We start from the raw sequence: 72,089 nt of genomic DNA, 5'->3' as shown, positions 1-72,089 counted from the left end.
AACCCTAGATCCAGAAGATCCCTCAGGAGTAGGAAATGGCAATCTGTTCCTGTACTCTTGCCTGGAAAATTCCACGACAGAGAAGCCTCGCAGGCCACAGTCCGTGAGGTCACAAAGAGCTGGACACCACTGAGCAACTAAGCACGCACAGAGACACAGTATCCTAATCAGCTTCACACTTAAAGAGACGCAGGCTAGGGGCTGTTGAATTTGAACACTTCAGTCACCTAAAAGTTCATTGATCTCCTGGAAGAATTAGGGAGGGCAAATAGGCGGTGTGACCCTGGGCAAGTCACCCAACCCCTCTAGACTTCAGATCGCCCTCTGAACCTAGAAAGAGTAGGCTCCAAGATCCCCATCAAGGCCAGCACTCTGTAGTCCATAATCCTGCAGGCTGCTGTCAAAGGCTCCCCTAGCTCTGTTCTGTCCCAGCTCTATTTTTGGCTCAGCGATTAGAGGGCTTGTCGGCCACACCCATATCTCTAACATTCTGACAGTTAGCTGCACATTTTCACTAGACATCCCACTGGGCTCTCAACCTTCAGATACCCCAGGCAGACACATCACCCCTCCCTTCCGCCTTTCTTCACAGCCCAACTCCTCTGACTTCTCTCTTCCTGGCCTGGGAGTTGGGGGCCTCAAACCGTCTTTGCAGGCTTGCTGTCCTTCAGCCGCCGTATTCCTTTGGTTGCTGAGACCTGAACAGGCTGGGCTTATGTGAAGTGCTCCGTTTCTGCATAGTCTCACGACTTCTGCCCACTTCGGGTCCTCGCCATCTGTCACAGGAGCTCTCACCCCTTCCCCTCACACCCTCAACAGCCCCTCCGCTGTCACTCTCCACTCGACCTCTAGGAAGTGTCACTACTGGGTCACTGCCCTAAGCCTCTGGCTCTGAACAGCCTCTCCCCACTACAGACACTTGAGTGGCTTCCTGTGGCCAGGTGAACACACCGCCACCTGGGGTTCCCTTCACGTAGGGTGAGTGTCAGTCTCTCAGTCGAGTCTGACTCTTTGCGACCCCATGGACTGTCGTCCACCAGGCTCCTCTGTCCATAGAATTCTCCAGGCGAGAATACTGGAGCGGGCCGCTGTTCCCTTCTCCAGGGAATCTTCCTGACCCAGGGATTGAAGATTCCTGACCCTGACCCTGGGTCTCCAACATTGCAGGCAGGTCTTTATCATCTGAGCTCCCAGGGAAGTCCATCCCTTCTTGTAGGCCCAACCTAACTCCCCCTGCACATGCCCCCGGTGCTTCAGCCGAACTCAGTGTCTCTTACCCAACCAGCTGTTCTCTGGCCTCACACTCTGATGTCTGGGACGTGAACGATTCCATGCTGTGCTCTGCTTATCTGCTCAGTCATGTCCGACTTTGTGACGTGACTTTGCGACCCCGTGGACTATAGCCCACCAGGCTCCTCTGTCCATGGACTTACCCAGGCAAGAATCCTGGAGCGGGCTGCCATTTCCTCCTCCAGGCGCTGAGTAAACCCGGGATTTCATCCCTGCCTCGCCACGGGATTGTTGAGCGATTTTGAGCAAGTTCCTTAGTCTCTCTGAGTCTTGGTTTCCTCAAAAGGGGATCATAAAACCTGCCTCACAGAATTGTAAAACCAAATAATGTGTCTTCTCACACGGAAGGTAGTGTGTGAGAAATTGCTTCCTAAGCTAAAATAAAGCTCTCCATATTGAAATCAATTCAGAATTATTCTAGGTCCTTGTACTGGCTTGGTTTGGGGAACACTAAGGCAGGCTATCTGCCCCCAAAAGAAGAAAGCTTCTGGATATAGGGATTTTTTAAATAATATTTCCAAGTCTGCTGTTCTTGATTCTTGAGAAAGAAAGGGTCCTGGGTTCACAGGACAACCTCGGGCTGCCTGGGGAGCAATTAGGGATCTTGTTGTTTAGTTGCTGAGTCATGTCGGACTCTTGTGACCCCCATGGACTGTAGTCTGCTACATGGTTCCTCTGTCCATGGAATTTTCCCCACAAGAATACTGGAGGGGGTTGTCATTTCCTTCTCCAGGGAATCTTCCCAACCCCAGGACTGAACTCACATCTCCTGTGTTTCCTGTATTGGCAGGTGAGTTCTTTACCACTGAGCCAGCAGGGAAGCCTACATTCTTTCTTACTTGTCCTTAAAATATGTCCTCCTAGGGTTGTGCCTCTTCCAACCATTAGGATTTGTGTTTTAAGCACAGGAGCCACAAAACTGGCTTCCCTAAAAACTATGTCCCCATGCCTCACGCTCCCAGAAATAAACAAAATGAAGTCATCCTTTGCCCTTTGTTATGATTTGCTCGTGCTGGTATGTGAAAGGTGGCTTGCCTATACTCCCTGCTCACTGAGCACAGGATATGGAGACCCTGCAAACTTCTCCTTTAGCCCACTGCTCCCTCCCAACATAGTCTCAGATTCAGTTTTACATCATCTGTGCATTGCAGAATTGTCTCATCCCTGCAACCCCGATGCCAGACTTATTCCCGTGAGGTTGGAATGGTAGGGAATAGGGAATGAGTCAGCCTCGGGATGCTGCAGCCAGAATCAAGCCTGAAGCACAATATCACTCCAGCAAAATATAATTCCAATAGGGCAACCGCTGGGAAATAAACTGGCCCCTTGTTTGTCCAAAGTTTGCTGAGGGGTTCTAGCATTTTAGCAAGAGTTCCTGCAGCACCTTGAACTGTGATTCCATTTTAAAATTAAGTCCTTTAAAAATGGCCAGTAAGATCTACTTCTCTGATGCAGAAGGAATATAAGCAATTGCTTGGTATCAACTATCTTTCTAGATATTTGATAAATTATTGTTGTTTGGGCTTCCCTAGATGCCTCAGCAGGTAAAGAATCTGCCTGCAATGCGAGAGACACAGGAGGCTCAGGTTTGATCCCTAGTCTGGGAAGATCCTCTGGAGGAGCCTACTCGCTAAGTTGTGTCTGACTCTTTGAGACCCCATGGACTGCAGCCTGTTAGACTCCTCTGTCCATGAAATTCTCCAGGCAAGAATACTGGAGTGGGCTGCCATTTCCTTCTCTAGGGGACCTTTCTGACCCAGAGATTGAATCCATGTCTCCTACTTGGCAGGAGGATTTTTTACCACTGAGCCACCTGGGAAGCCCTTATTTGATACATAATAATACACTAATTGAATTGAACAAGGGGATATATATACATATACATATATATATATATATATATATATATATATATATATATATATATAAAGTTGCTCACTAGCACATTTCTCACAGGTGTGTTCCCGGCACATCACCCACTCTTCTTGACCACCTCCATCAACAGGACACCCGTGGGTGTGCTTCCCCAGGTCCCGGTGTCTCCTCTGCCTTTAACTCACGTGCTTCTTGGAGGAGGGTGAGGGTGGAGAGTAGAGGGTCTCTCAGAGAAGTCTGACAAAGTTGCAGGGGATTACAAAAAATAGGATGGAATACTCTGGCAATCTTCATTCTCACTCCTCCACTCGCACCTCCCACTACTTCCTTGGGACATGGTAGAATACCTTTCCCTGACTGTAGAAAAGAAAATCATGAGATGCAAAGAAACCAGACGGAGAGCAGGCATTCAGAGTGGAAAGCTCCTCTCTTGTCAGTGAACTGAACTCTCAGTTGTGTGGAGTTGTGTGAAGCCAGGAGAATAACCAGAGCTTCCCTGCACTGTGAGCACCCGACTCCTTCTCCAGAGAAACCCCTGAAGCCACTGCCCTTGAGCGCAGCCATTGCTCCTGGATTCACTTGCTATCCAGAGGACAAGGAATTCACGCCATCCACATCCAGGGCTACAAGCACAGAGCCAGGACGTGCTAGTGGGAATCTGGGCTGATGGGACCCTCCACTGAGGGTCTGGACCTGTAGCTTGACTCTCCTCATGAATACACAGGAGGACATTTCACCTAAGACTTAGCTTCCCTGTCTCTAAAAATGAGATCAGTAATTCATGCCTCATATGATTGTAGTTCAGGGGATTTTGTGAAACATGTTTGAAAGCACTTTTTGTCAAAAGATAGTGGAAAAGAATATTAAAAAAAAGATTGGCTATATGTGTATAACTGAGCCACTTTGCTGTACAGAAGAGATTGGCACATTTATCAATTTTATCGATCTTTTCAAAGAACCATCAACATTGTTGATTTTCAACAATGTTCAATAAAAAAATTAAAGTATAATATAAATGCCAGTTATTATCATCACAAAGCACACACATGTCACACAAGTTTTTAAACTTTTTTGTAGAAATTAACATATGGTGAAATTGACTAGTTTGTAAGTGTGTGTATACATTTCTGTGACTTGTAATGCATGTATTGATTTGTGCATCCATCACCACAGTGAGAATATAGAAGACTATCATTGCCTCGTCCACTCACTGAAGGACATTTAGTCAAGCTCTTATTGTATTGTATCACTGAATTCAAGTTGCTAATATTCTGTTGAGAATTTTACATATGTGTTCATGAGGGATATGGATCTCAAGTTTTCTTTTCTTGTAATGTCCTTGTCTGGTTTCAGTATCAGGTTAATGGTGGCCTCATCAAATTTAAGCAGGGAAGTGTTTCTTCCTCTTCTTTTTGCCCTTAGAATTTGCCAGGAAGCCATCTGGGTCCATAAATTTCTTTTCTCTTTTGCTTTTTGGCCTTGCCATGCAGCATGTGGGATCTTCCTCCCCAACCAGGGATGGAACCAGTGCCCTCTGCAATGGCAGCACAGAGTCCTAACCACTGGACTGACAGGGAAGTCCCAAGGTTTCTTTTTTGAATGGTTTTAAAACTATAAATTCAATGTCTTTAATCCTTATATGACTGTTCAGATTATCTGTTTTATCATGACTGAATTGATAGTTGTGGTTTCTGAGAAATTGATCCATTTCATGTAAATCATCAGATTTGTGTGTGTAGAATTGTTCATAGTAATTCCTTTATTATCTCCTTAATGTCTGTAGGGTCTGTAGTGATATCTCTCTTACATTGCTGATGCTTGTAATTATGTGTCTTTTCTCCTTTTTAAGTTAGATATTTATCAATTTTATTGATCTTTTGAAAGAATGATCATTTGGTTTCACTGTTTTTCTCATTTTTTTTTCAACTTCGCTGATATCTACTCTTGTTATTTCCTTCCTTCTGCTTGCTTTAGGTTGACTTGCTCTTCTTGTTTTAATTTCCCAAGGTATAAGCTTAGATAATTGATTTCATACCTTTCTTCTTTTTTACTCTAAGTATTTAATCCCATAAGTTTCCCTCTAAGCACTGTTATAAGTTCCATAAATTCTGATATGTTAGATTTTCACTTTCATTTGGTTCAAAATATTTTCTAATTTTCCTAGAGACATCCTCTCTGAATAATGAATTATTTTTAAGTGTTTCATTTAATTTCCAAGGGTGTAGAGATTTTCTCACATATGCTTTTTATGACCATTACACCTAGAATACTGCAGAAATCTAAAAAAAGCCATTAGTTTTAAAACTCAGTAACTTACTGAGCACCTCCTGTGTGCAAGGCACTAGGCTGGGTGCTGTTTCGGGTCCAAGGCTGCATGAGATTTAATTCTAGCCTTCAGGGAATTGACTGTCTAGGAGGGAAACCAAATCACTCTGACAAATAAGTGGTGGTCAATGATACACCACTGGTGGTCGGTGATACATGCTTCTTCTATGTTTTACAGAGCAGCACTGCGATGGATGTTTCTTCCAGCTGAGATGGTCAAGGACAAGACTGTGAGGTAGGGACTTCCCTGATGGTCCAGTGGTTAAGAATCTGCCTGTCAATACAGAGGACACAGGTTCAATTCCTAGTCTGGGAAGATTCCACTTGTGTCAGGACAACTTAGCCTGTGCGCCACAACTACTGAGCCTGTGCACCCTAGAGGCCATGTTTCACAACAAGAGATGTCACCTCAATGAGAAGCTTGCTCCTCGCAATTAGAGGAAACCCGTGCACAGCAATGAAGATCAGAGAAGCCATGTCTATAAAGAGTGTGAGATGGACCTTGAAAATGGGTAGGATTTCTATAGTGATGGTCTTGGTGGGTGGTGGTTTAGTCATGTCCAACTCTTTCGACCCCATGGACTGTAGCCCACCAGGCTCCTCTGTCCATGGGATTTAGAGGCAAGAGTACTGGAGCAGGTTGCCATTTCCTTCTCCAATGATGGTCTTAATGAAGGCCGTTTCTAGCTGGGCAGAACTTTGCTTGGTAGTGGCAGTAGCTCCTTCCCTGTGGACACCTCTCCTCTCTGTGCCCAGACAAGCCTGCTGCTGGTTCTCACAGTTGACCTGCTCAATTCACATACATGTGGGGAGTGGACTCATCAGACTCACTACACAGAGGCTCTTCTGAAGGTTGGAGGCAGCTCCTAATACTTTTAGAGAAATGGGTATTGAAGCTTCTGGGCCAGCAGAGGTGAAGGTGGGATTATAGAAATAAAATGAAGATGAAAAGAGTATTCTACTTCCCTCACATCCTGCAACCTCATAGGCAGAGTTGGTCCTTGAGCTTTGTTAGAAATTGAGCTAAGAAAGTGGAGGTAAGGGAAGGAAGACAATAAAGTGATGCTGCCATGGTCTAACTGTGAGTCAAATTAGCTTGGCCCACAAAAGCCAGGAAATACTGGGGTCACAGAAGCCACAGAAGAGCAAAATGACAAGGAATGGGGAAGAAAACATTTGCTTCAGGCCTGAGGGCTTCATTTCATTGTCTGAAGGAGCAGAGGGAGAAATGTAAGCTCCTATTCCTTCAAGACATCTGAGAGGTCAACCAACAAGAAAGACTTCTGGCCAAAGTGAGAGCTGACAGCCTAAAGTCCTCATAAACCAGTCTTTTTCATTCTTCCTGAAGTTTCCGGGCTTATTTTCACTTCCTTTCCTGTTTTTCCTTCAAAAACTGATTTGAAGTTTCTGCTTTCAGCCCATAAAAACAAAACCAAAACAGAATGTAGTAAATTTTGGTCTTTGCATATTTTCCATCAATTTATTTTTCACTTGCATATGTTTTTTACTGAAGATGATTATACATGTGTTGATGATTTAACAAGGAAGGGATACTTGTTTCCTATCTTCTAGCACAGATTAAAATAACTAGATATGGACTTCCCTGGAAGTTCAGTGATTAAGACTCCATGCTTCCAGTGCAGAGGGGCACAGATTTGATCCCTGGCCAGCTATGGGGTCGCACAGAGTTGGACACGACTGAAGTGACTTAGCAGCAGCAGCAGCAGGGGAACTAAGATCCCACATGCTGCACAGCACAGCCCCTCCCACCCCAACAACTAGATTTAATTTTATTTAAAAAAGGTTTTTAAAGAAAATAGTTAATTTCTCGCTGAATTTCTGTAGGCAAGTTACTTAAACTCTGTTAGTCTCAATCTCCTTATCTGCAAAACAGAAATAATAAAACCTACCTCATGGGGTTGCCATGACACGGGGTCAATAAGACAGCAATCTAAAAAGCATCTTACACAGCTGAGCAAGTGTAGAAGCGAGGTATGGATATGAACTTCATTAATAAATCAGTGACGGAGCAAATCACCCCAACGCTTTATGAATTCCTATCTTGGAACTTCCGTATAATGCTATAAAATTGGAACTAATCTTGATACCTTAGTGTCTGGCCCCCAAATGAAAGGTCAGTAGGACCTGTTTTCTTGAGCAAACTAGTTTGTTCTAAAGAGAGATGATTCTAAGGCAAAAGGAATTTTTATAGAATATTAGTTTCTGATTTATGCAAAAACAAGATGCCCTTAGGGATTTTCTATTTTTTATGATGCTTTATAGTTCATAAAAGTCTTAACATGCCTCATCTCTTTTGCATTAGCAAAATCACCCCCGGAGAACAGGCTGGGAAGGGCTCAATCATTTTGGCTTTACAAATGGGGAAATGAAGACTCCAAGAGAGAGTGGAGAACTCACCCATGGCTGGACTTCCCTGGTGGTAGAGTGGATAAGAATCTGCTTGCCACTGTAGGGGACATGGGTTCATCCCTGGTCTGGAAAGATTCCACATGAATCTAAGCCTGTGAACCACAACTACTGAGCCTGCGGGCTGCACCTACTGAAGACTGCATGACTAGAACCCGTGCTTCACAACAAGAGAAGCCACTGCAATGAGAAGCCTATGCATTGCGTGGAAGAGTAGCCCTCACTCGCCACAACTAGAGAAAGCCCAGGCACGCCAAGGAAGACCCAGAGCAGCCACAAATAAATAAGTAAGGAGCAAAGAACTCACCCATAGCTAACAAGAGTAGCTATGGGTATAGTTTCCACACCTAGACCGTTACGCCCAATTATAAGTCTCTATGGTCTAGAGAACCACTGTTAAAGCTCTTCAAAAGAAGATTGGACCCTTTTGCACTTATTGGTACATTTTTCTAAAGTGCCTGCTAGCATCTAAGTACAGGTTTAGACTAATATTTGATTAGTTTTCAGGACGACAGCATGAGAGGTTTTACCTGTGTTCCTTAAATTGCAACATGTGCTCAAACTCTAGATGCATAATGTGATGAAAGTGAAAGTGTTAGTTGCTCAGTCATGTCCAACTCTTTTTGACCCCGTGGACTGTAGTCTGCCAGGCTCCTCTGTCCCTGGGATTGTCCAGGCAAGAATGCTGGAGTGGGTTGCCATTCCCTTCTCCAGATCTTCCTGACCCAGGAATCAAACTCAGGTTTCCTGCTCTGCAGGCTGATTCCTTAGCTTCTGAGCCACCAGGGAAGCCATGATGGGATGAAGTGGGGGATGAAGAGGGGTCAGGCGGCTGTTCTGCAGGCTGCTCTGGGCTTCCTGGGTCAACCACTAACCAAGCCTCTCTACTCCATGTTTCCTGTTGCTTGGTTGTCCACTTTCAATGAAGCCATCCACACACAGCTTTATGTCTCCCCCAATTCAACAAGGGACGGGTCTCGAGATGGATCTGGCCTGCTCAGGACAGATTATGACACAGTTTGATGAATCTCTGCTTCCATTCATACTCCCCAGGTGATCTTCTAGGGCCAACCCTGCTCTGGGGCAGACCTTAGAAGACCCAAGAAGCTACAGCAGGTCTTAAGGTTGTGCCAGGGATCCCAAGAAAAGCCCAAGATGGCCCTTCCTTGCCTCAAGGCATACAGTCTCATTTCTCCTATTCATACCACCTAAACAATTGGATCTGAGAAGGAACTGGTGGCTCTCAAATGCCTTTTATTTCAGTGAATTCCCAACGTGATTGCACGTTACTGAAAGCAGTGAGAAGGAAGCATCAAACCAGCCTGTGTGCCTCAGTGAGTCACTGACATGTTGTCCAGGACTGCCCTGAGCATTGCCAGATGTTTAGCATCCTGGGTGCCTGGGCACCAAGTGTGGCTAGCCCCTCTCCCCAGTCATCGTGACAACCAAAGACAGCCACCCAACCTCTGCCTGCCATTTTGATATACCCATACGGCCCTCAAGTGAAGAATCATTGAATTAGTTTGACAAGTAATTTTTGTTTGTTTGTTTAGAAATATCTTCCCCAATGACAGGGGAATTGGCCAGCTATGAACCATTGCTACAACTGACCCCATGGCCTGTTTTTGTGTGGCCCACAAGATAAGAATGGTTTTCATATTTTTCAAGAACTGGGAGGAGGAAGAGGAGAGGCAGCAACAGAGTCTGCACATAGTCTGCAAAGTCTAATTTACTCTCTGATCCTTTATAGGTAATGTTTATAACACAACAAGCAATGACCAAGTACCCAGCACATTGCCAGGCGGCGGTGATACAGTGATAGGTAGGATATCATTGTTGAACTGTGTGGGAGAAAATAAATGCGCCCTCAGAGCATGATGCTAGGGAAACAAAGCAAGAGTCACCCAGCTCAGCCTTGGGGACTGTGGGCTGACGGATAGGGGAGCCTTGCAAGAGGAGGTGGCAGGTAAAATGAATCTGGAAAGAGAGGAAGGTAATAGCCAGGAGAAATTGGGGGGAGCGGGTTGCAGTAGAAAAATAGTCCAGACAGAGAGGCAGAGAGGTGCAAAAGTTGTGTGTGGGGTGTAAGGTAGAGAGCATCAAGAGCTGAAGCTGGAGAGGGCGCTGAAGTCTGACCTCACGGCTGGGCGGTGCTTGGGCTCCTTCCAGATACAGATGCTGGCCCCTTCCCATAGGACCTGTGTGACTTTAAGCAAGGTACTTGACTTTTCTGTGCCCCAGTTCCTCATCTGTAACATGAAGCTGGGAAAAGTACCTGTCCCATAGGGCTACTAAAGGCATTAGATGAGACAGTACATACAAAGCGTGCAGAACTGGGCCAGCCCATTACGGGCCCTTGGCACACAGCAGTGATGGTTGTTGCTGTCAGTCACCACTCCTACTGTGCAATCAATAATAGGGAGGCATTTTAAAAGCTGTCGGCACCTACTATGTGTCTGCCTCTGCATGAAGCACCAGAAATACAGTGGTCTTCCTTGTCTTATGACATCTGTATGAGACCTGGACATCACAGAAATCTGGGCAAAAAGTGCTGTGGCTATGGGGTTCCCTGATACCAAGCGCCAGTGTGTTCAGGAAATGGTGATGGTCCATCCATCCTTTGATGAAGGTGCTTAGGATCAGCTGCAAGCATAAGCATGTATATCTGAGAGTGCAGGGAGGCAGGAGGGGCAATAAGGACCCCTCAAGTTCGGGAATGGATAAATAACATGTGGTACAATCTCACTACTGGACATATACCCTGAAAAGTGAAAGTGTTACTCACTCAGTTGTGTCCAAGTCTTTGTGACCCCATGGACTGTAGCACGCCAAGCTCTTCTGTTCATGGAACTCTCCAGGTAAGAATGCTGGAGTGGGTAGCCATTCCCTTCTCCAAGGTATCTTGGAGAATACCAAAATAGATACCTTGGAGAATCTTGGAGATTCTTGGAGAATGCCAAGGTACCTTGTCAAGATACACACACACACACACACATATATCTTCCACACTCAGAGATTGAACCTGGGTCTCCTGTATGGCAGGCATATCCTTTGCCATCTGAGCCACTAGGGAAGCCGGCATATACCCTGAGGAAACCATAATTGAAAAAGACTCATTCACCTCAATGTTCATTGCAGCTCTATATACATTACAGCGTGGACATGGAAGCAACCTAGATGTCCATCAACAGATGAATGGATGAAGAAGTTACAGTATATATGCACAATGGAATATTACTCAGCCATAAAAATGAACACATTTGACTCAGTTCTAAGAATGTGGATGAACCTAGAGCCTATAATAAAGAGTGAAGTAAGAGAGAGAGAAAGATAAATATTGTATATTAATGTGTATATATGGAATCTAGAAAAGTGGTTCAGTTCAGTTCAGTCACTCAATCATGTCTGATGTTTTGCAATGCCATGGACTGCAGCATGCCAGGCTTTCCTGTCCATGACCAACTCCCAGAGCTTGTTCAAACTCATGTCCACTGAGTTGGTGATGCCACCCAACCATATCATCCTCTGTTGTCCCCCTTCTCCTCCTGCCTTCAATCTTTCCCAGCATCAGGGTTTTTGCAATGAGTCAGTTCTTCGCCTCAAGTGGCCAGACTATTGGAGCTTCAGCTTCAGTATCAGTCTTTCCAATGAATATTCAGGACTGATTTCCTTTAGGATGGACTGGTTGGATTTCCTTGCAGTCCAAGAGACTCTCAAGAGTCTTCTCCAACACCACAATTCAAAAGCGTCAGTTCTTGGGCTTTCTTTATGGTCCAACTCTCACATCCACACGTGACTACTGGAAAAACCATAGCTCTGACTAGATGGACCTTTGTTGGCAAAGTAATGTCTCTGCTTTTTAATATGTTGTCTAGGTTGGTCATAGTTTTTCTTCCAAGGCACAAGCATCTTTTAATTTCATGGCTGCAGTCACCATCTGCAGTGAGTTTGGAACCCAAGAAAATAAAGTCCCTCACTGTTTCTACTGTTGCCCCATCTATTTGCCATGAAGTGATGGGACCAGATGCCATGCTCTTAGTTTTCTGAATGTTGAGTTTTAAGCCAACTTTTTCACTCTCCTCTTTCACTTTCATCAAGAGGCTCTTTAGTTCTTCTTCACTTTCTGCCATTAGGGTGGTGTCATCTGCATATCTGAGGTTATTGACATTTCTCCTGGCAATCTTGATTCCAGCTGGTGCTTCATCCAGCCTGACATTTCACATGATGTACTCTGCATAGCAGTTAAATAAGCCGGGTGACAATATACAGCCTTGATGTATTCCTTTCCCAATTTGAAACCAGTCCATTGTTCCATGTCCCATTCTAACTGTTGCTTCTTGACCTGCATACAGATTTCTCAGGAGGCAGATTTCACAGGGAACTCTCGGGTAAAGTGGTCTGGTATTCTCATCTTTTTAAGAGTTTTTCACTGTTTGTGATAATCCACCCAGCCAAAGGCTTTGCCATTGTCAATAAAGCAGAAGTTGATGTTTTTCTGGAACTCTCTTGCTTTTTCAGCGATCCTACAGATGTTGGCAATTTGATCTCCGGTTCCTCTGCCTTTTCTAAATCCGGCTTGAACATCTGGAAGTTCTTGGTTCATGTATTGTTGAAGCCTGACTTGGAGAATTTGGAGCATTACTTTGCCAGTGTGTGAGATGAGTGCAATTGTGTGGTAGTTTGAACATTCTTTGGCATTGCCTTTCTTTGGGATGGAATGAAAACTGACCTTTTCCAGTCCTGTGTTACTGATGAGCTTATCTGCAGGGCAGCAATGGAGACGTAGACATAGAGAACACACTTGTGGATACAGTCAGGGAAGGAGAGGGTGGGACAAATAGGGAGAGCAGTATTGAATCATATGAATTATCACATGAAAAATTAGATAGCCAATGAAAATTTACTGTATGACACAGGGAGCTGAAATCTGGTGCTCTGTGATAACCTAGAGGGGTGGGATGAGGTGGGAGGTGGGAGGTGGGAGGGGAGTTCAAGGTGGGGGGACATATGTGTACTTATGGCTGATTCATGTTGATATATGGCAGAAACCAATACAATATTGTAAAGCAATTATCCTCCAATTAAAAAATAAATTAATTAAAAAAATAAAATGTGGTACATAGGTACAATGGAATATTACTCAGGCATAAAGAGGAATGAAATTGGGTCATTTGTAGAGACATGGATAGAACTAGAAACTGTCAGAAAAAAAACAAATATTGTATATTAAGGCATATATGTGGAATCTGGAAAAATGGTAGAGATGATCTTATTTGCAAGGCAGAAATAGACACATGGACATACATGTGACGTACATATGAACAAACATACAGACACTAAGGCAGGGAAAGAGGAGAGTGGGAGGAATTGGGAGATGGCCATTGACATGCATGTACTAATGTTACTATATATAAAATAGATAAGTAATGCAAACCTACTGTATAGCACCGGGAACTCTACTCAGTGCTCTGTGGTGACCTAAATTGGAAGGAAATCCAAAAAAAATAGGATATATGTATGTGTGTGTGTGTATATATATATACATATATCTGATTCACTTTGCTGTATAGTAGAAACTAACATGACATTGTAAAGCAACTATACTCCAATAAAAATTAATTTTAAAAAACTCTCAAATCCGGAGCCACACACTTTCCTCTTTCTCCTAAAAGCAAAATGCCAACTATGCTTAATAGTGGAGGGAAGTGCTAAGTCTTCATGGTACCAGACTCACACTTGATCCCGGATAGCCTTCCTTTGCCTCAGCGGCCCTATCAAATCAGCAAACTCTGAAATTTCTTTGGCCTCATGGAATCCTTCCACGGGTCTCTGCTTCTTCGTACAAGGAGAAAACCTCTCTCCCCTCCATGTAGTCCAATCCGGAGCTTGGACAGAGAGGGGAGGTCCTCATGCATAAGTTGTGCCCTCCAGTGGAGTCTGCAATGCAGTGAGGGCTTGCGCTGGACAGAAGGGGAGTCACTGCCTACACTCCTTTGTGGAGCATCCCTCTGGCTGCCCTGCTCATGGGACCTTCTCAGACACAAACTCAGCCTACAAAAGAGGGGAGGAGGAAATGCCAGTTTGTGTTAGGCCGGTACCCCTCACCTCACTTCTCCTGTTGACAAACAGTGGGCTGAGAGGGCTCCCCTCCTTCTGCGGAGCCCTTCCAAGTCTTCTAAGTTGCTCTGTGGCTCCCAGGGTCAGTGGCCTAGCTGTGTGGGGTGGCCACGTGGCAGTTGACCTGTCGCGGGAGTTCTGAGGATGCAGTGTTGATGCTGAGTGTGGTGGTGCTGCTGCTGCTGGGGTGTGTGTGTGCACACACGCCTGTGTGTGAAGGGGTCCTCAGGATGCTGTGGTCAGCATTCTGCTGTTCCCACTGCAGGAGCAGCCCGAGCTGGCAGCCAGCAGCCTGGATCCTCCAGCACAGGGCCCATGCAGGTTGGGCTCCAACCACGCAGTCTCTAAGTGCTCTGGACTCCTTTGAGAAGGAGGCATTATCTTTGCTATGATTATGTAATAATGAGGAAATGTTCCTGTCTTCTGTGGCTTTCTAGTTGAGCACACTGTACTCTGTGAGGAGATATGCTGTTATTTATTCTCCCTCCAGAATATCAAAGTTGACAGCACAGAGACATAGATCTGTGGTCACGGTCAGACCACTGATTTCTTTCTGCCCCACCCTCCTCTCCTTATCAGCCACTCTGTCGCCCGCCCAGGGGCCCCCAGCCCCCTCACTTAGGCAGCCACCACTTCAAAGTGCTCCCAGTGCACACCACTAGGCAATTTGTTCAAATGTACCCACTGAACTCTTCCAGTAGCCCTAGAAGGTAAGTATTACTGTTCTCATTTCACAGTTGAAAAAACCTGAGGCCTAGAGAGGTTAAGAAGGTTAAGTAACATGCCCAGGGTCACACAGCTAGTCAGCGGCAGAGTACAGATTCAAATCCAGGCTGTGTGACTCCAGAATTTGTGCTTTTAGCCTCGAGCTATTCAGCCTCCAGGTCTGGTGCTTTTTCTGCACCAGTGGATTCTGGTTCGATCCCTGGGTTGGGAAGATCCCTTGGAGAAGGAAATGGCAACCCACTCCAATATTCTTGCCTGGAGAATCCCATGGACAGAGAGGAGTCTGGTGGGCTACAGTCCATGGATACAACTGGGCACGCACATTACATCACATTCAGCCTCCGGGTCTGGTGTTTTTCTGCATAGATCAGGGGGCACATCATAGGTGGCATTCAGGCCAGTGGCCACTGTGGCCACAAGGAACACGATTACCAGCACTGACCCCCACCCACATAAGAAGAGGAACCCTATGGAAGCTTCAGGCCATTCGAAGTGGACAAAGCTTCCCCGTCTCCCTCAGGCATTCCAAAAGCTTCTCAGGTAACCCCAGTTTGTGTGCCTCACACTCTTGGGGGAAGCCCAGCACCTCCGAGCCATTCCTGGGATTCTCAGAGCTTCCCAGACCAGGCTGCATTAGAGAAGCTGAGCTCTGGACAACTCAGTGCTGGACACCTGGGTTCTGGGACCAGCTGTCTGGAATGCCCAGTGGTCTTGAGTCTGTCACTGGGTGCCTTTGGGTCTAAGCCTGGTGGGTAAATGGACAAAAATGTCTCTCACAAGGGTGTGGTTCACTGGTTGTCCGTTTGTGTCTTTCTTTTGCCCACTTGTGTGTGTGTGTGTGTGTGTGTGTGTGTGTGTGTGTGTGGCTTATGTCAAATGTGGGTGTGTACTTTATGCTTGTGCTTAGTCACTCAGTTGTATACGACTCTTGCAACCCCATGGACTGTACCAGGCTCCTCTGTCCATGGGATTCTCCAGGCAAGAATACTGGAGTGGATTGCCATTTCCTCTTCCAGGAGATCCTTCCAACCCAGGGATCGAACCCATGTGTCTGGTATCTGCTGCATTGGCAGGTGGATTCTTTACCTCTGAGCCACCTGGGAAGCCCAAGTATGTAACCTAAGCATAAAGAAAGAAAGAAATCTGCTCTGTCATTCCCGACTCTTTGTGACCCCACGGACTGTAGCTCACCAGGCTCTTCTGTCCATGGGATTCTCCAGGCAAGAATACTGGAGTGGGTTGCCATTTTCTTTTCCAGGGGACCTACCTTCCTGACCCAGGGGTGGAACCCGCATCTCCTTAATCTCCTGCATTGGTAGGCAGGTTCTTTACCACTACCACCATCTTGGGAGCCCATAAAGTGTGTCAAAGTCTGTGTGTGTGGAAGAGGGATGCTGGAGGTATATAACTGTGCATCTGTGTGTGTGGGCATGGACTGACTCTCAACATGCTCTGAGAGGCTTACAGCCATTTTGGCATTGCTCCTTTGCTGCCCCAAGACCCCCCGGCAATGTTCCAAGGTGATCTGGGCCCTGCCTTGCAGAGGGAGGTGGCTTGGCTTGATTCTGTTCCTGTAGGAGCAGCCACTCCAGCTTTCCGCTACTCCCACTGGTATCTCCTCTTCTGCTCTGGCCTACTCTTGTAGACTGCTTCCCACTCCCGCCCCCCCCAGCCTCGTCAGAAGGGAGCTGGCAAAACATGTGGTACAGAGGCAGCTTTTGAGCCAAAGAAAGGACAGTGCCAAGAGTCCCCAGAGTCATGGCAGGACCATGTCCGTGAACCTCTGCATCCCACACTCCAACCCCTTCTGACCTGAATCTCTCCCCCACCTCTCCCTTCTCTAGTCATTGTGCCTCTGATTGGTTCCAGTGGGGAGCAGCAGCAGCCTTCAAGGTGCCTCCAGCCTCCTCTCTAGATTTCTAGGGAATGTATTCAGTGCCTCCACATTGCCCTCAAACCTGGGAGAACTGGGGACTGTGGGGGGCTGTTACAATCTATGACTGTGTAGACTCTGATGGAGAGGGAGAGACGAAGCTGCTGATGGGCCGTTAGGAGTGAAGTACCAGTTCAAGAGGCAGATGTGGGAGACAGTTCTGCAGCCTGGCAGGGACAGGCAGCTCTTGGCACCGGCTGCCGGAGCACTGATGCAGAGTCACTCCTGCGTTATTGCCTAGGCTCCCTCCTCCTCAGCACCTGTGCTCAGGGCTGCAGGATGTGAATGACCACCCTCACGGTGCTCTTTGGCTAGTGGGACTTAGGCAGGGTACCTGCAGGTATAGACACTTTTAGGATGAGGAAAGTGATCAGAAAGCTCTGTGATGTCAGACAAAATGCTTAAGCTCTCTATTTCAGTTTCAGTTCAGTCACTCAGTTGTGTCCGACTCTTTGCGACCCCATGAGCCACAGCATGCCAGGCCTCCCTGTCCATCACAACTCCCGGAGTTTACCCAAACTCATGTCCATTGAGTCAGTGATGCCATCCAACCATCTTATCCTCTGTCGTCCCCTTTTCCTCCTACCCTCAATCTTTCCCAGCATCAGGGTCTTTTCAAATGAGTCAGCTCTTCGCATCAGGTGGCCAAAGTATTTAGCTTCAACATCAGTTCTTCCAGTGAACACTCAGGACTGATCTCCTCTAGGATGGACTGGGTGGATCTCCCTGCAGGGCTGTTTTCTAACCTGTAACTAGAGGATGGAAATAGGGTGATGCTGAGAATTAAGTGAGTTACTGTATGGAAGGTACCCAGCATATAGAAAGCACTCAACAATTGTTTGCTACTAGAAGACAATCCCAGAGGTCAATCTGCCTTGATTGACCCTGCCTTGTGGGGTAGGTGTGGGTAGGGAGACCTGTCTTCTGTGGTGTCAAGGCTTGGAAGAAGAGAGGGGAAATGTCCTTGACCCCCGCAAAGGATTCCCACAGTCCTGGCATTACTGTGTACATTCAGGAGGCCTGTTGGACCCAGGCCAGGGCTACTGCCCTGTCAAGGCAGGTGAGGGCTTCACAAAAACATACCCTCCCAAGACAAGACCTACCTCTTCCCACTCTTCTCTCATCTTTGAAGTATTTTCTTAAAGGTCAGTAAAGCAGAGAGACCCCTCTAGAATTCCTCTCTGGTGATAAGTGTAGCAGACATGGGATCTAAAAATAAACCTTAATAAGATTTCAAGTACACACTTTCCATGACAATTCAGATCACGATTCTTTTTTCTTTCCTGGAGCAATGTGACCTATGGTGAAACCCATCCCCACCCAGGAGGAAATGTCAGAGGCTTTCAGAGTGTAGCACTGAATCCTGAATTTGGATAAGGCTCTGCTCTGGGGCCCAGCCTTGCCAGAAGGCCCTCCAGAGGCCCCTTTCCATCCCCACCCCAGGGGTGGACCTGACTCTCCTGCCTGCACCCCCGTCTCCTAACTGGGCTCCCTGAACAACCTGAGCCCTGCAGCAGCATTTCCGCAACCAGAAGCCAGCACGGGGAGGAGAAGGTAGACATCTTGTTACAAGTCACTGTTTCCTCGGCATGTGGCTCTCAGAGTGGGTCTCAGACGTGGTGTCTGGGGACCACAGAGGCTGACTGGTTTAACCGGTCTGGAGCTAGCCTAGTGCGCACACGGGACAGTGAGGAGGCGTTGTGGTGGATTGCCCAGGAGGAGGATCGACATTTGGGTGTCCAGTAGCTCAGTGGGCCCACCGGGACAAGCCAGCCAGGGCATGCTCGGAGATGGCTATCTCCTCCTCAGAGCAAAGCAAGGAAAGATCAGCGGGGTGCTGGGATCCGTCTCAGGGTACCAGCCTTCTTCTGGGGCGTTCCATCCCGGGGTGTGTGGAGAGGGAGGCTGCGCCAGGCGGGGAGGGGAGAAGCAAGAAGGCGGGGAGGAAAGAGCGAAGAGTAGAGCAGAGGAGAGTAAATGGAAAGGGAAAGGAGGGAAAGAGAAAGGAGGGGAAGGCGGAGCCAGCGGAGGGGCGAGGAGAGGGTGACGAAGCCGCGCTTCGAACTTCCCACGGTGCACCCGGTGGGATCCTTCGACCCCGCAGGGGCACCTGGAGAGGAGGTGTAGGAGCCGCGCGCGGGGCTGAGAGGGGAGAAGGAAGGAGCAGGGGAGACAAACAAAGGGGTGGGTGAGAGCTCGGTGCCAAGGCCCGGGAGGTTTTACCGACGCGCTGCGGGGTGGGGTGGAGGATATGGGGCGCGGACCAGCCCCCACCTGCGCCCCTAGCGCCTCGCGGCACCGAGGCGCGTCCCGCAGCCGCCCGGCCGGCTCTCTGGGCTGCCTCCCACCTACTGTTGGCTCTTGGCTATCAATTCAATGGTGGAATGTTTTCACCATTTCCTTCCTGAGGCTGAAGTTGAGGGCCACTGTCTCCGCTGGTATGAAATGTTGTTGTACTCTCGCCTTTGTCTCTGGTTTGTGATTTGAGGATGGAAATGGTGCATTCTCTCATAATTAATTTAGGTGGCTGTCAGTGTGGTCACAGCTGGCCGAGCAGAGCCTGAGAAATTGAGGTGATGGAAAGGAAATAGTAACCATGGCTCGATGGAGCCCCAAAGTGAGCCTAATTTAACCTACTGGAGCCCGCAGGCGCTGCCTATGCCTCTCTCCAGCACCCGCTGCACAGGAACACTAACTACTAACCATTTGCTATATCACCTCATTTAACCCCAGAGTCACCCGGTACGTTCGCTTTTACAGTCCTTTTTATAGGTCAATAAACTTAAGAGAGATTAACCTTGAATGAAGGACTGATGCTGAAGCCAAAGCTCCAGTATTATGGTTATCTGATGTGAACAGAGGACTCATTGGAAAAGTCAGTGATGCTGGGAAAGATTGAGGGCAGAAGGAGAAGATGGCACCAGAGGATGAGATGGCTGGAGGGCATTACCGATGCAATGGACATGAACTTGGGCAAACTCTGGGGGATGGTGAGGGACAGGGAGGCCTGGGGTACTGCAGTCCATGGGGTTGCAAAGAGTCAAACAGGATTGGGTGACTGACAAACAACAGGCTACAATTTGAAGAGGTTAAGTAATTTACTTGCTTCCAGCAACAGGAAAAGCTCAGATCTGAACTCTGATCTCTCCTAAACACCAGGCAACCCCTCCTGATACCTATCTTTGGAATCCCAAGATTCCCAATTTCCTCCATCCCCCTCTCTCCTTATCTCATCCACACTGAGGTTCCAGGCCTGAAGTGTCCCCTACTCCTCCCTCCCCCAAAATTTTCCTTTTAAATAGAATCTAAATCTCAGATTGGGGCTTCCCTGGTGGCTCAGTAGTAAAGAATCTGCGTGCCCAGTGATCGCACATTCAGTCTCTGGGTGAGGAAGATCCCCTGGAGGAGGGCATGGCAACCCATTCCAGCATTCTTGCCTGGAGAATCCCCATGGGCAGAGGAGCCTGGCAGACTACAGTCCATGGGATCAAAAAGAGTCAGACATGGCTTAGCAACTAAACAACAGTAAAGCCTCAGGTTAAAGGACCAGGTCTTAAGGAAACTGATATAAGTGACAGCCAGGAAGGCAGAGCAGTAGTTTGGGCACAGCAAGCCCCACAAGTGACCCCCCACCCCACCCCCAACCGGCGCTCAAGGCTTACAGAGCAGCCAGGCCCAGTCCATCCTGAGGCCCTGCCTTAGGAGGTGGGTCTGGAAAAGAGGAGTGGCTGAACCTTCGCTGAGAAGCTACTGAGTGCCTGACGCACCCTGACATGTTCTGCCGCACACTTCACAAATGTTACCCCTTTATCCCTCACAGCTACCCACGAGGGAGGGGCTTGCTACTATCCACATTTCACACAGAAGGAAACCAGGGTCTTCTCAGAGGTGGAAGAACTTGCCCAAGGAAATGCTGCTAGTGAGTGCCCGATTTGGAATTGAAACTCATTTGTTCAATCATTCGTTCTTTCATTAAGTGTATTTTTATTCTTTATTGTTTTTGCTGTGTGCAGCGATTATGGAAATAATCCTTCTTTCCCTCACTGCTTTTGTTCCTAAGCAGGTGAATGTGCTCAGGTGCCTCAGTCCTGTCCAACGCTTTGTGACCCCATGGACTGCATCCCCCAGGCTCCTCTGTTCATGGGATTCTCCAGGCAAGAATACTGGAGTGGGTTGCCATGCCCTTGTCCATGGATCTTCTTGACCCAGGGATCAAACTCAGGTGTCCTGCATTGCAGGTGGATTCTTCCCACTGAACCACCTGAGAGCCCAGGTGAATCACTTCAGTTCCATTCAGTCGCTCAGTCGTGTCCAACTCTGCTACCCCATGGACTGCAGCACGCTGGGCTTCCCTGTCCATCACCAACTCCCAGAGCTTGTTCAAACTCATACCCATCGAGTCAGTGATGCTGTCCAACCATCTCATCCTCTGTTGTCCCCTTCTCCTCCTGCTTTCAATCTTTCCCAGCGTCAGGGTCTTTTCCAATGAGTCAGTTCTTCACATCAAGTGGCCAAAGTAATGGAGCTTCAGCTTCAGCATCAGTCCTTCCAATGAATATTCAGGACTGATTTCCTTTAGGATGGACTGGTTGGATCTCCTTGCAGTCCAAGGGACTCTCAAGAGTCTTTTCCAACACCACAGTTCAAAAGCATCAATTCTTTGGTGCTCAGTTTTCTTTATAGTCCAACTCTCACATCCATACATGACTACTGGAAAAACCATAGCTTTGACTAGATGGACCTTTGTTGGCAAAGTGATGTCTCTGCTTTTCAATATGCTGTCTAGTTTGGTCATAGCTTTTCTTCCAAGGAGCAAGTGTCTTTTAATTTCATGGCTGCAGTCACCATCTGCAGTGATTTTGGAACCCAAGAAAAGACAGTCTGGCACTGTTTCCATTGTTTCCCCATCTATTTGCCATGAAGTGATGGGACCAGATGCCATGCTCTTAGTCTTCTGAATGTTGAGTTTTAAATCAACTTTTTCACTCTCCTCTTTCACTTTCATCAAGAGGCTTTTTAATTCTTCACTTTCTGCCATAAGGGTGGTGTCATCTGCATATCTGAGGTTATTGATATTTCTCCCAGCAATCTTGATTCCAGCTTGTGCTTCATCCATCCCGGCATTTCACATGATGTACTCTGCATAGAAGTTAAATAAGCAGGGTGACAGTGTACAGCCTTGACGTACTCCTTTCCTGATTTGGAACCAGTCTGTCGTTACATGTCCAGTTCGAACTGTTGCTTCCTGACCTGCATACAGGTTTCTCAAGAGGCAGGTCAGGTGGTCTGGTATTCCCATCTCTTTCAGAATTTTCCAGTTTGTTGTGATCCACATAGTCAAAGGCTTTGGTGTAATCAATAAAGCAGAAGTAGATGTTTTTCTGGAACTCTCTTGCTTTTTCAATGATCCAGCGGATGTTGGATTTTGATCTAAAGTTCCTCTGCCTTTTCTAAATCCAGCGTGAACATTTGGAAGTTCTTGGGTCATGTACTGTTGAAACCTGGCTTGGAGAATTATGAGCATTACTTTACTAGCATGTGAGATGAGTGCAATTGTGCAGTAGTTTGAACAATCTTTGGCATTGCCTTTCTTTGGGATTGGAATGAAAACTGACCTTTTCCAGTCCTGTGGCCACTGCTGCGTTTTCCAAATTTGCTGGCATGTTGAATGCAGCGCTTTCACAGCATCATCTTTTAGGATTTGAAATAACTCAACTGGAATTCCATCACCTCCACTAGCTTTGTTCATAGTGATTCTTCCTAAGGCCCACTTGACCTCGAATTCCAGGATGTCTGGCTCTAGGTGAGTGATCCTTCATGGTTATCTGCATCATGAAGGCAATGGCACCCCACTCCAGTACTCTTGCCTGGAAAATCCCATGGATGGAGGAGCCTGGTAGGCTGCAGTCCATGGGGTCGCTAAGTCGGACATGACTGAGTGACTTCACTTTCACCTTTCGCTTTGATGCATTGGAGAAGGAAATGGCAACCCACTCCAGTGTTCTTGCCTGGAGAATCCCAGGGACAGGGGAGCCTGGTGGGCTGCCATCTATGGGGTCGCACAGAGTCCGACACGACTGAAGTGACTTAGCAATAGCAATCTGTGTATTCTTGCCACCTCTTCTTAATATCTTCTGCTTCTGTTATGTCCATACCATTTCTTCCCTTTATTGTGCCCATCTTTGCATGAAATATTCCCTTGGTATCTCTAATTTTCTTGAAGATATCTCTAGTCTTTCCCATTCTATTATTTTCCTCTATTTCTTTGCGCTGATCACTGAGGAAGGCTTTCTTCTCTCTCCTTCCTATTCTTTGGAACTCTGCATTCAAATAGGCATATCTTTCCTTTTCTCCTTTGCCTTTAGCTTCTCTTTTCTCAGCTATTTGTAAGGCCTCCTCAGACAATCATTTTGCCTTTTTGCATTTCTTTTTGTTGGAGATGGTCTTGATTACCACCTCCTGTACAATGTCACAAACCTCCATCCATATTTCTTCAGGCACTCTGTCTATCAGATCTAATCTCTTGAATCTAAGTCTATTTGTCACTTTCACTTATTATCATAAGGGATTTGATTAGGTCCTACCTGAATGGTCTAGTGGTTTTCCCTACTTTCTTCAATTTAAGTCTGGATTTGGCAATAAGGAATTCATGATCTGAGCCACAGTCAGACTGGGAGCCCAGGTGAATAGACGTGAGCAAATTGGTACAGTTAGGTATTATAGAATAGCTGCCATGTAGGGTAACATGCGTGGACCACAAACACTACACCGTGGCCAGTTCTCCGTAGTGAGAGGCAGCGGGAAAGTGGAAGGGAGTCAGGAAAAAAAGAAAACCTTCTTGAAAGAGACCTATGCAGCCAGCACTTTTCTTCACTCCTCCCCCGTGTTGCCTCCAGAAACACTGATATGGGAGAGGGGGGCACCATGGCCTCAGAGGGGGCCTCTTTGAATGACTCTTGACTCCCTTGCTTAGGGCCACCTGACCTCACTGTGGCATTCTGAGGATTATTAGATCATTATAAAGTGCCTTGCATTTCTGGGTATATTTAGACCTAAATATACAGGAATTACCTTTTTTTCTGCTTCTCCAGTTCAACAGGACATGATTTTAAAATGTGCTTGACTTGAAGAATAAAGATTAAAAAAAAAAATGTGGGGAGCCTGAGGTAAAAATGGAAAAGAGATGAAACCCAAAGTATTTTCAAGGTGTCTTTCTCTGTGTTTCTATTTTGCAGGTTTTAAAAGCAGAAGTGTAAAGAAGAGGGAAATGGCTTTGATGCAGCATTTACATAAGAAACACATTCAGAAAAAAAGAGGCTGTGATTCTGAAAGCGTCCTTATTATACTGCACTAAAAATCTCCCCTGGGATCGGTGGAGGTTTAAATTAGCTGGGAAGAGGAGGAAATAAAATCTGTCTTTTCAAATTGCAAATCTCTCCCAAACTGAACATTTTGCCCGAGGAAATGGCCACACTGTGTTCAGGAGCAGACAAAGCCCTCTTTGAGTGAAGGCTCCACCTTCTCCAGCCTTCATTACAATTCCCTGCCTCCTCCTACATCCGCTGGACAAGTCCTGACACTGCACTCCTGGGCTACGTCTTAGTCATTGAGAGAGATCTCAAGGAGGCCCTTGTTTTTAGTGGGTGTGCAGTTTGCTCTAAAAATGTGTCCACCGCCCATGTAATTGACTTGAGAAATCAAAGTCAGTGGAAAGAGCAGAAAATGTCATCCACATCTACAGGTTTCTTTTATGAATGGGTGTATTCATTTATGTTTTCTCCAACAGCTATCAAATATTTGCATGTTAAACTGCAAAGAATTTCACAGAATGCCATCAACACAGTGTTCTGGTTGTCTGTGGCTGCATAATGAACTTCCCTGAATGTGGTGACTGAAACAGCAACCATTTTATTATGTATTGTGATTTTATATCTCAGGAAGGAGGGCAGGGCTCAGCTGCATGACTCTCCTGCTAGAGGTGGTGTCAACTGGGATCACTGGCTGGCCTTTAGCTAGTGGTGGGGCTGATCTGGAGGGCCCCAAACAGTTTTACTCACATGTCTGGCACCTCGGCAGGGATGACTGGAAGACTGGACTTCATAGACCCTCTCTCTGCCTGTAGACTCAAAGCCTCTCTGCATCATCTCTCCAGTAAGTTGACCAGACTTCACATAACAATTCTGTTCCTGAGTCCCAACTCATACTGCTTCCCACACAACAGGCAAGTAAATCAAGAGATGAATGGTTGGGGCAAGGAATTGCAGCTTTATTCCAAAAGCCAGCAGACTGAGAAGATGGTGGACTAGTATCCCCGAAAACCACCTTACTTGAGTTAGAGTTAAGGTTTCTTCTACTCTAAAAGGGGACGGAGTGTGGTTGATTGCTGTGAACTTCTTGGTGCCAGAATCCTTTCTTCTGTTCACCTAGGTCTGGTCACAATGTTCCTATAAACCTCCAACAAGACAGATGTTATTCTCTGTTCTGCAAATTGTATCTCTGTATGAGTGGAACATGTATCTCTGACGTTATACCTTGAAGCATCAGAGCCTTAAGAATGGACTGTCTTATATATTGCAGGCTATAGGCAGCATTCTTGTAGCAAGAGCAATATCATACAAAGGTTAAAGTAGAATAAACAGGTTTCAATATGGAGTCAGATCTGTTCTTCCCTATTATGGTTCAGATCCCTAACACCTAGTGTTCCGGGATGCATAAAGCCAAAACTGCCATACCCTATTAGAGGCTAGTCTTTGGAGTCCCAAAGTTCCAAGTTTCTTCCTCACACTCTCTCCCCCTACTTCATCCTGACCCTGCTCAGGACAGCCACTTACTGTGCCCAGGAGTGGCACAATATCATGTCCATTGCAGTCTATTATTGACCAAAGCCAGTTACAGTACAGCCCAGGAGGGGAAGTAAACCTCACCCCTCTATGAGAGGAATATCAAAGAATTTGTGTCCATCCCGAATCCAGTGGCCAACTATACCGAGTATCAATAGGGCTTATGTGTAGTCTATAGGCATAAGAATAGACTACGCAGAATGATAGAATCTGGGGTTTGGAAATGACCTTAAAGATTATCCTGTTCAACATCCTAATTTTAAAGATAAGGTAAGCGAGACTAAGAGAGAGTTGGCAAACTGAGTCAGGTGGCTGAAACTATTGTAGCCACGCGTTCCGGGAAACAAACTCACTCAGAAGGACAATGCAGATAGTGGCGTGCAGTTTATTACACCGGCGGGCCCAAGGCAGTCTCCTCTTAGCCAAGGACTCCGACCAGTCTTTGTGAAAACCTTATATACCCTAAGTGTACTTGCTCAAACCCACCTCCCCAAAATCCTTGAAACTAGTCTGGCAAGGTAAAAGAGAGATACGATCAAAGTTAACCTGTGATTCATGTGTCACAAGACTAAAACAGTGGACATTTATCAATAGGCCTGTGGTCATATCCCAATAAACATAATGGAATTTACGACTTTGTTCTGTTATAGAGATAATTAGCATATTCTTTTAGGCAATGGAGAGTCCAAGTACAAGTCCTGAGGCTCTTTTATTGGGGAGGTCTGGTTTTCCACTGGTATGCCACTTCTATAGACACCGGGCACAAAGTTCAGAGCCCATTGGGAGGGTGACCATGCCTGTAGTCTAATGTTCGCAGCCTGGCCTAAGATGGAGTGAGTCCAGCTCTGTCTGTTTCCTCCTTCAAAACCACAGAACTCAGACGGAATTCAAACCCAGCCAAAACTCTGATTGGGACTTATTGAAGCTCAAGTTCTTTATGTCTTATCACATGAAGAATTCAGTGAGACACAAAATGATAGGTAAGAAGTGGATTTATTTAGAGGGATACACATTCCATAGGCAGAATACAGTCCATCTCAAAAGGTGAGAGAGGCCCTTGGAGAAACACAGTCCATAGACGGAATGTGGGCCATCTCAGAATGTGAGAGGCCCCCAGATATGGGATGGTTAGTTTTCTTGTGCTGGGTAATTTCATAGGCAGTGAGTGGGAGGATCATTCCAGCCATTTTGGAAAAGGGATGGAGATTTCCAGGAATTGGACCGCTGCCCACTTTTTGGCCTTTTATGGTCAGCCTGGAAACTGCCATGGCATTAGTGGGTATGTCATTAGCATGGTGATACATTACAATGAACATATAATGAGGCCCAAGGTCCCCTGAAAGTCAAATATTCTGCCATTTGGGATCTAGTTGGTTCCAACTAGTTTATGTCGTATCCTCGACAGCTATGTCATTCTTTTAAAGGTTGTGTTCTGGCCTCTTCCCTCCTGTTTCACAGACACTAGCAGCAAAGACAAACCCCAACCCCAGCTGCTCTGACTCCAGATTCGAGAAGATATTTATTGAATGCCTACTAGGTTTGCAGTGTGGCATTTACACTGAAGGAAGAGATAACATAGTTGAATCATATGCGGTTCTTGGTCTCTCAAAGACTTTACAATTCAGTGGAGAGGAAAAGTCAACGCATGAAGGTAATACAAGAAAATACGAATTGCAAATAGCATGCTGGGAAACCCTATGGAAGAGTAAATCTAATCTAGCAAGAGTTTAGGGATTTCTGAAGACCTCGGTTTGATATGGGTCTTTAAGGGTGGGTGACTGTTGACTGGTGGTGGTATAGCAGGAGGCTGCTGCAGCCAGAGCACACTGTGAGCAAAGAAGAGTCATGGGTTAGCCAGGGCGGAGTGTCAGGGGGAGGAGTGAAGACTTAATTCTGCATCATCCACACTCTGACCCAGCTACACTGGAGACCCAGGGTGCACACTGTTTGGATAGATGTTCAGACCTGCAACAAGCCTGTGGTGGGTCACAGAGATGCTTTAAACTTAATCCTCCTGCATGAGAAGGATAGCCGAGCTATCCTCAGCACTGACTACTCAGTAGAATCTCTATGGATGCCTGGGTCCTACCCGAGAATGACCAAGTTCAATTCTCTTAAATGGACTCAGGTCTTGATTTTGTTTTTAACTTTTCAGGTGATTTTAATGCACTGGAGTGGTGGTTCTTAAACATTAGTGAGCATCAGAATCACGTGGAGGGCTTATCAAGACCCAGATTACTGCCACTGCACAGGAGGTTCTGGTTTAGAAACTCTGGGGAGGGGGCCCAAGAATTAGCATCTCAAACAGACTCCCAAGTGATGCCAGTGTTGCTTGTCTTAGACCACACTTTGAGAACCATTGCTCCAGACGTTTGACCTAACCTGTTACACCTGAATCTACCTCCTTGGACATCCTATCATTGAAAAGAGAACCCAAGTTGCAGATTCTGTAGCTCAAAGCCCTGCTATTCAAAGTGCAGTTGGTGGACCGGCAGTATTGGCATCACCTAGGAGCTTGCTGGATGTGCCAACTCTCAAGCCACACTCTAGACCCGGGGAATCAGAATCTGTATGTTAGCAAGATTGACCTGGTTTGAAGGCACAGCACAATCTGACAAGCGCTGCTTTTGAGGTGAGTTCTGAGTGTTAATTCCTGCTGAACATGTGACTCCTGATGGCCTTACAAGATGAGCAGAGGTCCCCAGACAGACTAGCTGGGATGACTCACTGGAGATGGGCACACACAGACATGGTAACGCAGAAACTCACCTGAGCTTTTTATTACATAAACTCTGAATCTGAATAATAGCAGCTAGATAACAAGCACAACAGGTCTGTGGTTTATTTTAACTAATCAATGAATTTGGCTGCTCAGAGTCTTCACCCCTGGACCACCAAGGAAGTCTCTTTTGGTTTATGTTTTGCCTTTTACAGTTTATGAAGCCCTTTCACCTATGACTAGTTCTCCATCTATTAAAAATGTTTAGGGACTTCCCTGGAGGTACAGTGGTTAAGACTCTATGATTCCAAGGCAGGGGGCATAGGTTCAATCCCTTGTTGGGGCACTAAGATACCACATGCCATGCAGCATGGTCGAAAAAAAAATGTTGAAATACTCAGCTCAAGCACAAGTGGGTGCATGCTCAGTCCCTTCAGTTGTGTCCGACTCTTTGTGACCCAGTGGACCATAGCCCTCCAGGATCCTCTGTCCATGGGATTCTCCAGGCAAGAATATTGGAGTGAGTAGCCTTACCTTCCTCCAGGGGATTTTCCCCACCCAGGGATCGAACCTGTATCTCCTGCATTGCAGGCAGATTCTTTATTGCTGAACCACTAGGGAAGCCACGAGTAAAGAGAAACAAACTCTAATCACTTAACTATCAGAAATACCTACAACTTTAAATTCTCTTCACACCTATCAATGGGTGACTCCAGGCCTTTTCCATAGTATTTGGCCCTGTTCCAGACTGGATGAAGTTTCTTTCTTTTTTTGTTTTTGTATTTTTTTCTTTTCTGAAGTTTCTATTTGGAAGTCATGTGATGATTACTCCCTTCATACTGCTCTCAAAACAAAATGCCCCCAGCAAGCTCTGAGTTTCTTGCCTAAGGAGATTTTTTTTTTCCCTTTTTTACAACAGGAGAGTTAATGATTCATTTGGCAAAGATTTCACCCAGTGGGTTCGGAATTTGCTTTATTTTCAGGTGGCTTGCTCTAAAATCAGTGACACCTATGCTTTATCACTGGCAGGATTCTGAAAGCCTCCAGTACCCTCTCAGAATCTGAGACCTCCTGCCTTAGCTTCTAATCCAATTAGTTCCATTTAATCCCTTTCAGTGGAGGGGTCAGGCTGCTGCCCTGTCTCATTCCCAATTGAATCCTTCTGTCTCTTTTTGCCAGTCTCATGATCTGTTGAATTGTTCCAAAATCTCTAGTGTGGTCTTCCATAGAAGAGAAAAAAATCACCTGGGGAGGTCATTTCAGGTCTCTTTGTAGTGCAGACAGGTTTTAAATGCCACGCTGGCAAGGCTCCAACCCAGACAATTCCTCATGGACGTTCTTGCCATTTTCACAGGATGCTGTATGTTTCTAACAAAAGAACACCATTGTCTGGGGATGAGAACAATTTTGGGTTACGTGAAAGAAATCAAATCAATGCCAATAAAAGAGTAAAGGCTCCTCATAGAATAATCAATTTATTTGTCAAGGTATAGGAGCTTCTTAGGTGGTGCAGTGGTAAAAAATTCATCTGCCAATGCAGGAGATGCAAGAGGCATTGGTTCAATCTCTGGGTTGGAAAAATCCCCTGGAGGAGGAAATGGCAACACACTCCATTGTTCTCGCCTGGAAAATTCCAGGGACAGAAGAGCCTAGTAGGCTATAGCCCATGGAGTCAAGAGTCAGATATGACCAAGCACACATTCACACAGGTGGTTACACTGTGCAGAATGGAATCACCAAAATGGTCAGGTGGTTTTTACTGAGTATTAACTTGTGGCAGGAAAAGAAAGGGTCAACTCTGGTGGGTAGGTTTCTTTATGGGAGCATACATGTGTGCTCAGCTTTGAGCAAAAACAATGTACAAGAATATGTAGGTTGTGGACCTGACCAATCACGGAAGGATTATCTACTTGTAAAATGAATTTGCCACCAGTTTCATTAACTACTAAAGGAACTGGGACTTGGAGAATTTGCTTTTTTTATTGAGATATAGTTGATTTTCGATATTGTGCATGTTTCCGGTATACAAAATAGTGATTCACAATTTTTAAAGGTTAGACTCCATTTGTAGTTATTATAAAATACTGGCTATATTCCCTGTGCTATACAAGATAGTCTTGTAACTTATTTACTTTATACATAATAGTTTGTACCCCACTAGTTTGTTCTCTGTGTCTGTGAGTATGTTTCTGTGTTATATTCAGTAGTTTATCTTATTTTTTAAATTCTACATACAAGTGATATCATGCAGTATTTGTCTTCCTCTGTCAGACTTATTTCACTTAGCATAATACCTTCTAAGTCCATCCATATAGTTGTAAATGGTAAAATTTCTTTCTTAAAATTACTCTGGCTAAGTAATATTCCATTGTATGTATATATGTATGTATGTATATATATATATATGCTGCTAAGTCACTTCAGTCGTGTCTGACTCTGTGTGACCCCATAGACGGCAGCCCAGCAGGCTCCCCTGTCCCTGGGATTCTCCAGGCAAGAACACTGGAGTGGGTTGCCATTTACTTCTCCAGTGCATGAAGGTGAAAAGTGAAAGTGAAGCCACTCAGTTGTGTCCAACTGTTAGTGACCCCATGGACTGCAGCCCACCAGGCTCCTCCATCCATGGGATTTTCCAGGCAAGAGTACTGGAGTGGGGTGCCATCGCCTTTTCCAATATATATATATATATACACACAAATATATATGTGTACACACATATGTACCATATCTTTATCCATTTACCTGTTTTTCAAAAATATTTATTTACTTTTGGCTGTGCTGTCTTCATTGCCGCATATGGGCTTTCTCTAGTTGTGGTGCCCAGGCTGCTCACTGTGGTGGCTTCTCTTGTTTCAGAGCATGGGCTTTAGGGCATGCAGGCTTCAGGAGGTGTGGTGCATGGGCTTAGTTGCCTCATGGCATGTGGAATCTTCCCAAACCAGGGATGGAACTCTTGTGCCCTGCATTGGTAGGGGGATTCTTAACCACTGGACCACCAGATGAGTCCCCATTTATCTGTTGATGGACACTTAGGTGCATCCATAGCCTGGTTATTGTAAATAATGCTGCTATGAACATTGGATTGCATTGATCTTTTTGAATTAGTGTTCTCTTTTTTTTTAAGATGTGCACATCTTTTTGATACGTACACACTGCTTTATTTATTAAGTTTTGGCTGTGGTGGGCCTTCATTGCTACATGCAGGCTTTCTCTGGTTGCAGAGAACGGGGGCCATGCTCGAGGTGTGGTGTGCAGGCTTCTTGTCTAGCAGGTTTCTCCTCTTATAGAACACGGGCTCTAGGCACATGGCCCTCAGTTGCTGCAGCATGCGGGCTCAGTAGTTGAGACGTTTCGGCTCTAGGGCTTGCAGGCTTTGGTAGTTGTGGTGCAAGGACTCAGTTGCTCCGAGGCATACGGGATCTTCCCAGGCCAGGGACTGAACCATGTCCCCTGCCATATCCTCTGCACTGGCTTTTATTAATGGATATATACCCGGGAGTGGAATTACTGGGTCATATAGTAGTTCTTTTTCTTTTTTTTTTATGAGAAACTTTTGTAATGTTTTTGACACTGGCTGTGCCAATTACATTCTCAACAATGTACAAGTGTTCCCTTTTCAAAATGGAGCTCTTTTGATGAAAGCTAGATGGCCATGTCTCTGAAGATGATAGCATATACCAAGGGATAATGTAGTCCAGCATCTATTTCTGGGCCTTGCAGATCAGAAGCTCAGACTGAAAATATAGCTGATAGGACTCTGTGGGACTGACTACCACTAACCTAACTCACAAGAGTTCAAAGTATAACTTAGTTACTAATTCGTTGTTTTCTGTGGGAGCTCCCCTTCCCATTAATCAATTTGAAAATTTTACTGGGTGCCACTATAAGTTCAAACTGCCTGCCCTCATGCTGCCTTCATTTTAGTAGGGAGACATATAAGCAGATAACCTACATAATATGTTAGGTATGATATGTTGATAAGTGCTATGAGAAAATTAGGGTCAGTTTTTCTCTTTTAGGAAAGAGAAAATGTTGGGGTGTAAGTGAGAGAAAGAATTGTTCTATTTCACTTAGGGGTGTCAGGGAAAGTCTTTCTGAACAAGAAACATCTGAGCAAAAACATGAAGGAGCTAAATTCAAAGATTTCTGCAGGAGGGGTGCCCCTGACAGAGTCACATTAAGTGTTAGGTAAACCTGTGCTTGATGGGTTCAGGGAGCTGCTAGGAGACCAGCCTAGCTGCAGAGAAGTGAGAGAAGGGGAATGGGATGGTGTCAGAGAAACTTACAGGGCTGGATCACTTGTAGGCCTTTGTAAAGATTTTGGCTTTTGCCCTGAGTGAGATTTTGAGTGACATAATCTGATTTACATTTTAATGACATCTTTTGGCTGGTAGTGTTGAAAATAGATGATGGGAGGTGAGGGGAGGAAAGATAAGAAGTAGAGAGATTAAAGTACTTTTTTAAAAAAATGGTATTTTCTTTGTAGTCTTTAAAAAATAAAAATAAAAAATGTATTTATTTGGCTGCACCATGTCTTAGTTTTGGCACAAGGGCTCTTCGATCTTCACTGTGGCATGCGGGTTCTTTAGCTGTGGCATGCGGGATCTCCTTTTTAGTTGCAGCATGTGGGACCTAGTTCCCTGACCAGGGATCAAACCCCAGCCCCCTGCATTTGGAATGCGGAATCTTAGACACTGGACCACCAGGGACGTCCCTAAGATGCTTTGATAACTGTGGAGGCAGGACAGGAGAGTGGCTTGGATCAGAATTGATGGCAGTAGAAGCTGTGGTCAGGGATCAGATTCTGGGAACATGTTGAAGGTAGATCCAAAGGTATGTGCTGATGGTTTGGATGTGGTATGAGAGAGAAGAGTAGAGTCAAGGATGAGTCCAAGATTCTGGCATGAGGAATGAAAGTGAAAACCGCTCAGTTGTGTCCAACTCTTTGCAACCCCATGGACAATACAGTCCATGGAATTCTCCAGGCCAGGATACTAGCGTGGGTAGCCTTTCCCTTCTCCAGGGGATCTTCCCAACCCAGGGATTGAACCCAGGTCTCCCGCATTGGTGGTGGATTCTCTACCAGCTGATCTACCAGGGAAACCCAAGAATACTGGAGTGGGTAGCCTATCCCTTCTCCAGCAGATCTTCCCAACCCAGGAATTGAACCATGGTCTCCTGCATCGCAGGCAGATTCTTTACCAGCTGAGCTACCAAGTAAGCTCTGGAAAGAATGAAATCCCCATTTGGTATAAGTAGGAAGAAAAAGTTGGTCTATGTATGTGCTGGATTGCTGGGGAAGAAGAAGGAGCCCAGTTTTGGGGATGTTAATTTTGATCTATCCACTACATGTCTTGTGATGCATGCTATGGGGCCCATGTCTCTGGAGTTCAGTGGAGAGATCTAGACTAGAGATGTGCACGGGGGAATCATGGCAGGAAGGCAGCATGCAAAACACTAGATAAAACTATATCCAGTTAGAATGTAGGTAGAGAGGACTGAGCTTTAGGAATCTCTAGTCTTTAGAGGTCAGTGAAGAAAAGAAAAGTCAGTAGAAAAAACCGAGAGGGAACAGGCGGAGAGGAGAGAGGAGAACCAAGAGAAATCAGTGGCCAGAAGTCAAAAGAGTGTGGTTCCAAAAAGGAAGCGATGAGCTTTGTTGGGTACTGCTAATGGGCTGGATAAGGTGGGAACAGGGACTTCACCACTGGAAATAGGAACCAGAAAGTCATTGTTGACCTTGACATGAGCAGTTTCAACAGGAAAGGTGGAAACAAAAGTTGGATCAGACTGGGATCAAGAGAAGGTGAAAGAAAGGAAGTGAGGAGAGTGAGGATGCGGTCTCAGGAGGTGTGCTATCAAAGGAAACAGAATTGAGGTAATGGTTGAGAAGGACCTGGGGTCAAGGAAGTTTGTCTGTTTTTGGTGTTTTTTGTTTGTTTGGAGATGGACAATGTCAGAGCATATTTGCTAATGTTTTTTTCGAGTGATATTCTTGGATAAGTGAGAGGAGGTGAGGTCGAGTGCACAGGTGTACCTTCAGTAGGAGCATGGCAGCTCATGCAGAGTAGTGGAAAGGAAACCAGAATGTACGAGTACCACGTTAGGTGTGACGGTGGGAGCGGCAAGGTAGTCTCAGCGAAATGGGCAGTTCCAGTTGAGGTATCAGTTGAGGTGGAGAGTCAAGTGGGGAGAGGTGGTAGATGTTTGAGAAGAAAAGAAAAGAGGCTGACGGTGTGGTCTAGGACAGTGAGGGTCAGTGATCTAGAGTAGTGGTTCCCAAAGTATGGTCCCAGGACCCACAGCATCAGTATCATCTGAGAACTTGTCAGAGATGCAAATTCTCAGGCCCTGCTCTAGACCTCCTGGACCAGAAACTCTCACCTCAGCCTAGCCACCTGTGCTCAAACAATGCCCCCAGCCCCAGATGACTCTGATGCACACTCAAGTGGGAGAAACACTAGTCTAGGGAGTCTCCGGTGCTCTGGAAGGCAGTAAGGGCCTTCTTGGTGTGAGTGGCCATGAATTTAGAGTGAAAGCAGTGTGTTTCATCCCAGCCCATCCTGATAATGCATCCTCCTTCCAGAGACTCCATTAGAGATGCACCTGTTACCCTATTCTGGCTCATGTAGCAGGAGGAAAAGTCTGCAGAGAAGGGCTTCTAGTAAAGATACCCTTTATCATAAAAATGAACTAAAGAAGACACAATCTGGACTTCCCTGGTAGTACAGTGGGTAAGACCCACTTGCCAATGCAGGGGACACAGGTTCAATCCCTGGTCTGGGAAGATTCCACATGCCAGGGAGCAACTAAACCCGTGCACCACAGCTTCTGGACTTCTCTACTACTGGACTTACTGTTGTGTAAGATAACAGGTTCACACTCAGACTCATCATCCTTGTCTGCAAAACAGCAAAACTGGAAATAATAGCCATCTCCCAAGGGAAGATCATGCCTTTGAAAATAACTTCAACCATTAAGCACTATACAGATGCAAATTAGAAATGTAATTTCCATTAGTGCGCTTGTACTTTGATTCAAACTGTACACATTTTGCTCCTCTGCAGTTTTCTAGAAAGTGAGGTATAGTGCTGGGGGAAGCACCAATGCATTGGGGGGGTTTCCCCAAGGGTGCTCCAACGTCAAGCAGTCTGTCCCAGTGAGAATCTTTTTCTCAGGATATCAGCTGGCCTCAGACAGCACAGAGGCACTGTTAAACGCAGTCCCCTGCTCAGCACACTGGGGGCCCTCTGCAGCCAATTGGGTAGAACAGACGCTGAAAGCAGGTGCAGAAGAGTGAATTCCACAGCTCAGAGCACTGCCGCCCCTCACCCCAGTGAAATCTTTCATGCCTGAGTGCTCTACTCGGTCATGTCCAACTCTTTGTGACTTCATGGACTCTCTGGAATAGCTTGCCACTTCCTCCTCCAGAGAATCTTTCTGACCCAGGGATTGAACCTGCATCTCCTGCATTGGCAGGTAGATTCTTTACTGCTGAGCCACCACCTGCTTCTAAATTCCATAGCCCGTTTCAACTCTCCTTAAGATTAACAAATTGCGTTCTGAGTGCCTCCTTCCAAAACAAGCAAAACCACACCTTTGCCATAGCAACCTTCCTTCCTGAATGTGGTAGCTACATACCTTCATGTCTGTGTGGAGCCTTCTTATGCCTCCAACCAGAGTTCAGTTCCCTAGTAGAGTCGCCTTGTTTGACCCACCATTTTTCCTCCTTCTCTCCTTGCCAGATACTGTTTTGGGGGCCTTTCCCTAGACAATCTCATGTTCCTGCCATTCAGAAGCAAGAGGCATTTCTTTTACATCCTTAGTTATCTTTCAGGCTCACTTTTAAAATCCAAGTTAGCCCTTCCCATTACCTTTGAGCTCAGCTCATAGATCCCATTACACAAGCACCATGTGGGCACTGGGCATTGAAAGAAGCAGTGTTCCCTGGACTGTATAACTTTTTTTTTTTAAGTTAAAATTTTAAAGACTTTAAAAAAAGATTTTTTTCTATGTGGATCAATTTTAAAGTCTTCATTGAATTTGTAACAATATTTCTCTGTTTTACAGGGTTTTTTTTTGTTGTTGTTGTTGTTGTTTTGGTTTTTGGCCCCGAGGCATGTGAGATCTTAGCTCCCTGACTAAGGATCAAATCCACACTTCGTGCACTGGAAGGCAAATTCTTAACCACTTGATCTCCAGGCAAGTTTCCTGTAAACTTTTAAGTTTAGACCTTCTCCCTTGCGCTTGGCTGAGGGGTTCTCTAGTTCCACACCAAACAGATTGACAGGCCGCTGGCACTTTGAACTTGACATTATTATTCACTACTTTGCTCTTACGGCGTCATGCTAGGTGCTAACTGCTGTTGGTTCTGCCTCCACCCCCTGTAAAAAGCCTCTCACCAAAGGTGGCATCAGGAGAGACTTGGTGAGTCCACCCAGGAAAGGAGGCATTTTACATCCCCAGGAGGCAGGGAGAGTACTAAGAAGGAGAAACCAGATTGCATGCTGTACCCATAATAAAACTGCAATAGTGAAACAATAAAACAATTCACTAAAGGGACAGGGGACCCAGGGATGGTTGGCAGTGCATTCTGGCACAAGGGACTTCAGCCTGTCCTGACTGGATCTCCCCACACCTGTTTGCAAAGAGCCAGTCAGAACTGGCTGGTGTAGGATGGCACCTGGATGTGAAGATCAGCCCACAACCCAGGCACTCACAGGGACCACTGGGTATGCCTCAGGGGACCAGTTTGCTCTCCAATAGAATTGCACCCTTAGTGGGATCATGAATGGCAAGGACCTCTAGCTGGGGCCATGTTGCCTTATGCTGGGATCTCTATCTAGGTGCTCCGTTCCTCCTTTATGCTTCCCAGGTGGCGCAGTGGTTAACAATCTGCCTACCAATGCAGGAGACACAGGAGACTAGGAAATGGCAACCTACTCCAAGATTCTTGTTTGGGAAATCCCATGGACAGAGGAGCCTGGTGGGCTACAGTAGATAGGGTCACAAAGAGTCGGACACGACTGAGTGACTGAGCCCGGGATCACTATGCAAAACAGGGACCCAGCATGGACCTGGCATCTCTAGGAACACAGAGGACCAATTGCTTAATCTACACGCTCTTCTACTGGGCCTTGGGCAAGGCCACTCTTAAGCTTGTGGGCTGTATAAAAACGGGCAAAAAGCCAGATGTGACCTATGGGTTATGGAGTACTGACCCTTGATGTAACGCATCAAAAACGGCTCACTTCCTGTTTTCAGTGGGAATAAGCCTAGATCTGTTGGGTCACTTAATATCCATTGGGAGATACAGTGCCTCAACAGCTGGATCATCTACACTTCTCCCTAGTGTGTGTGTGTGTGTGTGCGTGTGTGCGCGCGCACGCATGCACACACACACACAGATCCATCTAATACATGGCCACTGTTCTGGATGCCTGGGTGTGAAGGGGGCAGTCTCTGGGTCCATGGAAATTGCAGATACACTTTTAGGAATATCATTACTTTTAGGTGAGAATGATGTATAGACTGACAGCAATTTGAAGCTGATTTTTCTTTCTGCCTTCTCCATCCGTCATCACTCCAGTGGTTTTTAAGGTCGTAGTGGGAGATCATAAATTAGTGTGAACCGGGGAGAGACATAGGGTAGTGAGGAAAGATAACAAGTGGTCAAGAAAAAGATTTCTCTTGAGTTTTTATATATTTTTAGTGGATTTTAATTTATCAGGCTCTTTCACGCACTTTTAGTTGACTTATTCCTTACAACCATATAACATAATTGACTTCCCTGGAGAAAACTATAGTCTGAAGAGCTCTGGGGGTTTTACTGCCACATGGGGTTTACATAGTAGAGCCAAGACTCAGATACAAGTATTTCATCCAAAGTTTATTTGTTCATTTATTCAGTAAACGAGTTTTGAGGGCACCAAAGGTCAGGCGATGTGCTGAGCAGGAGAAATATAAAGATGAATAAGACCTGGTTCTTGTCCCGAGGGTATCACCAACTAGCTGGGATTCTCAAGCCTGCCTTCTCAACACTTCTCCAGCAGGTCTCTACAGCGATGATTCTCAGCCCAGTTCCTATGGGACACATCTGGATCTGCAGGCCAGGGCAAACGCCCTGTGAGGCAAACACCACAAGCTGAGTACCTTCTTTCAACTCCACCTGCTCAAGGCCCCAGACCATCTTCTGTCCAGGTGGGAGATTGTTCCTAGAAGTAGGATTTAGTGTCAGGGACTGTTAGGCGTTAGGGGCCTAAACATCTTTTAAGATGAAGACAAGCCTCAGGTTTCTTCCTGCAGCAGTCTTTGACAGGAACTCACTGCAGAGGGATAAAGACTGAAATTTACATTTAATTATTTAAAATGTCATAGAACTCAGCCTCTTAATGTGTTTTTCTGACAAATGATATTTGGGGGACACTTTCTGATTTTTATATAAGTTTGCAACATATCCTCTTTTGTTTTGTTTTGCTGTTCTCCCTTAACAGATTCAGCTTTTGTAACCTTCAGATAAGATCCAAATCTTGGGCTTTCCTGGCCCTGCCCTTCTTCCTGGCCCCGCCCTTCTTTTCTGGTCCCAGAGCAGAGGCTCTGCCCGTGGTCTGCTGATTGGCTCTGCTTTCTCGGAGGAGGACAGGGCCCTTCCGATTGGCCACACAGCTCAGAACCTAGGCAAGGCTGTTTTCTTTCTAGATGGCTAGCTTCTGTCTCATTTTCATATATATATATTTACCTCAGTTAGTTGTGGTTTTTATTTGGTTTTTATTTAATACTTAAATAGTTGATTGCTTCAAATGGGCTCTGGAGTTATTTATTTTGCTTCTGATGACTCTGTCTTCTGATCTAAAGTATTAAATCCCTCTCTGTTTTGGGATTTACAGTCTAGCTACTCCAGGTTCACAAAGCTTTTCCATTAAAGGTCTCTCTTCTCTGCCAATATTTATTGCTAGAGTCACTGTTTGCCCAGAAGCTAATGTCTCCTGCATCTTCTGGGAAATGAAATTTATGTCTCCTGGCACTGATGGGGGTGACATCACTGAAGCACTGATTATTTCACCAAGTGGCATAAACCGTGAGCCCAAGCCTCCAATGGAGGGTAGAAGTGATGGGCGGGAGCAAACAGAGTGGCTTTACATAAACAGGTCTATCTCTTCCTGCCCCTCCCCCGACACCATTCCACCATCACTTGTATTGGCAGCATCATTATATAAGTAATGAATCTCTTAAAATTGACACCCCTTCTTAAAATAACTATTGAGGGGCTGGTGTGGAGGAGAAGGATGCCCAGGCTTTGTGTGGAGGCTGTCTGTTCAGAGGATAGCAACTGTGCCTTCCCTTTGTAGCAAGTCATCCTCATATAAACTGTGACACATGTTTTGCTATTCTTTGCTGAGCTAAGTAAGGGAGAAGGACTCGGTTTTGCTAGTCCGTTGAAGAACTGGGATTTTTTGAGCTCAATTTTTCTGACCTGGGGCTCTCTTCTCTGCATCCATGATCTCCTGGTTAGGTGGCATGTGCCTTGATAAGGGTGAGTGGAGCTCTCAGCTCCAGCCCCTCTCTGTCTGCCTTAAGTGAAAGTCATCCCCAGTCTCCAATACAAGCAGGTGTAAGAGAGAAAGAGAGAGAGAGAGAATGCCTTGCAGTGGTTTGCTGGGCACATATAGCCTCCACCCACTCTCTTCTCTTTTTCCCTATTTAGCCAGCTTTCTCCCACTGCATCATGTCTATTTTCTCCAAAAAGTATTGGTGCCATCTTCACTTTCTCACATCCCATTCAATTCTCAGCCTACTGCATTCTCTTCCTCCTTTCTCCTTCCCACTTCACCTGAATTGACCAGTGGTCTCCCAACTGCCCAGTTCAATGGACAGCTTTGGATCTGAGGCTGATTTTATGGACATGGGATAAACGCATTTGCAGAGAGCCCCACACTCTGAAGGGCCCTGTGCTTGTGTTTAATACTTCACTGTTTCTGTCTTGAAATTCTTAATTTTGAATAAAGAATCTTGACTTCTCATTTTGCACTGAACTCTGCAAATTATGCAACCGATCCTCTTCAGACCCTTTAAAAATGTAACATTGGCAACAGACATCATCCATTGTCTTTCCAACACTCATTCTTCTTTCTTTTCTCCAACAGAATTCCGTTTTTATCATTCACCATTGAAGACCCCCTTGATGTAGGGAATGAATCTGATTAAAACATGTAAACCACTGACTGGCTTAAAACTGGTTGCACCTCCTTAGGTTGTCTCAATAGGTTGTTGATTAATCAAACTGAAACAGCACCTGCTGTTCAAAATCAGTTTTGCCTCCTTAAATAGGTTGTTGATTACTCAAACTTGTGGTTATTTTACAGAGATGGCACTGTGCATGTGCAAGATAGGAACTGGTGTTTTCAGGTTGACCTTAAACAGAGAGTCTTCAGTCTAAGGCAGGTGTTTCCAACCTTTTTGATACCAGGGACCAGTTTTGGTGTGGGGGAGAGAATGATTCAGGCAGTAATGTGAGGAAGCGATGGAGAGCAGCAGATGAAGCTTCCCTCGCTGGCCAGCCACTCACCTCCTACAGTATGGCCTGGCTCCTGACTGGATGCAGTCTAGTTCTGGTCCCTGGGGGCTGGGAACTTCTGGTCTGCGGAACTCAAAGAACAGAGATGTTGCCTCTAGAGCACTTTAAGAGCAAGAAATACTTCGATAAGGAGATTGTGTCTTCCAGCAGCTGAGTAGCTCCTATGGACTAATTCAAGACTAGTCAATCAGCTTCCAAGTCTGACAGTCTCCTAATACCTTGAAAATCATCCTGAACCCTGGATCAAAGATGCAGGTTTGAGTGTCTTGCCCCTTGTTTCCTTTTCCTTCCATCTTGTGATGAAGCTCTTGCCATAGTATTGGTTTCTATGCGAGTAAGATGGCAGGTCCTTGCTGGGTAACAGAATCTCTGACTTTGGGTCAGTAATTGATCAGAAAGTGACTATGTGACCTAGATCTCATCAAAGAAAGGGAAGTGAAAGCTTCTGGGGGAGTTTTGGTGTTCCCGAGAAAGTGGGTGGACTCAGCGGGTCTACTGCGCACCCTTTGGCCCCTCCTTCTGCTGTGGACGTGGACACAATACTTGGAGATACAGCAGCCGTGTTGTGACACAGAAAGGAAACTCAACTCTGTAATTGGCGAAGAGAAAGGATCTGGACCCTTGATGGCATTACTGAGCCTTTTCTTAGAATATCTCCCTCTGAACTTCTTGTCATGCACCAAACAACATCAAAATCATGACTTCTTTTAAGCTATGGCTGTGGCATTTTCCAGTTTTATTTCCAATCAACTGTTTTGTAATTGCTGCAGCTTCTCAGCAACATTTATTACAGTGCCTACTTCCCCTCCATTTAAAGCATTCTTTCTTTGGCATTCATGATGCCACATTGCTGGATTTTCTGATTCCTTCTCGTCTTCCCCACTTTAGCTTAGTCCTTGACGGTGGAGTCCGGCAGGATCTAATGGCTCCATCTTTTATCCATTGCTAGGTATTGACTGAGTACCCCTGTGCTGAGTGTGGCAGATATGGTCACGAATCTCATTTACTTCCTCAGCTTTGCCACGTGCAGCTGTTTCATTTTGCATCTTCTGATGCAAGACTTCACATTGACTTATCCAATTAACAAGTCAACAGATCCTCCTAGGAAAGAGAGGCTGAACCGCTCTTGGTGAGTCAGTCATTAAACAATTTTTTACTTTATATTCCCAGCCAAGATATGAAGACAAGACATAAAAGAGTTGGCTACCTTTTCTCATACTTAAGCTCCAACTTTATTATTCTGCAGCTTGCAGATGTATTAGAGAATTCTGTGGTAGTAAATTCTCCTGACAGAGTTCTGCCATATGTGGAGATTTTCTTTTATTTCCCATAAAAGGTATTGAAAGTTCCCATCAGGTTTAACGGTTACTGCACTGTCAGTACCACCAACCCTTGCCTTAAGTACAAGACGTGACAGAAAACAAGAAGCTCTAGGAAGAGAAAATGTGTCAAATTCCCCTAGACCATTAGTGAAGGAAGACTGATACTATTGACAATAGCATTTTTTTTAAATGTGCTTCATTTGGGAAAAGTTTAAAATGAAGAAGCTAAAAATAAAATGACAACACACCAATTTAATTTACAAGAATATTAATGGGGGATTTTACTAAAGCTGTAATTCAAATGACAGAAGATAATTGATCCCTAGATATGTGTGTGTATTGTTTATTAATGATAAAAATTGGGAAAAACATGACATTGTTATCCATATAACTCACTACATTCTTTTTAGTGTATTTTTATTGATGTATAGTTAACATACAATGGTGTGTTAATTTCTGTTGTCCAGTAAAGTGATTCAGTTATATGTATACATAATTTTTTAATATTTTTTCCCACTATAGTTTATCACAGGATATTGAATACAGTTCTCTGTGCTGTATAGTAGGGGCTTGTAGTTTATCCATTCTATATATAATGGCTTACGTCTGCTAACACCGACCTCCCCCTTCATGCCTCTCCCATCCTCTCTCTGCCTTGACTACCACAGAGCAGTTCTCTATGTCTGTGAATCTGTTTCTGTTTTATAGACAGATTCGTTTGTGTCCTATTTTAGATTCCACATATAAGTGATATCATATGGTATTTGTCTTTCTCTTTCTGACTCCACTTAGTATGATAACCCCTAGTAGTGTAGTGTTAGTCGCTCAGATGTGTCTGACTCTTTGTGACCCCATGGACTGTAGCCCGCCAGGCTCCTCTGTCCATGGGATTCTCCAGGCAAGAGTACTGGAGTGGATTGCCATTCCCTTCTCCAGAGGATCTTCCTGACCCAGGGATCGAACCTGGGTCATGATAACCCCTAGTTGCATCTGTGTTGCTGCAAATAGCTTTATTTTGTTCTTTTTATGGCTGAGTAATATTCCATTATATATATATATGGTATATATATATATATATATGGTATATATATATATATATGGTATATATATATATGGTATATATATATATATATATGGTATATATATATATATATATACACACATCTTCTTTATCCATTCATTGGTCAGTGGACATTTAGGTTGTTTCTTGGCTATCAAATTCACTGTATTTTTAAAGGACAAACACTGTATGATGGTTTCAATAAATGCTTTAAAAGTACTTATTAAACTTAATGACCTTTCCTAATAAATATATTTGGTAAGCCAGGAATAAAAGGGAAGCTCTTATTTTATAATAGGTATATTAAAACCCACAGCAAATATTATACTGAACAAGGAAGCAGAAAAAGCCTCCCATGGGTTTGGTAAAACATCCTATGGATACTTAAGAGCTGGGACTATGGTTAGGTGAGTGATGAATGTACTTGAGTTACAAAATTTAAGCACGTGCCAAAAAGCTCAGTAATCAGTGGAGTAAATAGTATTTTAATGAAATATTTTAAAAGATCAAAATGTAAAATCTCAAGAAAATATGCAAAATAGGCAAGTTTTAATATAGACAGGATTGGTATCTTTCCCTGACTTTTCCTCTTGCCTCCAGCCCTTATATGACTCTCACATTCATTGAAGTACTCTGTATCCCAATTGCTCAGCTTTTTTGGTACCTCTCTAAATTGTGCACCCAGGGCAAATGCTTCACCTCATCCTGGAGTTTACCGAATATAAATGAACTTCACTGTGGTCTTCTGTAGTGGTTTGTGTAGGACAGTAACCCATCAGTAGCATCCTGGTTGTCTTCACACTAACTTGCCCTTTCTGCCAACCCCTTCATCCTTTAATCCAATTGCTGGAAAGGGCCTAGAATAGGGGTCCGTTTTCAACAAATACCTAATAGACATCTTCTATTCGTCAGCACTTGAAATACATTGATTTACACACTTCTGTCCTCTGTGGAGGTTGAAAGTGACTGACAGAGAACAATTAAACAAGCAATAACAATGAAGTGTGGTGAGTGCCGTGGTGGGATAGGGGGGTCCAGGGAATTTCGAGAGTACTTCACAGGATTCTTGGCTTGGTTTACCACATCAGAGGAAATGAGGTCCAATCCCAAGCTTGATGGTTGATTAGTACCTACAGAGGTGGGGGTGGGTGCCTATGGAGAAAGATGCAATGTCCCATATGAAGAAACCTGCTTTATGAAAAGGCTTATTTGGGGATGTGAAAGAATGACAGTATGGTTAGAGATCTCAAGAGAGAAGTGTGGTGTAGAAAGAAGTAAAGCTGGAGAGGTAGACAGGGGCAGATTGTGAAGGACTTTGAAAACCCTGTTTAGGAATTTGGGATTGTTCCTAAGAGCAAGGAGGAGCCTTTGAAGCAGAAGAATGCCTGGATTGAGTGTGTGTTTTCTTTTATTTTTTTATATGACTGTACTTTTTTAATAAATGTTATTTGTGTTTGGCTGCACTGGGTCTTTGTTGCTTTGTGTGGGCTTTCTCTAGTTGCTCTTCATTGCAGGCCATGGCTTCTCATTGTGGTCGCTTTGTCTTGTGTCTTGTTGCGGAGCACAGGCTCTAGGGTGGTTGGGCTTCAGTAATTGCTGCACTCGGGCTCAGCAGTCACAGCTTGTGGGCTCTAGAGTGAGGGCTCAGAAGCTGTGGCACACAGGTTTAGTTGCTCCGTGGCAGGTGGAATCTTCCCGGACCAGAGATTGAACCTTTGTCCCCTGCATTGGCAGGCAGATTCTTATCCACTGCACCGCCAGGGAAGCCTGAGTTCATGCTTTACAAAGACCATTCCACCTATGCCGAGAGGAATGCAAGAAGATAAAACCGCATTAAGAAGACCGGTTGAGAGTGTGCTACAGTCATTGCTATAGATTGAATGTGTTTATTCCCTCAAAATTCCTGTGTTGAAACATGATCCTTAATGTGAGGGTATTGAAGGTGGGGTTCTGGGGAGATGATTAGATCATGAGGGTAGTGGCCTCATGAATAGCATTAATGCCCTTATAAAGGAGACCCCAGAAAGTCCCTAGTCCATTTAACCATGTCAGGACACAGTGAAAAGGCAGCCATCTATGAATCAGGAAGTGGGCCTTAGCAGATAGGCAGTCTACCAGACTCCTGCTCTTAAATTTCCCAGTGTTCAGGATTTAAGAAAAGATTTCTGTTGTTTATGAGTCATATCAGTCTATGGTATTTTCTAAGTATCCCAAATGGACTAAGCAATCTAGGAGAAAATGCTGGTGGTCTGGATGAGGGCGGTCACAGGGGGATGCTGATTCATTTTAGAAATATCAAATAGGTATAAACAATAAGATTTAGTGATTGATTAGATGTGGGAAGTACAGAAAGAATCAAGGATGAATCCAGGTTTGTGATGTGTGCAACTGATTATATATATATTAGTATTTAGCAAGCTTTTATGAACATTCTTTTTCAATTCTAAAACACAACTATAGATTTTCTATGTAGACAGTTTTATTGCCTGCAAATAAGGATGGTTTTTTCTTTACCTTCATTTGTACTGATACGTTATCCATCAATATTCACTTAGGGAAAGAGAAACTGCTCTTCGCATTTCAAGCAACGAGATTAAATAGAGAGGATTGGATGCTGACGCAACTGTTGGGAAAATGAGAGGAGGGATAGCTGCTGCTAGCTTTTAGGTTCACCACAGCAGCTGTGGTCCTACAAACTGGAAAATCGTCGTTGGCATCCAGCTCAGAAAACTGAAGGAAACTGCCGCTTATGATCAGAGCTGTCCTATGGTGGTGAAGCGAGTAGTTGACAAGGATACTTTAAGAACTTTGTAAATCCTCCCTCTACTAAAGCCCAAACATAAACAAGCCAATACTAGAGATAGACTAACACAGTTTACTTCCAACTGCCTTTTACCCTCAATGTGAACAAGTGCATCTCACCGGCTGAATGTCAGTGGCGTTCAAAACCCTGGAGGTAAAGGAATGAGTAGTTCCAGGCTTTCAGCCTCTGTAGTATACAGACGGTAAAACTAAAAGCTAATTGCCAAAAAAAAACCCCAAAAAACCAACCCAAGAAAAACAGTAACCCACATGGTTTTGCCTTAATTTGTTAAGCCTGTCCTTTTGTATGTGAGGCACCCAAAACACTTGCAAAATGAGTTAAACTCTTCAGTGTTTTACTTGCCCTTCTCCCCCATGCTCGCTGTACTCTAGGAGATGCACAAAATGACATGCAATCTTCCGAACACATTTCTCTGCCTTTGCACTCATCCTATCATGAAAAGTTACCTCTCCTCTACCTGGGAAGACTCTTCCCATTCCTCCATTGCCCTCCCTGTCCCTGCCACCTCCCTGCATCAGGCACAACTGACTTGTATCACCACAGGATCTCCCCTAAACTTGGTTCACAGTTCTGTTACGGCAGCTTGTCCCAATAAATTTCAGCTTTTAGCCAAAAATATCCGTCTCTTCCGATAGACATGAGCATCCTAAGGTAAGGGAACTCAACTTCTTTTGTGTTTATGTTCCAAGGACCTATGACAATGCTTGGTACATAATAGGTGTTCATTGAAGGCTTATTTAATGTATGAAAGACTGTGTCTACATGGTTGCTCAGGGTAAGCATCTGAGGTTGCACGAAGAGCAACCGCCTTCACAAATAGGTATGCCACTTGTTCCTGAAAGGGGGTCTAACCAGTGGTAGAATCTTACAGGGACCCAAATTCATGTTTATGAATTGCTTATTGATACTAGCTTCACCTTCTAAATTCTTATTTTCTGTTAATGTTGATTACTTTTCCTTTCTTTTCCAAGTTTCTACCATCTGTCTTTGCTTCTGAAGCTTGTAGCACTGCTTTCCATTAAAATATAATTCCCATGTAACATTCTGTTTGCTCCACCACATCAAATTAATGCCATGGCACTTAGCTGCTGGAAAAACATGCATCATTAATGTTGCTGACAATAGCACTGAGAGTAACACTGAAGCAGGGACAGAGAACATCTTAATAAGTGATTGTTTATGCAAAAGAACTCTAGAGTTTACAGTGTTCTTTGAGATCTAATCCTTTTGTTTATACAAAGATGGAGATGGAGAATTTCCCATGGTTCCTTAGCACAGTGGAGAACTGGTTAGCAAGGGCATCTTCTCCTTCAGGTGTGGGAAACCTCTATAGTCAAGCCTCTGAGACTCCCAGGCATGCGGTACGGTGCTAGATGCATAATAAGCAGTTAATCAATTTTAAAAGGGTGCACAGTTGTCCTACTTATTAAATCCCTCAAACTGACCATTTGCCCGAGGTAACCTGGAAGGCCTTTGTTTTTCTTTGTGTCAGCTTCTATGTATTGGCTGACTCAGCATCCATTTCCAGCCTCATTTCTCTTGCCCACCTTGTTTATAAAGTCCAAGGAAGCTAAGTACTTTTCCAGCTTCCCTGCACTGGAAGTGACCAGGTAACAGATTTGGCTTGAATAAACGGAAGCCTGCAGGAATTTTCTGTGAAAATGTTGCTTTCCTGATGGAAGGGAAAGAGGAGACAGGTGCTGTCCTTGCTCCCTTTCCTGTCTGGAGGGTGAATGTGCTGGCTCCACCTACATCAGTCTTCCTGTGCCCGTGAGGGAAAGGCCAGGAGAATAACAGAGATGTTGGCCCTGATATTGTTAAGCAGCCAGAGCATCACCAGCACCACCTACCTCCTGACTTCTTGTTATGTGATAGAAACAAACCTCCCTTTGTTGAAGCTACTGAGTTTCCCTTCCTTGCTCCCAAGTGCTTTTCTAATATTTGCTCTCTACCAACCACAGAACCTTCCAACTCATTGCCCAAAATAGGAAGGACAGGTCCACATCTATCAAATAAGATAGACGTGGATATTACCATAAACTCACTCTATTAGTTGAGTTCTGTAACGTTTACTTGTTACCATGTTAATCTACAAGAAAAAGAAAGGTTCTTCCAGTGAATACACAAAATTTGAAAATAAAGGGGAAACCAATGGCAGTTGCGTTCTTATATCAACCTCATCATTCAATGTATTTTTTATTGAAGTATAGTTACTGTACAGTATTATAAGTTATAGGTGTACAATATAGTGATTCACACTTTTAAGTGTTATATTCCATTTATAGTTATTATAAAGTATTGGCTCTATTCCTGTGTTGTATATTATACCCTTGTAGCTTATTTATTTTATATATCATAGTTTGTGCCCCTTAGTCCCTTATCTCTCTCCCTTCCCCTCTTTCCCCTGGTAGCCACTAGTTTGTTCTCTATAACTGTGAGCCTATTTCTTTTCTGTTATAGTTTGTTTTATTTTTTAGATCCCACATATAAGGAATACATGGTACAGTATCTTTTTCTGTCTGACTCACTTCATTTAGCATAATACCTTCCAGGTCCATCCACGCTGTCACAAATGGAAAAATCCATTCTTCTTTGTGGTTGAGTAGTATTCCATTATATATAGAGGCTTCCCTGGTGGCTCAGTAGGTAAAGAGCCCACCTGCAATGTGGGACACCTGGGTTTGATCCCTGGGTTGGGAAGATGCCCCTGGAGGAGGGCATGGCAACCCACTCCAGTATTCTTGCCTGGAGACTCCCCATGGACAGAGGAGCCTAGCAGACCCTGGTGGGCTACAGTCCATGGAGCTGCAAAAAGTCAGACATGACTGAGCAAATAAGCACAGCAAGGATATGTATATATACACACACACCTCATTCTCTTTATCCATTTATCTGTTGATGGACACTTAGGTTGCCTCTATATCTTAGCAACTATAAATAACGCTCATCCAATGTATTTTAAATTTTTGTTTTAATTATAGAATATTGAGAGAATCTTAATTCACACAAGTAAGTGGTTGCAAATATATCAGTTTTTCACCCTACAGTTTCAGATCCAAGAGTTTGAAAGAAGGTAATGAGGACAAGTCCCCTTCAAAGTGGAGTCAATAACAGCATATCTGCTCTCATTCCTTAACTGGCAAGCATCAAATCTGGAGGGAGGGAGTTTTGTTGAACAGCTTTTTCAATGAAATAAACCTTCATTGTCCAAAGGAAAATACAGTATAGTGAATGAGAGTCCAGATTCTGGAGACAAACATTGTGGGTTCAAATCCTGGATTACCCCTTGCTGACTGGGTGCTTCTGTTTCAGTTCTTCATCTGTAAAATAGGACACATTAATTGTACCAACCTTACAAAGTTGTTGGGTGAAGTGAAAGTGAAAGTCGCTCAGTCGTGTCTGACTCTTGTGACCCCATGGATTATACAGTCCATGGAATTCTCCAGGCCAGAATCCTGGAGTGGGTAGCCCTTCTCTTCTCCAGGGGATCAGCCCAACCCAGGAATCGAACCGGGGTCTCCTGCATTGCAGGGGCGTTCTTTACCAGCTGAGCCACAAGGAAGCCCTCTTGCTTTAAGTTTATTCATTTATATTTTGGCTGCACTGTGTAACTTGTAGGATCTTAGTTCCCCAACCAGGGATCAGACTTGGTCTACAGCAAGTACTGAGGACCTAACCACTTTCCCACCAGGGAATTCCCTGTTGGTTGGTTTAAAATCAGTCAATACAAGTGAGATATTAGAACAGTGCTGGATACGTAGTAACAGCAACTGTGAATAATTATAAGATATCCAGCGATGTCTCAGGTTTTCCATTGCCTATCTCTGTTAGATATTTACTCTGAATTTTAAAATAGACAAATTTATTTTGCTTAGAACACTGAATATGTATTTTAGGTATTAATATAAGGTCTTTGCTGACCAATTTTGTAGGATTAACCCAGAAGCTTTACCTTGTCCAGGTGAGCTTATTGTCTTTAAAAGGGAGAGAGAAGCATTCACATTTTAAAACAAGTGCTAAAATTATACATAATGTGACACAATCTTTGTACCACATTTACCTATATATATTTTTAAAGCTTATTATTGTACCATGATCACACGGGCTGAACAAAGGTATATTTCACCTGACACTAAATTTCACAGGGCCCATGCATGGCATATTTGATACTCATGTGTGTAATTTTATGTAAACAGACATGGGAAAGCTTGCATTTAAATAATAATATACAAAGAACCAGTGCAGAGTTGTTCATTCTGAATGAATGAACATGTACAAAACATTTATGTCAAGAGCTGTATACACAGAAACGTGTAAAGCTGGAAGCACAATCTGATAACTGATTTGTCTCCAGTATATAACATTTTGTGTGTGAAATATTTAACTGTGATTTTTTTTAATTAAGAAATTTAAAATTGTAGAACACAGTTTGAAATGAATTTGAATCAAATATTTGTAGGTTTCTAAAGCATACCTGCATAACTGTAGGGATCCATTGGTCAGAATTTTTTAAACCCCCTAAGTTATCTTAAAAGTCTCTTCTAAAATTTGGAATTTGGGGTCATATAGGTTAAATTCGTGATATCTTACCTAAACCCTCCTGTTTTGGTCATTGTTACATTGGCTGTATATAAGAGAACAAAGCCAATGTAAAAAAGTTACATTGGCTCTTCGTTCTCTATAAGATGGGTCTATCTCAAAAATAGCAGATGATCCTACTTTAAGACGTTCCACAGAAGGAGTTCCACAGTGAGGAGCTCATGTGAAATAGGATACTTTTGCCAACAAGTTGCTGTCAACTCGATTCAAAATGGCTTAAACCATGAAGGCATTTGCTAGCTCACATAAAACAGGGTTTAAAAGGAGAGCAGCTCCTTGTTTAATTCAGTATTTCAGCAACTTCTTCAAAGACCTAGGGTTTTTCTATACCTTCTGCTCAGGCATCTGTGCCCTGTCAGCCATTTTCCCTCATGGACACAAGATGGCTGCTACAGCTCCAATGATCAGATCTCTGTGCAACCATGTTCAGAGGTAGAAAAGAGACCTCTGTATTCTTTGTAGTTCTTTAAAACACTAAAACTCTTTTCCAGAAGAGTTACTCTCCAATCTTATTAACCAGAATTGAGTTACATGTTCCTTCTTAAGCCAATTCCTAGCAAGGGAAATAAAATTACCATGATTGGTGATATTATCAAGATTGATGTGCTGGGTCTGGGAATAAAGCCAAGTTCAGGAAAGTCCATGACCACACTGAAGAAAAACAAACAAACTGGGATTCTGGGTGGGAAACCAAGAGTGTCTGTTAAAGAGGCTGGAAGATAGTATTCTAAAGAGGACCAGAAACATCATCGCCTGACTGTCTACCATCTCCCCTCCCCAGGCTGAGTGGAAGGGGGAGGAAAAGACACAGGGAACGGTTAGGACAGGAGCTAGGTTGTGTCCATACACAGCCACAATATTCCCATGAAAGTGAAGAGTCAATCATTCTGAATGTTTTATGTATCCCAATGCCAAATGTTTGAAATAATTAGTAAGGTCTTAGTTTGGAGGATGTTGAAAAATGGAGTTCCCTGGTGGCTCAGAGGTTAAGGCATCTGCCTGCAATGTGGGAGACCTGGGTTCGATCCCTGGGTCGGGAAGATCCCCTGGAGAAGGAAATGGCAACCCACTCCAGTATTCTTGCCTGGAGAATCCCATGGATGGAGGAGCCTGGTGGGCTGCAGTCCATGGGGTCGCAAAGAGTCGGACACGACCGAGTGACTTCACTCACTTGGAGGATGTTGTACTGGAGTATATAGGGAGGGGGCAGATGTTTGATGCAAAAGAGGTGTTCGCAGTGCAACTTTTCATTTTATGATGTGCTATTTAATGTTTTGTATATCATGAAAACTCATGAATCTGCTCAAATTATGACCCCTCCTCTCCAGAAAAAAGATATGTCCTCTTATGCAAATTCTGCAAATAATTTTAGGAGATTCACTCATGTCCAGTCACCCAATCAGGAACTTTAAGTTATAGTCTCATGATATTCTTGATTGGGATAATGGGGAAAAAAAAGAAAAAAAGATTATATGTGAAGAAATAAAGAAAGCAAAACAGCAGAAATCAGGAAGTCTGATGGACATTTGTTAGCTGCATGACTTTATCTGACATTTTTAAGACCTCAGCTTCACCTCTATGGAAAGGAACTAGAAGAGTTAAGAACCGAGTGGGTCGCATAGAAGATTGTTTTAATTGTATGCGTGCATGGGTGCTAAGTTACTTCAGTCATGTACGGCCCTTTGAGACCCTATGGACCATAGCCCACTAGGTTCCTGTGTCCATGGGATTCTCCAAGCAAGAACACTGGAGTGGGTTGCCATGCCCTCCTCCAGGGGATCTTCCCAACCCAGGGATCAAACCTAAGTCTCCTGAGTTGGCAGGGAAGTTCTTTGGTAAAGAACCACCTGGGAAGCCCATTTTTCATTACCTAGCACTTGACAAACTGAAACGGCAATAAATCCAAATGGTGTGATAGCTTTTACTTCCCAGTTTAATTTGCTGAATTCAAAATGGTGCATCCCATGAGGACGTGGCCCAAAGTAGGTTTTGTAGTTTCAAGGAGCAGAAGATTCCTCCTCCAGAAGCAAATGTTGTCCTCAAACTCATGGATGAGCCCTACAGCTCTTTCAACAGCTGCTTTGAAAACAGACACCAACTGAAATATCTCTAATCCACAGACAAGCACTATTCCCAGGAGGAGGCACACCTGCCGATGAGGCTGTAAGTCCAGGGATGGAGGATGAAACAGTCTTCTGGTTGCTCCTTCCTCTGCCTGTCCTAGCCAGGCAGCCCCCCCGGGACTACCCCAGGCTGTGATCAGTCTCCTCTGTGGATCTGCTCCAAGTCCCTCGGACCCTTCAGGGCAGGAATGGCAACCCCTGTTCCCTCACCATGGTACCACCTCTCACTCTTCACCTTATACTCATCCCATCCTTACTTTCTTTCAGTGTGAAGAGGCCCAGCTTCCTTTCTTGTTTCTCAGATGTTCTTAGCATTCTTTCCTTGTCATGCCCTACTGCCTTGGCAGCTGCCCCTTCAGCACTCAATAGCAAAATACCTGTTAGTGTTTCCCTAGGGATCGATCAACAAAACGTTACAGAGGGTGCTGAGGCGCTGAGGTCCTGGGTGGATAGTCCCAGCTTCTGTCTCCACAGAGCAGGCGGTCTGTCCATGGACTCTCCACTGCCTTTCCCAGCACCAGCAGAGAGCTGATGGGGATTATAAAACTTTCCTGGGTGACGGAGAGCATCAGGGCTGCACTCATCCTGACCAGTGATAAAGCAACAAGATATTATCAGTGGTATTCCCCTTCCCTGGTCATCCAGTGGTTAAGAATCTACCAGTCAATGCAGGGGACTCAGGTTCAGTCCTTGGTCTGGGAGGATCCCACATGCTGTGGGGCAACTGAAGCTGAGCACCACAACTACTGAGCCCATGGGCCTAGAGCTCTGCAACAAGAGAAGCCACTGCAATGAGAAGCCAGCACGGTGTCTTGCAATGAAGAGTAGCCTCTGCTCACCGCAACTGGAGAAAGCCCACACACAGCAATGAAGACCCAGTGCAGCCAAAAAAAAAAAAAATTATCAGTGAGGCAAAAAAGAGAAAGTTTCAGATGTGCCAAATCTACAATGATACTGCAGACAGTACAGGCATCCCCTGGGGTCCATATTCCTCTGATATCTGCTGGACCCATGCGGCCTGTTTCCAAGGTCCAGCTGCTTTAGTTGGGAGGGTGGATGACAGCCTATACCTGGGGAGCTCAAGGACTGGGAGAAGGGGCAGTTTGGGGCAGAGATGGTGGGAGGGTCTAGTTCTGTCTTTTCCATGGCCATCATACTCCAACCCCATAAATGTCAAAACAGGTCTTGAACCAGCACTTCCTCATTCAAGCTTTCTTCTTACCCTATAAACTCCCAGGCTTCTGCCAACAGGCACCAATAGCAGAAGTTGGGGAAACTGATGCTAAGAGAGCTATTCGGTTTCCTGCCCATCCCAAGGGTGGCTGAAGCCTGGGAGAGGTTTAGGGGAGAAGATGGACTAACCAGACCATGCCAGGCACAGGGAGCAGGGCAGCTGGTAGGTGGGTTCACTCCTGGCTTCAGTATTGGTTCAGACAGCTGCTTCATACCAGACGGATTGTTTGCGCAGGATCTCCAGATTCACAGCTCTTCAGGAAGGGAGGAAGAAGAAGGATCTGTAGCAAATGGGTACCATTCCCTCCTCTCATCTGACTGCATCCTGACTTAATGAATGATCCCAGAACACACCAACTCCCTGGCTTGTGTTTATGTGAATGCAGAGTCCATGATCTTAGCAACCAAGTTCATCTTCCGAACCATTTTTGTGAGCGCTGCATGGTCTTTGCAGACAGTGATCTGATCCGCCCCTTCTCTCTGCCCATCTTTTTTTATCAGCAAATCTGGGATAAGCTCGAAGTGTTCAGTTCCCTAAACTATGGTCCCGGCCTTAACTTATGAGGGCACTTCTGATGATTTTTACATCCGTCTTTCTCTATGGATAGCGTGCTTCATGTTGTTCGGTCCTTTGGGGACTGCATGGGACTTCCTTTTTTTTTTTTCATATCTGTTTCACTTACGTGCATTTTGATTTACTGTCTCTAACAAAAGCCTCACTCCAGCTTTCACTTTGGGATGACCTTATTCATCTTTTTCTTCTTTATTTTACCCACTCTTGATTTTGAGGACATTCTCAGGTTTTCTCAGTCCCTGAGTTGTAAATAGAGGAGACGGAGCACTGCCATAGGTACCCTGAAGCCACTGTGTGTTCCGGGCCCTCTGCTGCCACTTGTGAGCTGTGATGCTCAGTTAACCTCTATGGATAAGTGGTAAAAATAAAAGAATCGCTCCTTCCTCTCTTAGAGCGATGTCTTGAAGATAAAATGAGCATGAGTAAAAGAAAGTACTAAAAACTAGTACACAAACCATATTAATTCCCATGTAGTCAGCATCACTCTGTACCAGTCGGCTGAGCTCTTTATATACTACTGTGGTTCATCCTCATGACAATGCAATAAAGGGTCATTACTGTTCATATTCACTCTTGGGTAACTTGAGGCTCGGAGAGGGCAATGGCACCCCACTCCAGTACTCTTGCCTGGAAAATCCCATGGACAGAGGAGCCTGGTGGGCTGCGGTCCATGGGGTCGCTAAGAGTCGGACACGACTGAGCGACTTCACTTTCACGCATTGGAGAAGGAAACGGCAACCCACTCCAGTGTTCTTGCCTGGAGAATCCCAGGGACGGGGGAGCCTGGTGGGCTGCTGTCTATGGGGTCTCACAGAGTTGGACACGACTGAAGTGACTTAGCAGCAGCAGCAGCAGCAACTTGAGGCTTAAGGATGTTAAGTAACTGGTCCAAGATCTCTGGGCGTGTATAAAGGGAAGCGCCAAGGTTTCAATCAAGTCTGTCTGGCATTAGACCATGACTCTTAACCACTGTACCATCTTGATATCATCTAAATCAGAGGTACCATCATTCAGCCAAATGCTGGTCATGTCTGTGTAACTCTACTCCAAGAAATCAAGTGACTCAGAGACAATGGAAGTCCCTGTACACTCTGTGAGGGGTTATGCATGGTATGGTGGGCTGGAGAGGAATCCCCTGCTGAAATTTCCCTTGAGTTTCCAGAATCAAAATTCATGCCGTTGACCAAAAGGGCAGCATGCTATGGAGTAGAGGTAATTTAGATCCTTGTCTGCAGTAAAAGAGACCAAACTATGACTTTGCACAAGTCAATCTCTCTGGCCTCTTAGATGCTCACTGGCAAGAGGGGGAGCTTGGACAAGAAAACCGGTAAGGTCTCTGTAAGTCACAATAATAAAAATAGCTAACATTTATTAAGTGCGTACTGATTGCCAGGGCTTTCTCTAAGTGCTTTTTGTTCAATCTTACATGATTTTCACCACAGCCCTAAGAGGTAGGTGCTATTGATATTATTCCCTTTTTGTAGGTGAGGAAACTGAGGCACAAGAAAATTTGCTCAAAGCCACATAAGGAAGGAACAGAGTTGAGACCTGTACACTCAACCATTCGGCTGTCTTTTCTCTCTGACAGGTATGATATTATGAGTTGCCTTGGATGGATGAACAACCATGTTTCATTACTTCTTTAGAATTAGCCCTAACTTTCTTCTACTCTCAATAAAACATAGTGTATTTTTTAAATACCCCATCACACTAAGACACAGTAGGTGAACAGTGAAGATATGCTTACCTGATTTTTTGCCAGTAAAATAATTTTATGTGTGAAAAAAAGACGTGGAAACAAACAAGCATAAACCAAGAAATAGAACATAATGAGGCTGTATAACTGAGAGAAATGATCTGACTCAGACCTCCCTATATGAACTGCCTTACCAGAGAATAATACAAAGATAAAACCCAATATAGGCCCACACAGTTCTTATCTCCACGAAGCAACCACACACACACACAAAAAAATCAAATTATCTTGGTTACAGAAACTTGATTATTGACTTTGGCAATGCTTTCTCCACCTCTTTGTGCCAATAAAGTTATTAGAATTGAGTTGGGAGAGGCAGACGCACAAGAGGAGCTGAGAAAGATGCTGAGCAGTTGAAATCAATGACTCGCAGAGCTGATCCCCTGCCAAAGGCTACAGCAACTCCTGGGAGGAATCCGTCACTCTGGCCAGCGGTCCAGCACTGAGGAAGCTGCAAGACAGATTTCTGGAGGGGACTCCCAGGTGGCTGAGGACCAACAGGTATCGGAAGGAGGAAAAGGAGAGCCCTTCCCATTACCAAAGGCTGGACAGGCTGAAATAGGGCTGAGAACAATGAGACTCTGAGGGATTCACAATCCTCCCCAGGCTGTGGAAAAGGAAGAGGAGGCAGAGAAGGAGGATAGGAGAGAACATAATGTTATTCACAATCTGTCTGTGACAGAAAGAAAGAGTGGCTTAATAACCCATAGCTAGATTAATGGAATATTCCTTCTCTCCCCTGGCAGAGCTGGTCCTCTGGTGCCATCACCCATAAAATGGATGGCACCCAGGGGGCCATGGGGCTAATTAACAAATCTGTCCCCAAGTGCGTCAAATCCCATTCCACTAGAACTTCAGGATAGCGAATGTTTGCATGCTAAGTCACTTCCGTCATGTCCAACTCTTTGTGACACCATGGGCTGTAGCCTGCCAGGCTCCTCTGTCCATGGGATACTCCAGACAATGCTGAAGTGGGTTGCCATGCCCTCCTCCAGAGAATCTTCCTGACCCATGTCTCCTGCAGCTCCTGCATTGTTCAGTTCAGTTCAGTCACTCAGTCATGTCTGACTCTTTGCGACCCCATGAACTGCAGCATGCCAGGCCTTCCTGTCCATCACCAACTCCCGGAGTCCACCCAAACCCATGTCCATTGAGTTGGTGATGCCATCCAACCATCTCATCTACTGTCGTCCCCTTTTCCTCCTGCCCTCAATCTTTCCCAGCATCAGGGTCTTTTCCAATGAGTCAGCTCTTCTCATCAGGAGGCCAAAGTATTGGAGTTTCAGCTTCAACATCAGTCCTTCTCATGAACACCCAGGACTGATCCCTCTTAGGATGGACTGGTTGAATCTCCTTGCAGTCCAAGGGACGCTCAAGAGTCTTCTCCAACACCACAATTCAAAAGCATCAATTCTTTGGTGCTCAGCCTTCTTTTTAGTCCAACTCTCACATTCGTACATGACCACTGGAAAAACCATAGCCTTGACTAGACAGACCTTTGTTGGCAAAGTAATATCTCTGCTTTTTAATATGATGTCTAGGTTGGTCATAACTTTTCTTCCAAGGAGTAAGCATCTTTTAATTTCGTGGCTGCAATCACCATCTGCAGTGATTTTGGAGTTCAAAAAAATAAAGTCAGCCACTGTGTCCACTGTTTCCCCATCTATTTGCCATGAAGTGATGGGACCAGATGCTAAGATCTTCATTTTCTGAATGTTGAGCTTTAAGCCAACTTTTTCACTCTCCTCTTTCACTTTCATCAAGAGGCTTTTTAGTTCCTCTTCACTTTCTGCCATAAGGGTGGTGTCATCTGCATATCTGAGTTATTGATATTTCTCCCGGCAATCTTGATTCCAGCTTATGCTTCTTCCAGCCCAGCATTTCTCATGATGTACTCTGCATAGAAGTTAAATAAGCAGGGTGACAATATACAGCCTTGACGTACTCCTTTTCCTATTTGGAACCAGTCTGTTGTTCCATGTCCAGTTCTAACTGCTGCTTCCTGACCTGCATACAGATTTCTCAAGAGGGAGGTCAGGTGGTCTGGTATTCCCATCTCTGTCAGAATTTTCCACAGTTGATTGTGAGCCACAGAGTCAAAGGCTTTGGCGTAGTCAATAAAGCAGAAATAGATGTTTTTCTGGAACTCTCTTGCTTTTTTGATGATCCAGTGGATGTGGGCAATTTGATCTCAGGTTCCTCTGCCTTTTCTAAATCCAGCTTGAACATCTGGAAGTTCATGGCTCACGTACTATTGAAGCCTGGCTTGGAGAATTTTGAGCATTTCTTTGCTAGCATGTGAGATGAGTGCAATTGTGCGGTAGTTTGAGCATTCTTTGGCATTGCCTTTCTTTGGGATTGGGATGAAAACTGACTTTTCCAGTCCTGTGGCCACTGCTGAGTTTTCCACATTTGCTGGCATATTGAGTGCAGCACTTTCACAGCATCATCTTTCAGGATTTGAAACAGCTCAACTGGAATTCCATCACCTCTACTAGTTTTGTTCGTAGTGATGCTTTCTAAGGCCCACTTGACTTCACATTCCAGAATGTCTGGCTATAGGTGAGTGATCACACCATCGTGATTATCTGGGTTGTGAAGATCTTTTTTGTACAGTTCTTCTGTGTGTTCTTGCCACCTCTTCTTAATATCTTGTGGTTCTGTTAGGTCCATACCATTTCTATCCTTTATCGAGCCCATCTTTGCATGAAATGTTCCCTTGGTATCTCTAATTTTCTTGAAGAGATCTCTATTCTTTCCCATTCTGTTGTTTTCCTCTATTTCTTTGCACTGATTGCTGAGGAAGACTTTCTTATCTCTCCTTGCTATTCTTTGGAACTCTGCATTCAAATGGGTATATCTTTCCTTTTCTCCTTTGCTTTTCACTTCTGTTCTTTTCACAGCTATTTGTAATGCCTCCTCAGACAGTCATTTCGCTTTTTTGCATTTCTTTATTGTAGGCAGATTCTTTACCGCTGAGCCACTGGGGAAGTCCAGTGTTTAGATATCAACTTAAAAGAGGAAACCACCAGCATTTTCTGGAGGCCACCATGACCATTTGGCATCTCTGCTAGCCATTTCTTCCTTCTCAATCAGCTCCCTGCTTATCCTTTCCCAGGTCAGCCCCAAGCATCTTCCTTCCATTCACCTTCTCTATCATCCACCCAAACATGAAGCATCTAAGCCACCATTTAAAGTTTGTTCCAAATCTCTGAGAATAATTACACCTTTGTGACTCTCTCTGAAGATCCAAGCAAAGATACTGGCTTTGATTAATTGAATTGCCTGTATATTTGCTTCTCTGTGAGTGTATTTTCTACAATAATAGTAATAATAGCTAGCACAATACTAACAAGTACTAAGTACTTGCTGTATGTCAGGCACTCTTTTAAATACTCAGAGTGCTTAGGGAATCTGTGTAACCCATGAGGGACAGACTTGGAATACTGACATAGGAGGTTCTCCAATAATCCTACATTGCAGCACAAAGTCCAAAGCCCCACCCATTTGTCCAGAGTTTTCAAACAACTTAAAAACTTCCAATCAGATTAATAGCTTCACTCTCTTAATCATGATCAATTATTCCAATACTACTATCTGAGGAGAGTTGGTAATGTAGACAATAAACACCAAGACAACCACCAAACAAAAATAAAAGTAGTGTATGAGGAAACTGAGGACATGCATGGAGAGAAGAATTAAAGCGTGCATAAATTACATCTTTGCAAAGATAAGAGGAGATATTGAATCCAAGAGAAAAGAACAAGGTGAAACAAAAAAGGAACATTCAGAGGCCAAAAAGGAATTCTTGGACATTAAAAAAAGCAGAAATAAAAAAGACTCAATAGTTAGTCTTTTAGAAAGAGAAAAAAAATCAGAGTTTAAAAAATTGGAAAGAAAAGAAAGAAAAATTAGAAGACTAGTCCAAAAAGTGTAATATGTAAATAATAGGAGTTCCAGAGAAAGAATGAGAAAAAAACAGAAACTAGAAAATAATCAGAATGAAATGACTCCCCAGAATTCCCAGAGATAAAAAAATAAAAGTCTCCAGCTTTAAGGAATGTATCAAATGTATACCACATCGGATAACAACAGATCCATATTGAGGTACCTCATTAAATATTGTCAAAAAATTGGAGGAAATGGAGTCTACAAGATTGTAGAGAAAGAAAAAGTCACATACCAAGAATCAGAAATGAGAGTGGCTTTGGATTTCTCAGTATCATCAATGGAAACAAAAAGAACACGAGACAATGCATTCAAAATTCTGAAGGGAAATGCCTTCCAAAGCAGAGTTCTGTACCCAGTCAAATTATCCCCAAACTACAAAGGTAGAATAATAACGTCTTCAGACATGCAACATCTCAAAAAATATATTCTCTATGAAAACCTGTCCAGAGAAAAGGAAAGACATAATAAGAACAGAAGTTTCAACACAGGATAAAAGTAAAAGTTTTTCCAGAAGGATAGTGCAAAAAGATCCCAGAATATATATTGTTAGATGGAGAATATACATGACAGTCCTTTTCCTCTGACAGTGTTCCTGTAGAAAGGTCCAGAAACCCATGTGTTTAAGAAATAGCAAAAGGATCTGGAGGGAATATGGGATGGAAACTCTGCCACCATAAACAACAAGATCTGCTAAGCCTATAAATGGTATGAAGCTCTTCAGCAACTTGAAGTGTGAATAGGAACTCAGTTTTTAAATGTGCACATCCCACTCTCTCCCAGGTGAAGTTCATCTAAGGATGTTCTAAATTGGATTCCAAGGTCACACTCACATACTCAGCAGCTGGCCCCAAACTAGGGCCTTCATGCTGGTGTGATGGGTCCAGAGAGTGAACCTTCTTTCCTTGATTGCTCACTGTTCCAGAATCAGCACTCCTAAGGCAACCGTCTAGGCCTAGTGTTGAGTTTAATGAGTTTCTCTTGGGGATTCTTGAGCTCTTTGCTGCCAACTGACACCATTTGGAACTATCTCAATAACTGGAAAGATTATAAATGTGTCAAGGGCTTCCCAGGTAGTGCTAGTGGTAAAGAATCCACCTTCCAGTACAGGTGATGCAAGAAACTCAGATCCCATCCCTGGGTCAGGAAGATCTCCTGGAGTAGAACATGGCCACCTGCTCCAGTACTCTTGCCTAGAAAATCCCGTGGACAAAGGAGCCTGGTGGGCTACAGTCCATGGGGTCACAAAAGAGTTGAACACAAATAAACGATTGTATACACACACACACACACACACACATGACTAATAGGTTCCAAGAAGTTTCTTGACTTTATGCAGTTTGGTCCAGTTTCTCCCTAGGGGTATTTAAAAGAACATCCTTTGTCAAACCGTAAGGTTCTTGCTGATCCTTACAAAACGTGGTGCTGGAAAAGACTCTTGAATGTCCCCTGGACAGCAAAAAGATCAAACCAATCAATCCTAAAGGAAATCAGTCCTGAATATTCATTGGAAAGATTGATGCTAAAGCTTCAATACTTTGGTCATTTGATGCAAAGAGCTGACTCACTGGAAAAGACCCTGATGCTGGGAAAGATAGAGGGCAGGAGGAGAAGGAGCTACAGAGGATCAGATGGTTGGATGGCATCACTGACTCAATGGACATGAGTTTAAGCAAACTGCAGGAGATGGTGAAGGACAGGGAAGCCTGGTGTGCTGCAGTCCACAAGGTGGCAAAGAGTCAGACATGACTAAGTGGCTGAAAGACAACAACAAAGGTTCTTGTCACTTCTTTTCCTCTTCAGATAATGGGCATCTATGAAGCTTATCTTGAGGGAATACTCAAGCGACCTGAGAACAAAGATCTGCCCTCAAGGGACCTGCTGTCACCACTCAGAGAGATAAGTGACCCTTGCATGGCAGTTTCTTTTGCTAAAGTTCCTCCTAAGTTGGTACTAGCTCTGCTGTGTTGAAAAAACTGCAATGAAATATACATGAGGCTTGCTAACTTTCTCCTCTGCATTAAATTCTTTGTATACAGTCTTCTAGACCAAGTTCTTTCAGGGTAGAATCCATAGCTAAGGATTCTTGATCTCTCCCTCCTGACCTCTCCCAGTGCCTGGCACAGGTTAGCTGCTCCATTTATATTTACAGAGTGAACAAATGAATAAATAATTGAATTAATGCTGACTCCTGAGACATCCAAGATGTATACATTGTGTTAGGATAAGGTGGTTCTGCCAGCTCCCAGGAAAATCAGATCCATAATTGAATATTAAAATAAAACCTTATGGACTTAAATATAAAACTAGAAAGCTTTAAAAAAAAAAAGCTAGTGACAATAGTACATTATAGAAATTACATATAGAAAAATTCACTTATTTTTATATTCAAGACTTTACCTAATTCAAAGTAGGTCAACCAGAGGTTCTATGATAGAACTCAGTGGATCGAGCTGTGGTCTGTTATTTACACAGTAATTGTTAACATATCAATAGATACTCCTAAAGTGTTGATGGTTCTTGAAAGCAGTTGTTCTTTTCAATGTCTTCAGCATTCCTCATTGAATTGCATTTTATTTAAAAATACTATAGAGCTGGAGCACTCCGACACTGCAAGGAAATATAAATTGGCACAAACACATTGGCAATGTCTACTAAAGCTGAACAAATGTCAACCCTATTATCCTGTGATACCATTCTTGGACATACACCCAACAGAATGAGTGCTATGACCCCAATGTGTATAGCCAAGAACGTGCAAAACAGCACTATTTTTATTGGCCCCAAAGTGGAAAAAGCCCCAGCATCTATCACCAGATAGAAGAACTATGGCATATACTTACACAATGGAATACTTCACAGATAAAAAGGAACTTACCGTCGCACACAATAAAAGACATATTACTGAGAGAAATAAATTCGATACCAAAGAACATGCACGTGAGATCCTATTTATAAGAAGACCCAAAACAGGCATAATTTCAGTGAAAGAGGCCAGAATGACAGTTACTTCAACATGGGATACCATCTGGGTGAGGCCACGAGAGAGCTTCGTGTGCTTAAAAATATTCTGTAGGTTGGAGTAGTGATTTCATTGGTTTATACATATCTAAGAATTCATCAAGCTGTATGCTCTTTGGGTCCAGTAATTTACTGAGTGTAAACAAACAAACTCCATGGATTACAACAAAAATGTTTAAGACTGAGTTGCTTCCCTGAAAGGAATGCAAAGTGAATTACAGAAGGTAAGATATACATTCAAATAACCATAATGTCAAGCAGTGTCTGAAGATGTTAGGCGAGTGGTCCAGGTGGATGGCAGAGGGTTGCAGAAAAGGGATGGAACAGGGAGGAAATATTGACGCAGGACACCTGAGCTCCTCTCTGAGCATCTTCCTCATGCTTGCTCCATCAGTTTTCTCTCTCCCTCTTAAATCACTTCAGCAGTCTGTTTCTAATTGTGTTTGAGTCTCCTCTACTGAACTTTTCTCCTTGGTACATCCTCCAAGCTTTCTCCTTCCTTCCTAGCTGAGTTTCTGAGTGGAATAGTCTACCTGTGGCCCCCACTGCCTGCCTTCCATTCACTCCTTGACTTGCTGCCTTCTGGTTTCTCCCCACATCTCCCATGGAATCTTCTTGCACCTGGTCAGCAGGAAGGATCCAGGTGCCACGTCTAGTAGCTTCTCTTCAGTCCCTATATTCCTTAACCTCTGCGTCATTTGACTCTTGCTTCACAAACCCCCCTTCCTTTGTTTTCTAAGAAGCCTGCCTCTTCCCACCTCTTTGCTTGCTCTCCTTCAAGGGTTCATTTTCCTCTGCTCTCAGGATTCTCTGGCATGGCAGCCTCAGTTTTATCCTCTGTCCACATTTGGACTCTCCCTTGCTGAGCTTTCATCACCACCAGCTGACGCCCCTGGGACCCGGGGTCTCCAGACTGCATCTCTTTCTGGGACTTGGATCTCTATATACACCACGTAATGGGCATCTCAGTTTGACTGCCTCATTCAGAAGGCAAGTGCAGCACGTCGTGTGCTGTTATCTTCTCTGTCACATTCTTCCCTTAGCATTATGTTGCCATTCAGTGATACCTCCATCTGCTCAAAGAAACCAGGAAGTCATCCCTGAATACCGCCTCTTTTCTTCCTCCTCCATGTGCCCACAAATCCTACCTTTGGAGCAACCTCAAGGCTTTGTTCTGGTCCCTAGTCATTGCTCTTCTGCAAATTACCTTACTCCTGTCCTTGTTTCTAGCTTCAGCCCATGATGATCTTCCTACTGTTAGAATCTGATCATACCAATTCTCAGCTTCCCTTCCAAAAATTATCAATGCCCTCCTCGTTAATCTGGATCAGATCACCACGTCAGTGTCTTCTTTCCAGGTTCACCTCCTGCTTCTTTGTCTCAGGTGACCTGCGCTCCACCCATAGTGAATTTAAGCGCTTAAATGTTCCACACTTTCCTGTCTGTGTGAATCCCTCTTACCCTTCTCACCTACATCAGGAACCCCCAGTAGTCCTTTGAATCCTGACTTCTTCAGGTAGAGATGGATGGGCCCCCTGTTCTTCCTGTTCCCATAGCACCCACAATATGGGAGCTGTTTGCCTGTTTTCCCCACTGGCTAAGCTCTCAGAGGACAGATATTTTTATGCCTTATTCATCTTCATATCCAAAGTACAGGGCTCAGTGTTGCTGCTCAAAATATTTGTCGCATAAATGAGTAAACGTTCAGTTCTTAGGTATGTAGACTTTTTCACCTCAAAGATACATAGCTCAGCAACTGCCTTTCTAGCATCGTCACTGTTTCTATTTCTGAGTCTAATTGCTATTGCACAGAAGTGTTGGGGGCAGACACTGCAGTGAGTGGAATGGTCCAGCAATTCCCTCCCAGTGCAAATGCTCCATGCTCTTATGAAATTGCTGCAGTCTTAAAAGGGTGTAGGCATTTGGAATTTTAGACAAGAAAAAGAAATCACTGTAAGGTTTGCTACTTACCCCTCTGTTGAAAGGCTCGTTTCTTTAGGATTGCTACTCCCTCTCTCCACTGATTCAGATGAATGACACTGAGAAATCACAAAGCTAAGAAATTCAGGACAATCTCATGGGCATATGAATTGTTGCATGGCCAGCACGCAAGGCCCAAGAGGACGGAGTCCTTCATCTTTAAGTCCTGCTGAATGCTGGCTGTCCTCCTGGTGGCAAGGTCACAGGGTCAGGGGACACCCCACACAGATCAGCCAACTATGAATTTGTCTGAAACCTCGCTTGACATACTTTCTCTGCTTACGCTCAACTCCCTCTTGGGTAATGAATTCTGTGAATTTATTACTTGCTGGTAATGAAATAGATTCCTTTCTGCTGCTGCTGCTAAGTTACTTCAGTCACGTCCGACTCTGTGTGATCCCATAGACGGCAGCCCATCAGGCTCCCCTGTCCCTGGGATTCTCCAGGGAAGAACACTGGAGGGGGTTGCCATTTCCTTCTCTAATGCATGAAAGTGAAAAGTGAAAGTCGTGTCTGACTCTTAGCGACCTCATGGGCTGCAGCCTACCAGGCTCCTCCGTCCACGGGATTTTCCAGGCAAGAGTACTGGAGTGGGTTGCCATTGCCTTCTCCAACTTAACTTAAAAAGTCCTCTTGCTCCAATGTCACCAATCCCTTCCTAAACCTACACCGCTAAGGTCGAGTGAACACGGACTCACTCCTGAGCCCTGGGCACCTCTGGGGACCTCATAGGCCTCTCAGCGGCCCCTCTCAGCCTTCCACTTTCCAGACTGAAGGAAATATATGATGTCTGGAAGAAGGCCTGGACATAATAAATACTGAATGAGGATTATGGAGCCAAATGATGGTAAGAGCTGCCTGTAGGTTGGGATTCAAATTCTTACCATGAATCTGTGATATAAGAATTAACTAATAGATCAGAGTTGAGGTCAAACAAACGAGAGGACTGAGGTCCCTCTTGGTACAGGGCAAGGTTCATTGTTCCCAGACATTCCCCCAGTTGTTTATGGTTCCAAGCAAGAAACGGTTCTCTTGTGTGCGTGGCAGCCAGCCATCGTGAGATGGCTGGGCACTGCCAAACGTTTCTGAGGATGGTACCCTTGCTTAGGTCTGGTTGCTCTCTTACTAAGTGGAAAAAGGAGAAAAGGAAGATCTGAGAGAGGAAGAAGAAAGCGACTAGATGCACGGCTCCTGGTCTACGCCCGGCCCTGTTCTATGTGGTTTGCGTTGGTCATGTCCTTCAGCCTTTGCCGTGATCCTATGAAGGCGACTGAGATCCCTGTTGCACACATAAGGAAAGGAAGGCTCCAGAAGGCTGGGGCACATGCCAGGATGCTAGAAGCAGTGGATCCAGATGTCAAAGCCAGGCTAGTTGGAGCCCAAAGCCTATTGTGTTAATGGCACTGCCTTAGGCCCCTTACCTAGAGGGCTGCGAAGCCCAGTGTGACCCCGCAGCCCCAGAGTCATGGCTTTCGTCCCTGTTCAGGCCAGCCTCTTGATTCCCCTTCCTGCCTTTTCTGTCTCTGCAGACTCCTGTGACCGGAGCCCACCCAGGCCTGCAGGTGCTCCATGAGCTGGCCGGGTGCCCCCCACCCCCTTTCTATTTCCTTCCCTTATCTCCTCACAGGAAGCACAGGAACAAGATGGCAGCAGTGACTCATTGCTAGAAGAATAAAATCTTGAGTGGGGGCAGCCTGAGCGGCGAGGCTGGACTCTCTAACAATGGAAGAATGTCCCTTGAGCTTTTGAAGGTCATTACCATTCACTGCTGTGAAACAAAGGCAGAGAAAAGACAGCCAGTGGTGGGGGCAGGGGTGCAGACTGAGGAGAACAGGGGTAGAGACCAAAGAACTTTCCAGGGTGAAAAGAAAGAATAATGGGGATTGAAGATTTCTCTTTGTCTATAATTTGAACTATTTATAATGTTAGACAAATCCCAAGTGTTTTCAAAAAATTTTATTGAAGTGTAGTTGACTTACAATGTTAATTTCTGCTGTACAGTAAAGTGATTCACTTATACATATATGTGTATATATATATATATATATATGTGTGTATATATATATATATACAGTCTTTTTCATTTTCTTTTCCATTATGGTTTATCACAGGCTATTGAATAAAATTCTCTATGCTATGCAGTAGGAACTTGTTGTTTATCCATTCTATATATAATAGCTTACATCTGCTAACCCCACCCTCCCACTCCATCCCTCCTCAACCCAAATATTTTTTATTTATCAGATGAACCTGGCCTTAACATATGATGCACTATCTCTGCCTCATAGGCCAGGCATGCAGAGGCCCAAAAGTTTCAGTGGTTTAACCTGTGAAATGTATGAGGAAGTCTGCCCAAGAACAGACTTTATAAGACTGCTGAGTCCTGGCCTCAGGTGGCTTCAGGCTTCTGCTAAATGACAGATGATATTGGTCACTCTGCTTCCTCTTACCCTTCCCCCAGCCTCATCCAGGGCCTAACCATTGGGCTCCCTGCAAAGACTGCTGTCCAGATATCTCTGCCAGCCTATGTCCCAGCATCAGGCCTCAAAGGTACCCACCCTGCCCATCTGGGTGGTGTGGCAGAAGCATTTGTTATTCTTCAGTTGCTCAGTGATGTCTAATTCTTTGCAACCTCATGGACTACAGCATGCCAGGCTTCCCTGTCCTTCACTATCTCCCAGAGTTTGCTCAAATTAATGTGCATTGAGTCGGTGATGCCATCCAACTATCTCATCCTCTGTTGCCCCCTTCTTCTCCTGCCTTCAGTCTTTCCCAGCATCAGGATCTTTTCCAGTGAGTCACTTCTTTGCATCAGGTGGCCAAAGTATTGGCGCTTCAGCTTCAGCATCAGTCCTTCCAATGAATATTCAGGGTTGATTTCCTTTAGGATTGACTGGTTTGATCTCCTTGCTATCCAAGGGACTCTCAAGATCCTTCTCCAGCACTACAGTTCAAAAGCATCAATTCTTCAGCTCTCAGCCTTCTTTATGGTCCAACTCTCACATTCATACTTGACTATTGGAAAAATCATAGATTTGACTATCCAGACTCCTGTTGGCAAAGTAATGTCTTTGCTTTTGAATACACTGTGTAGGTTTGTCATGGCTTTCTTTCCAAGGAGCAAGTGTCTTTTAATTTCATGGCTGCAGAGGCATAAACAGACAGTATGAAAAGGCAAAAAGATATGACACTGAAGATGAACTCCTTAGGTTGGTAGGTGCCCAATATGCTACTGCAGAAGAGCCGAGAAATAGCTTCAGAAGGAATGAACAGGCTGAACCAAAGCAAAACGACACCCAGCTGTGGGTGTGACTGGTGATGGAAGGAAAGTCTGATGCTGTAAAGAGCAATATGGCATAGGAACCTGGAATGTTAGGTCCATGAATCAAGGTAGATTGGAAATATTCAAACAGGAGATGGCAAGAGTGAACATTGATATTTTAGGAATCAGTGAACCAAAATGGACTGGAATGGGTGAATTTAATTCAGATGAGCATTATGTCTATTACTGTGGGCAAGAATCCCTTAGATGAATTGGAGTAGCCCTCACAGTCAACAAAAGAGTTTGAAATGCTGTACTTGCATCTGAAATATGACAGAATGATCTCTGTTCATTTCCAAGGCAAAACATTCAATATCACGGTAATCTAGGTCTATGCCCCAACCACTAAGGCTGAAGAAGCTGACGTTGAATGGTTCTATGAAGACCTACAAGACCTTCTAGAACTAACACCCCCAAAAGATGTCATTTTCATCATAGGGGATTGAAACGCAAAAGTAGGAAGTCAAAAGATACCTGGAGTAATGGTAAGTTTGGCATTGGAGTACAAAATGAAGCCGGACAACTGCTAACAGAATTTTGCCAAGAGAATGCAGTGGTCATAGCAAACACTTTCTTCCAACAACACAAGAGACAACTCTACACATGGACATCACCAGGTGGTCAATACTGAAATCAGATTGATTATATTCTTTGCAGTCAAAGGTGGGGGAGTTCTATACAGTCAGCAAAAACAAGACCGGGAGCTGACTGTGGCTCAGATCTTGAGTGGAAGTGACAAAAAGATTCAAGGGATTAGATCTGATAGACAGAATGTCTGAAGAACTATGGACAAAGTTTAGTAACATTGTACAGGAGGCAGTGATCAAAACCATCCCCAAGAAAAAAGAACTGCAAAAAGGCAAAATGGTTGTTTGAGGAGGACTTACAAATAGCTGAGAAAAGAAGAGAAGCTAAAGGCAAAGGAGAAAAGGAAAGATATATACATCTGAATGCAGAGTTCCAAAGAATAGAAAGGAGAGATAAGAAAGCCTTCCTCAGTGATCAGTGCAAAGAAATAGAGGAAAACAATGGAATGGGAAAGACTAGAGACCTCTTCAAGAAAAGTAGAGATATCAAGGGAACATTTCATGCAAAGATGGGCACAATAAAGGGCAGAAATGGTATGGATCTAACAGAATTAGAAGATATTAAGAGGTGGCAAGAATACACAGAATTATATGAAAAAGATCTTCATGTCCCAGATAACCATGATGATATGATCACTCATCTAGAACCAGACATCCTGGAGTGCAAAGTCAAGTGGACCTTAGGAAGCATCACCACAAACAAAGCTAGTGGAGGTGATGGATTTCCAGCTGAGGTATTTCAAATCCTAAAAGATGATGCGGTTAAAGTGCTGCACTCAATATGCCAGCACATTTGGAAAGCTCAGCAGTGGCCATAGGACTAGAAAAGGTCAGTTTTCATTCCAATCCCAAAGAAAGGCAATGCCAAAGATGTTCAAAGTACTACACAATTGCACTTATCTCACATGCTAGCAGAGTAATGCTCAAAATTCTCCAAGCTAGGCTTCAGCAATACATGAACAGAGAACTTCCACATGTTCAAGCTGGATTTAGAAAGGGCAGAGAAACTAGAGATCAAATTGCCAACATCCATTGGATCATAGAAAAAGCAAGAGACTTCTAGAAAAACATCTACTTCTGCTTTATTGATTACACCAAAGCCTTTGACTGTGTGATCACAACAAACTGTGGAAAATTCTTAAAGAGACTGGAATATCAGACCACCTTACCTGCCTCCTGAGAAAACTATAAGCAGGTCAAGAAGCAACAGTTAGAACCAGACATGGAACAACACACTGGTATCAAGTTGGGAAAGGAGTATGTCAAGGCTGTATATTGTCACCCTGCTTATTTAACTTCTATGCAGAGTGCATGTGCAATGCCAGGCTGGATGAAGCACAAGGTGGAATCAAGATTGCCAGGAGAAATATCCATAACCTCAGATGCAGAGATGACATCACCCTTATGGCAGAAAGTGAAGAAGGACTAAAGAGCCTCTTGATGAAAGTGAAAGAGGAGAGTGAAAAAGCTGACTTAAAACTCAACATTCAAAAAACAAAGATCATGGCATCCAGTCCCATCACTTCAAGGCAAATAGATGGGGAAACAATGGAAACAGTGACAGACTTTCTTTTCTTGGGCTCCAAAATCACAGCAGATAGTGACTGAAGCCATGAAATTAAAAGACACTTGCTTCTTGGAAGAAAAGCTATGACAAACTTAGACAGCATGTTAAAAAGCAGAGATATTACTTTGCCAACGAAGATCCATCTAGTCAAAGCTATGGCTTTTCCAGTAGTCATGTATGGATGTGAGAAGTGGACCATAAAGAAGGCTGAGCACCAAAGAATTGATGCTTTTGAACTATGGTGTTGGAGAAGACTCGAGAGTCCCTTGGACTGCAAGGAGATCAAATCAGTCAATCCTAAAGGAAGTCAGTCCTGAATATTCATTGGAAGGACTGATGTCGAAGCTGAAACTCCAGTACTTTGGCCACCTGATGCAAAGAGCCGACTTATTGGAAAAGACCTTGATGCTGGGAAAGCTTGAAGGCGGGAGGAGAAGGGGATGACAGAGGATGAGATGGTTGGATGGCATCACCAACTCAATAGACATGAGTTTAAGCAAGCTCAGGGAGATGGTGAAGCACAGAGAAGCCTGGTGTGTTACAGTCCATAGAGTTGCAGAGTCGGACATGACTGAGTGACTGAATGACCAGATGGGGAGAGGAGCCTGATGTGGGTAGGCTAGAGGATGGGGCCTGGGACTTTGATTGGAAGGGCAGCAAGCACCTCAAAGGGTATCATCATTCCTGAATGTTTCACTGTTGGACCACAGCTGTGAACTGAATTTCCCCCTACCCTCAAATTCATATATTGAAGCCCTAACCCCTCAGTGTGACAATTTTGGGAGATAGCACCTATGAGGAGGTATTTAGGATTCAAAGAGACCACAAGTGAAGAGTCCTAATCTGTTAGGATCAGTGACCTGATACAAAGACACCAGACAGTTCGCTGCTTCTCTCTTTGCCATAAGAAGACACAGCAAGAAGGTGGCCCTGTCTGCTAGCTGGAAAGGAAACTCTCACCAGAAACTGAACTGGCTGGCATCTTGACCTTGGACTTGCAGCCTCTAGAACTTTGAGGAATAATGTTTGCTATATAAGGCACCCAGTTGGTGGTATTTGTTACAGCCATTGGCGCTGACTAATACAGTCTCTAAAGGCATCAGTTACTAACTGAGCAGACTGACCCTCAGTTTCCCTCTGCTTCTGGCAATGAATTTTTCATTCCAGTACAAATAACCATTGGGTTACAGTATCAGCTTGTAAAAATGATTGCAAAGGTGCCACTCATGGAGAATTTGCTCAGGGGAGGAAAACCTTTGCCTCTTCTCTCCCAGGCCGTGCCTCTGGTAAAGCCTGGAAGCCCAGGTTCAGCTGCAGCTGCCAGTGGCCTCCCTTGTGGGGAAGAAA

The sequence above is a fragment of the Capricornis sumatraensis genome, chromosome 2 (genome assembly GCF_032405125.1).
Source record: "Capricornis sumatraensis isolate serow.1 chromosome 2, serow.2, whole genome shotgun sequence".
NCBI lineage: Eukaryota > Metazoa > Chordata > Mammalia > Artiodactyla > Bovidae > Capricornis > Capricornis sumatraensis.
Note: the sequence above shows the minus strand (reverse complement) of the source record.